The 50,852-nt window shown below is 51.1% G+C and overlaps 1 protein-coding gene across 1 annotated transcript; it reads right to left on the bottom strand.

Annotated features, from left to right (window-relative positions):
* Positions 1 to 3,186: 3,186 nt before the first annotated feature.
* LOC121586870 (zinc finger and BTB domain-containing protein 8B) lies at positions 3,187 to 50,472 on the bottom strand. Its single transcript, XM_041903885.2, has 5 exons — positions 50,391 to 50,472; positions 33,386 to 33,572; positions 32,045 to 33,062; positions 31,215 to 31,393; positions 3,187 to 3,940 (listed from the first exon to the last, which is right to left on the bottom strand). The coding sequence occupies exons 2-5, from the start codon at positions 33,557 to 33,559 to the stop codon at positions 3,566 to 3,568; spliced, it is 1,746 nt and encodes a 581-aa protein (XP_041759819.1). The 5' UTR covers positions 33,560 to 33,572; positions 50,391 to 50,472; the 3' UTR covers positions 3,187 to 3,565.
* Positions 50,473 to 50,852: the final 380 nt, after the last annotated feature.

Genomic DNA, 50,852 nt, shown 5'->3' with positions numbered 1-50,852 from the left:
TGAAGTGAAGGGACATGATGCCCTCCGAGAGGAGCTGTGTGAAGTGAAGGGACATGATGCCCTCCGAGAGGAGCTGTGTGAAGTGAAGGGACATGATGCCCTCCGAGAGGAGCTGTGTGAAGTGAAGGGACATGATGCCCTCCGAGAGGAGCTGTGTGAAGTGAAGGGACATGATGCCCTCCGAGAGGAGCTGTGTGAAGTGAAGGGACATGATGCCCTCCGAGAGGAGCTGTGTGAAGTGAAGGGACATGATGCCCTCCGAGAGGAGCTGTGTGAAGTGAAGGGACATGATGCCCTCCGTCAGCAGCTTCTGACCATGCCACCAACAGTGCAGCCCCTTCAGCCTGGTGGAAGCCCAGATACCCCTGATCCCAGTGCAGCCTTCACCCCTTCAGCCTGGTGGAAGCCCAGATACCCCTGATCCCAGTGCAGCCTTCACCCCTTCAGCCTGGTGGAAGCCCAGATACCCCTGATCCCAGTGCAGCCTTCACCCCTTCAGCCTGGTGGAAGCCCAGATACCCCTGATCCCAGTGCAGCCTTCACCCCTTCAGCCTGGTGGAAGACCAGATACCCCTGATCCCAGTGCAGCCTTCACCCCTTCAGCCTGGTGGAAGACCAGATACCCCTGATCCCAGTGCAGCCTTCACCCCTTCAGCCTGGTGGAAGACCAGATACCCCTGATCCCAGTGCAGCCTTCACCCCTTCAGCCTGGTGGAAGACCAGATACCCCTGATCCCAGTGCAGCCTTCACCCCATCAGCCTGGTGGAAGCCCAGATACCCCTGATCCCAGTGCAGCCTTCACCCCATCAGCCTGGTGGAAGCCCAGATACCCCTGATCCCAGTGCAGCCTTCACACCATCAGCCTGGTAGAAGCCCAGATACCCCTGATCCCAGTGCAGCATTCACCCCATCAGCCTGGTGGAAGCCCAGATACCCCTGATCCCAGTGCAGCCTTCACCCCATCAGCCTGGTGGAAGCCCAGATACCCCTGATCCCAGTGCAGCCTTCACCCCATCAGCCTGGTGGAAGCCCAGATACCCCTGATCCCAGTGCAGCCTTCACACCATCAGCCTGGTAGAAGCCCAGATACCCCTGAGCACAGTGCAGCCTTCACCCCATCTCACCAGTCTACACTGACCTGTCAACCTCCCAGCCTGCCACGACCTGTCAACCTCCCAGCCTGCCACAGTCTACCCTGACCTGTCAACCTCCCAGCCTGCCACAGTCTACCCTTACCTGTCAACCTCCCAGCCTGCCACAGTCTACCCTTACCTGTCAACCTCCCAGCCTGCCACAGTCTACCCTGACCTGTCAACCTCCCAGCCTGCCACAGTCTACCCTGTCTCACTAACCTTCCAGAAGTCTGACCATGTTCAGCTTAACATACATCCAGAGGACAGGGGACCGGAACCAGTTCAACCCAGGATACCCCCCAAAACTGCAGTTGTGATCAAATCAAAATGTATTTGTCACATTCGCCGAATACAACAGGTGTAGACCTTACCGTGAAATGCTTACTTACAAGCCCCTAACCAACAATGCAGTTCAAGAAATATAGTTACGAAAATATTTACTAAATAAACTATAGTAAAAAAGAAAAGAAAAAGTAACACAACATCGGCTACGGAGAGCGTGATCACACTGTTGTCCAGAACAGCTGGTGCTCTCATGCATGCTTCAGTGTTGCTTGCCTCGAAGTGAGCATTAAAGGCACATCCGACGAGCATCAGAGCCAGTGTAGTAGGATTCAGTCTTAGTCCTGTATTGACGCTTTGTCTGTTTGATGGTTCGTCTGAGGGCATAGAGGGATTTCTTAGAAATGTCCGGATTAGTGTCCCTCTCCTTGAAAACGGCAGCTCTAGCCTTTAGCTCGGTGCGGATGTTGCCTGTAATCCATGGCTTCTGGCTGCAGCTTCTCTACTCTTTTTGCGGGAGCTTCATCCGGGTGGACTGAGCTCTGCCAACACTGCTCTCTCAGTTCCCGCCCCAGCCCCTGCTTCCAGCGACTTGAGGGAGGTCTGTCAAATGCTCAGTCTACTCTGCTCTCACGTGGTTGGCCAGGGACCTTGGCAGAGTCTCAGCTCACTCAACAAATAGCTCCAGATGACCCTATGCCTGTTAGCTCTGATGGGAATGAGCTGAATACCCCCGACTTTAAATCTCATAGGGGGCTTGGGCTAATGCACCTAAATGTGCAAAGTATGATTTAAAAAATGGACACAATTGACATTTGGGTGCAGAACTCATGTTCTGACATTCTGGTTCTCTCGGAAACACGGTGAAATGGTTCTGTCTCTGATAAAGACATTGAAGTAAATTATTATAATGTATTTAGATGTGACAGATTACAGAAAGGGGGAGGAGTGGCCATATATGTCAAATTTAATTTCATGGCATCCCAATCTTTAAATATTTCTGTTCCCAAGAAATTTGAGCTCCTGGTTGTAGATGTGTCCATAAACCAGAATACACATTTATTTCCACAGCAGTTTTCATTTCAGCAATTTACTATCTGTGATGTGCTAGATGCCTTGCTTAAGATTGATGTAAAGAAAAATCCACAGGGGCTGATATGCTTGATCCATTTTTGCTGCAGCTCTCTGCCCCCGATTGCTGAATCATTAACCCTTGTTTTTAACCTGACGATTATATCTGGTACTATCCCCAAGGTTTGGAAGGCGGCCCATGTCCTCCCCCTTCACAAAAGTGGTGACCCTTGTGACCTACATAATTAATCGCCCTATTTCTAAACTTTCTTGCCTAGCTAAAACATTAGAATCCTTGATTAATTCTCAGTTAATCTTTCTCATCTTTTAAATGTATTCTAAATGTACAGTATCAGTCAAACGTTTTGGACACACCTACTCATTCAAGGGTTTTTCTTTATTTTAACATTTTCTACATTGTAGAATAATAGTTAAGACATCAAAACTATGAAATAACACATATGGAATCATATAGTAACCAAAAACATGTTAAACAAATGAAAATATTTTAGATTATTCAAAGTTAGCCACCCTTTGCCTTGATGACAGCTTTGCACACTCTTGGCATTCTCTCATGAGGAATGATTTTCCAACAGTCTTGAAGGAGTTCCCACATATGCTGAGCACTTGTTGAATGCTTTTCCTTCACTCTGCGGTCCAACTCATCCCAAACCATCTCAATTGGGTTGATGTCTGGGGATTGTAGAGGCCAGGTCATCTGATGCAGCACACCATCACTCTCCTTCTTGGTAAAATAGCCCTTACACAGCCTGTTATCCTATGGATAATGCAACGTCTTTCTCCTAGGGATAATGCAACGTCTTTCTCCTAGGGATAACACAACGTCTTTCTCCTTGGGATAACAACGTCTTTCTCCTTGGGATAACAACGTCTTTCTCCTTGGGATAACACAGTCCTCTAATGGTCATGCTAAACATAATTCACTCAAGTTCCGCACAATCTTTTGATCATACTGTAGCCATGACAGTAGCCAAGAGAACGTAAACATGGAACTCTGTCTCGGTCTTGGATTGTTCCCCTCTTAAACCACTGGGAGGAGGTAGAGGGCAAGATAGGACTAAAACTGTGTCCGAAAGTTCAATTCTTCCTTTTCTTGTCTCCTCTCCTTCATGTCCACTGTGGATGGGATCTCTGATAGTCGTCTGTGTAGTTCTGCCTTCTCCCCCAGTTCCTCTATGATCTCTCCCCCTGCCTCCATGTCATCAGCATCATCCATGAAGATGGGCCAATCATTGTCTCCGTCCCCGCGTTCCATGGCCTCTGGTTGGCCGTTGAGGTTGATGTGGGCGGGAGGTGAGTGGTCGTCGTGGCCCGTGGTATTAACACAGGTACAGTTGTCACACAGGCCAAAGCGTTTGAGTCCGTTGGACAGGGCTCCAGTGAAGCTACACCTGCACACCTTACATACCACGGGCCAACTGGAGCGGTGCACCTGGGTGTCAGAGACAGAAACACGAAGTCCATCAGTACAAACAGACTACAGTACAGAGGGGGACCAGGCTGACAGACACAGACTACAGTACAGAGGGGGACCAGGCTGACAGACACAGACTACAGTACAGAGGGGGACCAGGCTGACAGACGCATACTACAGTACAGAGGGGGGACCAGGCTGACAGACACAGACTACAGTACAGAGGGGACCAGGCTGACAGACACAGACTACAGTACAGAGGGGGACCAGGCTGACAGACACAGACTACAGTACAGAGGGGGACCAGGCTGACAGACACAGACTACAGTACAGAGGGGGACCAGGCTGACAGACACAGACTACAGTACAGAGGGGGACCAGGCTGACAGACACAGACTACAGTACAGAGGGGGACCAGGCTGACAGACTACAGTACAGAGGGGGACCAGGCTGACAGACACAGACTACAGTACAGAGGGGGACCAGGCTGACAGACACAGACTACAGTACAGAGGGGGACCAGGCTGACAGACACAGACTACAGTACAGAGGGGGACCAGGCTGACAGACACAGACTACAGTACAGAGGGGGACCAGGCTGACAGACACAGACTACAGTACAGAGGGGGACCAGGCTGACAGACACAGACTACAGTACAGAGGGGGACCAGGCTGACAGACACAGACTACAGTACAGAGGGGGACCAGGCTGACAGACTACAGTACAGAGGGGGACCAGGCTGACAGACACAGACTACAGTACAGAGGGGACCAGGCTGACAGACACAGACTACAGTACAGAGGGGGACCAGGCTGACAGACTACAGTACAGAGGGGGACCAGGCTGACAGACTACAGTACAGAGAGGGACCAGGCTGACAGACACAGACTACAGTACAGAGGGGGACCAGGCTGACAGACACAGACTACAGTACAGAGGGGGACCAGGCTGACAGACACAGACTACAGTACAGAGGGGGACCAGGCTGACAGACACAGACTACAGTACAGAGGGGGACCAGGCTGACAGACACAGACTACAGTACAGAGGGGGACCAGGCTGACAGACTACAGTACAGAGGGGGACCAGGCTGACAGACACAGACTACAGTACAGAGGGGGACCAGGCTGACAGACACAGACTACAGTACAGACAGGGACCAGGCTGACAGACACAGACTACAGTACAGAGGGGGACCAGGCTGACAGACACAGACTACAGTACAGACAGGGACCAGGCTGACAGACACAGACTACAGTACAGACAGGGACCAGGCTGACAGACACAGACTACAGTACAGACAGGGACCAGGCTGACAGACACAGACTACAGTACAGAGGGGGGACCAGGCTGACAGACACAGACTACAGTACAGAGGGGGACCAGGCTGACAGACACAGACTACAGTACAGAGGGGGACCAGGCTGACAGACACAGACTACAGTACAGAGGGGGACCAGGCTGACAGACACAGACTACAGTACAGAGGGGGACCAGGCTGACAGACTACAGTACAGAGGGGGACCAGGCTGACAGACACAGACTACAGTACAGAGGGGGACCAGGCTGACAGACACAGACTACAGTACAGAGGGGGACCAGGCTGACAGACTACAGTACAGAGGGGGACCAGGCTGACAGACTACAGTACAGAGAGGGACCAGGCTGACAGACACAGACTACAGTACAGACGGGGACCAGGCTGACAGACACAGACTACAGTACAGAGGGGGACCAGGCTGACAGACACAGACTACAGTACAGAGGGGGACCAGGCTGACAGACACAGACTACAGTACAGAGGGGGACCAGGCTGACAGACACAGACTACAGTACAGAGGGGGACCAGGCTGACAGACACAGACTACAGTACAGAGGGGGACCAGGCTGACAGACACAGACTACAGTACAGACGGGGACCAGGCTGACAGACACAGACTACAGTACAGAGGGGGACCAGGCTGACAGACACAGACTACAGTACAGAGGGGGACCAGGCTGACAGACACAGACTACAGTACAGAGGGGGACCAGGCTGACAGACACAGACTACAGTACAGAGGGGGACCAGGCTGACAGACACAGACTACAGTACAGAGGGGGACCAGGCTGACAGACACAGACTACAGTACAGAGGGGGACCAGGCTGACAGACACAGACTACAGTACAGAGGGGGACCAGGCTGACAGACTACAGTACAGAGGGGGACCAGGCTGACAGACACAGACTACAGTACAGAGGGGGACCAGGCTGACAGACACAGACTACAGTACAGAGGGGGACCAGGCTGACAGACTACAGTACAGAGGGGGACCAGGCTGACAGACTCACAGTACAGAGAGGGACCAGGCTGACAGACACAGACTACAGTACAGAGGGGGACCAGGCTGACAGACACAGACTACAGTACAGAGGGGGACCAGGCTGACAGACACAGACTACAGTACAGAGGGGGACCAGGCTGACAGACACAGACTACAGTACAGAGGGGGACCAGGCTGACAGACACAGACTACAGTACAGAGGGGGACCAGGCTGACAGACTACAGTACAGAGGGGGACCAGGCTGACAGACACAGACTACAGTACAGAGGGGGACCAGGCTGACAGACACAGACTACAGTACAGACAGGGACAAGGCTGACAGACACAGACTACAGTACAGAGGGGGACCAGGCTGACAGACACAGACTACAGTACAGACAGGGACCAGGCTGACAGACACAGACTACAGTACAGACAGGGACCAGGCTGACAGACACAGACTACAGTACAGACAGGGACCAGGCTGACAGACACAGACTACAGTACAGAGGGGGACCAGGCTGACAGACACAGACTACAGTACAGAGGGGGACCAGGCTGACAGACACAGACTACAGTACAGAGGGGGACCAGGCTGACAGACACAGACTACAGTACAGAGGGGGACCAGGCTGACAGACACAGACTACAGTACAGAGGGGGACCAGGCTGACAGACACAGACTACAGTACAGAGGGGGACCAGGCTGACAGACTACAGTACAGAGGGGGACCAGGCTGACAGACACAGACTACAGTACAGAGGGGGACCAGGCTGACAGACACAGACTACAGTACAGAGGGGGACCAGGCTGACAGACTACAGTACAGAGGGGGGACCAGGCTGACAGACTACAGTACAGAGAGGGACCAGGCTGACAGACACAGACTACAGTACAGACGGGGGACCAGGCTGACAGACACAGACTACAGTACAGAGGGGGACCAGGCTGACAGACACAGACTACAGTACAGAGGGGGACCAGGCTGACAGACTACAGTACAGAGGGGGACCAGGCTGACAGACACAGACTACAGTACAGAGGGGGGACCAGGCTGACAGACACAGACTACAGTACAGAGGGGGACCAGGCTGACAGACACAGACTACAGTACAGAGGGGGACCAGGCTGACAGACACAGACTACAGTACAGAGGGGGACCAGGCTGACAGACTACAGTACAGAGGGGGACCAGGCTGACAGACACAGACTACAGTACAGAGGGGGACCAGGCTGACAGACACAGACTACAGTACAGAGGGGGACCAGGCTGACAGACACAGACTACAGTACAGAGGGGGACCAGGCTGACAGACACAGACTACAGTACAGAGGGGGACCAGGCTGACAGACTACAGTACAGAGGGGGACCAGGCTGACAGACACAGACTACAGTACAGAGGGGGACCAGGCTGACAGACTACAGTACAGAGGGGGACCAGGCTGACAGACACAGACTACAGTACAGAGGGGGACCAGGCTGACAGACTACAGTACAGAGGGGGACCAGGCTGACAGACACAGACTACAGTACAGAGGGGGACCAGGCTGACAGACTACAGTGCAGAGGAGGGACCAGGCTGACAGACACAGACTACAGTAAAGAGGGGGACCAGGCTGACAGACACAGACTACAGTACAGAGGGGGACCAGGCTGACAGACACAGACTACAGTACAGACGGGGACCAGGCTGACAGACACAGACTACAGTACAGAGGGGGTCCAGGCTGACAGACACAGACTACAGTACAGAGGGGGACCAGGCTGACAGACACAGACTACAGTACAGAGGGGGACCAGGCTGACAGACTACAGTACAGAGGAGGACCAGGCTGACAGACACAGACTACAGTACAGAGGGGGTCCAGGCTGACAGACACAGACTACAGTACAGAGGGGGACCAGGCTGACAGACTACAGTACAGAGGGGGACCAGGCTGACAGACACAGACTACAGTACAGAGGGGGACCAGGCTGACAGACACAGACTACAGTACAGAGGGGGACCAGGCTGACAGACACAGACTACAGTACAGACGGGGACCAGGCTGACAGACACAGACTACAGTACAGAGGGGGTCCAGGCTAAAAGACTACAGTACAGAGGGGGACCAGGCTGACAGACTACAGTACAGAGGGGGACCAGGCTGACAGACACAGACTACAGTACAGAGGGGGACCAGGCTGACAGACACAGACTACAGTACAGAGGGGGGACCAGGCTGACAGACACAGACTACAGTACAGAGGGGGTCCAGGCTGACAGACACAGACTACAGTACAGAGGGGGACCAGGCTGACAGACACAGACTACAGTACAGAGGGGACCAGGCTGACAGACTACAGTACAGAGGGGGACCAGGCTGACAGACACAGACTACAGTACAGAGGGGGACCAGGCTGACAGACTACAGTACAGAGGGGGACCAGGCTGACAGACACAGACTACAGTACAGAGGGGGACCAGGCTGACAGACACAGACTACAGTACAGAGGGGGACCAGGCTGACAGACACAGACTACAGTACAGAGGGGGACCAGGCTGACAGACTACAGTACAGAGGGGGACCAGGCTGACAGACACAGACTACAGTACAGAGGGGGACCAGGCTGACAGACTACAGTACAGAGGAGGACCAGGCTGACAGACACAGACTACAGTACAGAGGGGGTCCAGGCTGACAGACACAGACTACAGTACAGAGGGGGACCAGGCTGACAGACTACAGTACAGAGGGGGACCAGGCTGACAGACACAGACTACAGTACAGAGGGGGACCAGGCTGACAGACACAGACTACAGTACAGAGGGGGACCAGGCTGACAGACTACAGTACAGAGGAGGACCAGGCTGACAGACACAGACTACAGTACAGAGGGGTCCAGGCTGACAGACACAGACTACAGTACAGAGGGGGACCAGGCTGACAGACTACAGTACAGAGGGGGACCAGGCTGACAGACACAGACTACAGTACAGAGGGGGACCAGGCTGACAGACACAGACTACAGTACAGAGGGGGACCAGGCTGACAGACACAGACTACAGTACAGAGGGGGACCAGGCTGACAGACACAGACTACAGTACAGAGGGGGACCAGGCTGACAGACACAGACTACAGTACAGAGGAGGGACCAGGCTGACAGACACAGACTACAGTACAGAGGGGGACCAGGCTGACAGACACAGACTACAGTACAGAGGGGGACCAGGCTGACAGACACAGACTACAGTACAGAGGGGGACCAGGCTGACAGACTACAGTAGAGGGGGACCAGGCTGACAGACACAGACTACAGTACAGAGGGGGACCAGGCTGACAGACTACAGTACAGAGGGGGACCAGGCTGACAGACACAGACTACAGTACAGAGGGGACCAGGCTGACAGACACAGACTACAGTACAGAGGGGGACCAGGCTGACAGACACAGACTACAGTACAGAGGGGGACCAGGCTGACAGACTACAGTACAGAGGGGGACCAGGCTGACAGACACAGACTACAGTACAGAGGGGGACCAGGCTGACAGACTACAGTACAGAGGGGGACCAGGCTGACAGACTACAGTACAGAGGGGACCAGGCTGACAGACACAGACTACAGTACAGAGGGGGACCAGGCTGACAGACACAGACTACAGTACAGACGGGGACCAGGCTGACAGACACAGACTACAGTACAGAGGGGGACCAGGCTGACAGACACAGACTACAGTACAGAGGGGGACCAGGCTGACAGACACAGACTACAGTACAGATGGGGACCAGGCTGACAGACTACAGTACAGAGGAGGGACCAGGCTGACAGACACAGACTACAGTACAGAGGGGGACCAGGCTGACAGACACAGACTACAGTACAGAGGGGGTCCAGGCTGACAGACACAGACTACAGTACAGAGGGGGACCAGGCTGACAGACTACAGTACAGAGGGGGACCAGGCTGACAGACACAGACTACAGTACAGAGGGGGACCAGGCTGACAGACACAGACTACAGTACAGAGGGGTCCAGGCTGACAGACACAGACTACAGTACAGAGGGGACCAGGCTGACAGACTACAGTACAGAGGGGGACCAGGCTGACAGACACAGACTACAGTACAGAGGAGGGACCAGGCTGACAGACTACAGTACAGAGGAGGGACCAGGCTGACAGACTACAGTACAGAGGGGGACCAGGCTGACAGACACAGACTACAGTACAGAGGGGGACCAGGCTGACAGACTACAGTACAGAGGGGGACCAGGCTGAAAGACACAGACTACAGTACAGAGGGGGACCAGGCTGACAGACACAGACTACAGTACAGACGGGGACCAGGCTGACAGACACAGACTACAGTACAGAGGGGGACCAGGCTGACAGACACAGACTACAGTACAGACGGGGACCAGGCTGACAGACTACAGTACAGAGGGGGACCAGGCTGACAGACACAGACTACAGTACAGAGGAGGGACCAGGCTGACAGACACAGACTACAGTACAGACGGGGACCAGGCTGACAGACTACAGTACAGAGGGGGACCAGGCTGACAGACACAGACTACAGTACAGAGGGGGACCAGGCTGACAGACTACAGTACAGAGGGGGACCAGGCTGACAGACACAGACTACAGTACAGAGGGGGACCAGGCTGACAGACACAGACTACAGTACAGAGGAGGGACCAGGCTGACAGACACAGACTACAGTACAGAGGGGGACCAGGCTGACAGACACAGACTACAGTACAGAGGGGGACCAGGCTGACAGACACAGACTACAGTACAGAGGGGGACCAGGCTGACAGACTACAGTACAGAGGGGGACCAGGCTGACAGACTACAGTACAGAGGGGGACCAGGCTGACAGACACAGACTACAGTACAGAGGGGGACCAGGCTGACAGACTACAGTACAGAGGGGGACCAGGCTGACAGACTACAGTACAGAGGAGGGACCAGGCTGACAGACACAGACTACAGTACAGAGGGGGACCAGGCTGACAGACACAGACTACAGTACAGACGGGGACCAGGCTGACAGACCTACAGTACAGAGGAGGGACCAGGCTGACAGACACAGACTACAGTACAGAGGGGGACCAGGCTGACAGACACAGACTACAGTACAGAGGGGGACCAGGCTGACAGACACAGACTACAGTACAGAGGGGGACCAGGCTGACAGACACAGACTACAGTACAGAGGGGGACCAGGCTGACAGACACAGACTACAGTACAGAGGGGGACCAGGCTGACAGACTACAGTACAGAGGGGGACCAGGCTGACAGACACAGACTACAGTACAGAGGAGGGACCAGGCTGACAGACTACAGACATACGGGGACCAGGCTGACAGACACAGACTACAGTACAGAGGGGGACCAGGCTGACAGACACAGACTACAGTACAGAGGGGGACCAGGCTGACAGACACAGACTACAGTACAGATGGGGACCAGGCCGACAGACACAGACTACAGTACAGAGGGGGACAAGGCTGACAGACACAGACTACAGTACAGAGGGGGACCAGGCTGACAGACACAGACTACAGTACAGACGGGGACCAGGCTGACAGACTACAGTACAGAGGGGGACCAGGCTGACAGACACAGACTACAGTACAGAGGGGGACCAGGCTGACAGACTACAGTACAGAGGAGGGACCAGGCTGACAGACACAGACTACAGTACAGAGGGGGACCAGGCTGACAGACACAGACTACAGTACAGACGGGGACCAGGCTGACAGACTACAGTACAGAGGAGGGACCAGGCTGACAGACACAGACTACAGTACAGAGGGGGACCAGGCTGACAGACACAGACTACAGTACAGACGGGGACCAGGCTGACAGACACAGACTACAGTACAGAGGGGGCCAGGCTGACAGACACAGACTACAGTACAGAGGGGGACCAGGCTGACAGACACAGACTACAGTACAGAGGGGTCCAGGCTGACAGACTACAGTACAGAGGGGGGACCAGGCTGACAGACACAGACTACAGTACAGAGGGGACCAGGCTGACAGACCTACAGTACAGAGGGGGACCAGGCTGACAGACACAGACTACAGTACAGACGGGGACCAGGCTGACAGACTACAGTACAGAGGAGGGACCAGGCTGACAGACACAGACTACAGTACAGAGGGGGACCAGGCTGACAGACACAGACTACAGTACAGAGGGGGACCAGGCTGACAGACAGAGACTACAGTACAGAGGGGGACCAGGCTGACAGACTACAGTACAGAGGGGGACCAGGCTGACAGACACAGACTACAGTACAGAGGGGGACCAGGCTGACAGACTACAGTACAGAGAGGGACCAGGCTGACAGACACAGACTACAGTACAGAGGGGGACCAGGCTGACAGACACAGACTACAGTACAGAGGGGGACCAGGCTGACAGACACAGACTACAGTACAGAGGGGGACCAGGCTGACAGACACAGACTACAGTACAGAGGGGGTCCAGGCTGACAGACTACAGTACAGAGGGGGACCAGGCTGACAGACACAGACTACAGTACAGAGGGGGACCAGGCTGACAGACTACAGTACAGAGGGGGACCAGGCTGACAGACACAGACTACAGTACAGAGGAGGGACCAGGCTGACAGACTACAGTACAGAGGAGGGACCAGGCTGACAGACTACAGTACAGAGGAGGGACCAGGCTGACAGACTACAGTACAGAGGGGGACCAGGCTGACAGACACAGACTACAGTACAGAGGGGGACCAGGCTGACAGACTACAGTACAGAGGGGGACCAGGCTGAAAGACACAGACTACAGTACAGAGGGGGACCAGGCTGACAGACACAGACTACAGTACAGAGGGGGACCAGGCTGACAGACACAGACTACAGTACAGAGGGGGACCAGGCTGACAGACACAGACTACAGTACAGAGGGGGTCCAGGCTGATAGACACAGACTACAGTACAGAGGGGGACCAGGCTGACAGACTACAGTACAGAGGGGGACCAGGCTGACAGACACAGACTACAGTACAGAGGGGGACCAGGCTGACAGACACAGACTACAGTACAGACGGGGACCAGGCTGACAGACACAGACTACAGTACAGACGGGGACCAGGCTGACAGACTACAGTACAGAGGGGGACCAGGCTGACAGACACAGACTACAGTACAGAGGAGGGACCAGGCTGACAGACACAGACTACAGTACAGACGGGGACCAGGCTGACAGACTACAGTACAGAGGGGGACCAGGCTGACAGACACAGACTACAGTACAGAGGGGGACCAGGCTGACAGACTACAGTACAGAGGGGGACCAGGCTGACAGACACAGACTACAGTACAGAGGGGGACCAGGCTGACAGACACAGACTACAGTCACAGAGGAGGGACCAGGCTGACAGACACAGACTACAGTACAGAGGAGGGACCAGGCTGACAGACACAGACTACAGTACAGAGGGGGACCAGGCTGACAGACACAGACTACAGTACAGAGGGGGACCAGGCTGACAGACACAGACTACAGTACAGAGGGGGACCAGGCTGACAGACTACAGTGCAGAGGGGGACCAGGCTGACAGACTACAGTACAGAGGGGGACCAGGCTGACAGACACAGACTACAGTACAGAGGGGGACCAGGCTGACAGACTACAGTACAGAGGAGGGACCAGGCTGACAGACACAGACTACAGTACAGAGGGGGACCAGGCTGACAGACACAGACTACAGTACAGACGGGGACCAGGCTGACAGACTACAGTACAGAGGAGGGACCAGGCTGACAGACACAGACTACAGTACAGAGGGGGTCCAGGCTGACAGACACAGACTACAGTACAGAGGGGGACCAGGCTGACAGACACAGACTACAGTACAGAGGAGGGACCAGGCTGACAGACACAGACTACAGTACAGAGGGGGACCAGGCTGACAGACACAGACTACAGTACAGAGGGGGACCAGGCTGACAGACACAGACTACAGTACAGAGGGGGACCAGGCTGACAGACTACAGTACAGAGGGGGACCAGGCTGACAGACACAGACTACAGTACAGAGGGGGACCAGGCTGACAGACTACAGTACAGAGGAGGGACCAGGCTGACAGACACAGACTACAGTACAGAGGGGGACCAGGCTGACAGACACAGACTACAGTACAGACGGGGACCAGGCTGACAGACTACAGTACAGAGGAGGGACCAGGCTGACAGACACAGACTACAGTACAGAGGGGGTCCAGGCTGACAGACACAGACTACAGTACAGAGGGGGACCAGGCTGACAGACACAGACTACAGTACAGAGGAGGGACCAGGCTGACAGACACAGACTACAGTACAGAGGGGGACCAGGCTGACAGACACAGACTACAGTACAGAGGGGGGACCAGGCTGACAGACACAGACTACAGTACAGAGGGGGACCAGGCTGACAGACTACAGTACAGAGGGGGACCAGGCTGACAGACACAGACTACAGTACAGAGGAGGGACCAGGCTGACAGACTACAGTACAGACGGGGACCAGGCTGACAGACACAGACTACAGTACAGAGGGGGACCAGGCTGACAGACACAGACTACAGTACAGAGGGGGACCAGGCTGACAGACACAGACTACAGTACAGATGGGGACCAGGCCGACAGACACAGACTACAGTACAGAGGGGGACAAGGCTGACAGACACAGACTACAGTACAGAGGGGGACCAGGCTGACAGACACAGACTACAGTACAGACGGGGACCAGGCTGACAGACTACAGTACAGAGGGGGACCAGGCTGACAGACACAGACTACAGTACAGAGGGGGACCAGGCTGACAGACTACAGTACAGAGGAGGGACCAGGCTGACAGACACAGACTACAGTACAGAGGGGGACCAGGCTGACAGACACAGACTACAGTACAGAGGGGGACCAGGCTGACAGACACAGACTACAGTACAGACGGGGACCAGGCTGACAGACTACAGTACAGAGGAGGGACCAGGCTGACAGACACAGACTACAGTACAGAGGGGGACCAGGCTGACAGACACAGACTACAGTACAGACGGGGACCAGGCTGACAGACACAGACTACAGTACAGAGGGGGTCCAGGCTGACAGACACAGACTACAGTACAGAGGGGGACCAGGCTGACAGACACAGACTACAGTACAGAGGGGGTCCAGGCTGACAGACTACAGTACAGAGGGGGACCAGGCTGACAGACACAGACTACAGTACAGAGGGGGACCAGGCTGACAGACACAGACTACAGTACAGAGGAGGGACCAGGCTGACAGACACAGACTACAGTACAGAGGGGGACCAGGCTGACAGACACAGACTACAGTACAGAGGGGGACCAGGCTGACAGACTACAGTACAGAGGGGGACCAGGCTGACAGACACAGACTACAGTACAGAGGGGGACCAGGCTGACAGACAGAGACTACAGTACAGAGGGGGACCAGGCTGACAGACTACAGTACAGAGGGGGACCAGGCTGACAGACACAGACTACAGTACAGAGGGGGACCAGGCTGACAGACTACAGTACAGAGAGGGACCAGGCTGACAGACACAGACTACAGTACAGAGGGGGACCAGGCTGACAGACACAGACTACAGTACAGAGGGGGAACCAGGCTGACAGACACAGACTACAGTACAGAGGGGGACCAGGCTGACAGACACAGACTACAGTACAGAGGGGGCCAGGCTGACAGACTACAGTACAGAGGGGGACCAGGCTGACAGACACAGACTACAGTACAGAGGGGGACCAGGCTGACAGACACAGACTACAGTACAGACGGGGACCAGGCTGACAGACACAGACTACAGTACAGAGGGGGACCAGGCTGACAGACACAGACTACAGTACAGAGGGGGACCAGGCTGACAGACTACAGTACAGACGGGGACCAGGCTGACAGACACAGACTACAGTACAGAGGGGGTCCAGGCTGACAGACACAGACTACAGTACAGAGGGGGTCCAGGCTGACAGACTACAGTACAGAGGGGGACCAGGCTGACAGACACAGACTACAGTACAGAGGGGGACCAGGCTGACAGACACAGACTACAGTACAGAGGGGGACCAGGCTGACAGACACAGACTACAGTACAGAGGGGGACCAGGCTGACAGACACAGACTACAGTACAGAGGAGGGACCAGGCTGACAGACACAGACTACAGTACAGACGGGGACCAGGCTGACCGACTACAGTACAGAGGGGGACCAGGCTGACAGACACAGACTACAGTACAGAGGGGGACCAGGCTGACAGACACAGACTACAGTACAGAGGAGGGACCAGGCTGACAGACTACAGTACAGAGGGGGACCAGGCTGACAGACTACAGTACAGAGGGGGGACCAGGCTGACAGACACAGACTACAGTACAGAGGGGGACCAGGCTGACAGACCAGACTACAGTACAGAGGAGGGACCAGGCTGACAGACACAGACTACAGTACAGAGGGGTACCAGGCTGACAGACACAGACTACAGTACAGAGGGGGACCAGGCTGACAGACACAGACTACAGTACAGAGGGGGACCAGGCTGACAGACTACAGTACAGAGGGGGGACCAGGCTGACAGACACAGACTACAGTACAGAGGGGGACCAGGCTGACAGACACGATACAGTACAGAGGGGGACCAGGCTGACAGACACAGACTACAGTACAGAGGGGGACCAGGCTGACAGACACAGACTACAGTACAGAGGGGGACCAGGCTGACAGACACAGACTACAGTACAGAGGGGGACCAGGCTGACAGACACAGACTACAGTACAGAGGGGGACCAGGCTGACAGACACAGACTACAGTACAGAGGGGACCAGGCTGACAGACACAGACTACAGTACAGAGGGGGACCAGGCTGACAGACACAGACTACAGTACAGAGGGGGACCAGGCTGACAGACACAGACTACAGTACAGAGGGGGACCAGGCTGACAGACACAGACTACAGTACAGAGGGGACCAGGCTGACAGACACAGACTACAGTACAGAGGGGGACCAGGGCTGACAGACACAGACTACAGTACAGAGGGGACCAGGCTGACAGACTACAGTACAGAGGGGGACCAGGCTGACAGACCAGTACAGTACAGAGGGGGACCAGGCTGACAGACACAGACTACAGTACAGACGGGGACCAGGCTGACAGACTACAGTACAGAGGGGGACCAGGCTGACAGACACAGACTACAGTACAGAGGGGGACCAGGCTGACAGACTACAGTACAGACGGGGACCAGGCTGACAGACTACAGTACAGAGAGGGACCAGGCTGACAGACACAGACTACAGTACAGACGGGGACCAGGCTGACAGACACAGACTACAGTACAGAGGAGGGACCAGGCTGACAGACACAGACTACAGTACAGAGGGGGACCAGGCTGACAGACTACAGTACAGACGGGGACCAGGCTGACAGACTACAGTACAGAGAGGGACCAGGCTGACAGACACAGACTACAGTACAGAGGAGGGACCAGGCTGACAGACACAGACTACAGTACAGAGGGGGACCAGGCTGACAGACTACAGTACAGAGGGGGACCAGGCTGACAGACACAGACTACAGGACAGAGAGGGACCAGGCTGACAGACACAGACTACAGGACAGAGAGGGACCAGGCTGACAGACACAGACTACAGGACAGAGGGGGACCAGGCTGACAGACTACAGTACAGACGGGGACCAGGCTGACAGACTACAGTACAGAGGGGGACCAGGCTGACAGACTACAGTACAGACGGGGACCAGGCTGACAGACACAGACTACAGTACAGAGAGGGACCAGGCTGACAGACTACAGTACAGAGGGGGACCAGGCTGACAGACTACAGGACAGACGGGGACCAGGCTGACAGACTACAGTACAGACAGGGACCAGGCTGACAGACACAGACTACAGTACAGAGAGGACCAGGCTGACAGACTACAGTACAGACAGGGACCAGGCTGACAGACACAGACTACAGTACAGACAGAGACCAGGCTGACAGACACAGACTACAGTACAGACAGGGACCAGGCTGACAGACACAGACTACAGTACAGAGGAGGGACCAGGCTGACAGACACAGACTACAGTATACAGGGGGACCAGGCTGACAGACTACAGTACAGAGGGGGACCAGGCTGACAGACACAGACTACAGTACAGAGGGGGACCAGGCTGACAGACACAGACTACAGTACAGAGGAGGGACCAGGCTGACAGACTACAGTACAGAGGGGGACCAGGCTGACAGACTAAAGTACAGAGGGGGACCAGGCTGACAGACACAGACTACAGTACAGAGGGGGACCAGGCTGACAGACTACAGTACAGAGGGGGGACCAGGCTGACAGACACAGACTACAGTACAGACGGGGACCAGGCTGACAGACACAGACTACAGTACAGAGGGGGCCAGGCTGACAGACACAGACTACAGTACAGAGGAGGGACCAGGCTGACAGACACAGACTACAGTACAGAGGGGGTCCAGGCTGACAGACACAGACTACAGTACAGAGGGGGACCAGGCTGACAGACACAGACTACAGTACAGAGGGGGACCAGGCTGACAGACTACAGTACAGAGGGGGACCAGGCTGACAGACACAGACTACAGTACAGAGGGGGACCAGGCTGACAGACACAGACTACAGTACAGAGGGGGACCAGGCTGACAGACACAGACTACAGTACAGAGGGGGACCAGGCTGACAGACACAGACTACAGTACAGAGGAGGGACCAGGCTGACAGACACAGACTACAGTACAGAGGGGGGACCAGGCTGACAGACACAGACTACAGTACAGAGAGGGACCAGGCTGACAGACTACAGTACAGAGGGGACCAGGCTGACAGACCACAGGGATACAGTACAGAGGGGGACCAGGCTGACAGACTACAGATACAGACGGGGACCAGGCTGACAGACTACAGTACAGAGAGGGACCAGGCTGACAGACACAGACTACAGTACAGAGAGGGACCAGGCTGACAGACTACAGTACAGAGGGGGACCAGGCTGACAGACTACAGTACAGAGGGGGACCAGGCTGACAGACACAGACTACAGTACAGAGGGGGACCAGGCTGACAGACTACAGTACAGACGGGGACAGGCTGACAGACTACAGTACAGAGAGGGACCAGGCTGACAGACACAGACTACAGTACAGACGGGGACCAGGCTGACAGACACAGACTACAGTACAGAGGGGGACCAGGCTGACAGACACAGACTACAGTACAGACGGGGGACCAGGCTGACAGACACAGACTACAGTACAGACGGGGACCAGGCTGACAGACACAGACTACAGTACAGATGGGGGACCAGGCTGACAGACACAGACTACAGTACAGAGGGGGACCAGGCTGACAGACACAGACTACAGTACAGAGGGGGACCAGGCTGACAGACACAGACTACAGTACAGAGGGGACCAGGCTGACAGACTACAGTACAGACGGGGACCAGGCTGACAGACACAGACTACAGTACAGAGCGGGGACCAGGCTGACAGCCAGACTACAGTACAGAGGGGGACCAGGCTGACAGACACAGACTACAGTACAGAGGGGGACCAGGCTGACAGACTACAGTACAGACGGGGACCAGGCTGACAGACTACAGTACAGAGAGGGACCAGGCTGACAGACACAGACTACAGTACAGACGGGGGACCAGGCTGACAGACACAGACTACAGTACAGAGGGGGACCAGGCTGACAGACTACAGTACAGAGGGGGACCAGGCTGACAGACACAGACTACAGTACAGAGGGGGACCAGGCTGACAGACCTACAGTACAGAGAGGGACCAGGCTGACAGACACAGACTACAGGACAGAGAGGGACCAGGCTGACAGACACAGCTACAGTACAGAGGGGACCAGGCTGACAGACCAGACTACAGTACAGAGGGGACCAGGCTGACAGACTACAGATACCACAGCCAGACGGGGACCAGGCTGACAGACACAGACTACAGTACAGAGAGGGACCAGGCTGACAGACTACAGTACAGAGGGGGACCAGGCTGACAGACTACAGGACAGACGGGGACCAGGCTGACAGACTACAGTACAGACAGGGACCAGGCTGACAGACACAGACTACAGTACAGACAGGGACCAGGCTGACAGACACAGACTACAGTACAGACAGGGACCAGGCTGACAGACACAGACTACAGTACAGACAGGGACCAGGCTGACAGACACAGACTACAGTACAGACAGGGACCAGGCTGACAGACACAGACTACAGTACACGGGACCGACAGACACAGACTACAGTACAGACAGGGACCAGGCTGACAGACACAGACTACAGTACAGACAGGGACCAGGCTGACAGACACAGACTACAGTACAGACGGGGACCAGGCTGACAGACTACAGTACAGACAGGGACCAGGCTGACAGACACAGACTACAGGACAGAGAGGGACCAGGCTGACAGACACAGACTACAGGACAGAGAGGGACCAGGCTGACAGACACAGACTACAGGACAGAGGGGGACCAGGCTGACAGACTACAGTACAGACGGGGGACCAGGCTGACAGACTACAGTACAGACGGGGACCAGGCTGACAGACACAGACTACAGTACAGAGAGGGACCAGGCTGACAGACTACAGTACAGAGGGGGACCAGGCTGACAGACCAGGAGCGGGGACCAGGCTGACAGACTACAGTACAGACAGGGACCAGGCTACGCAGACACAGACTACAGTACAGACAGGGACCAGGCTGACAGACACAGACTACAGTACAGACAGGGACCAGGCTGACAGACACAGACTACAGTACAGACAGGGACCAGGCTGACAGACACAGACTACAGTACAGACAGGGACCAGGCTGACAGACACAGACTACAGTACAGACAGGGACCAGGCTGACAGACACAGACTACAGTACAGACAGGGACCAGGCTGACAGACACAGACTACAGTACAGACAGGGACCAGGCTGACAGACACAGACTACAGTACAGACAGGGACCAGGCTGACAGACACAGACTACAGTACAGACAGGGACCAGGCTGACAGACTACAGCTACAGACAGGGACCAGGCTGACAGACACAGACTACAGTACAGACGGGGACCAGGCTGACAGACTACAGTACAGAGACGTGACAGACTACAGTACAGAGGGGGACCAGGCTGACAGACTACAGTACAGACGGGGACCAGGCTGACAGACTACAGTACAGACGGGGACCAGGCTGACAGACTACAGTACAGACGGGGACCAGGCTGACAGACTACAGTACAGAGGGGGACCAGGCTGACAGACTACAGTACAGACGGGGACCAGGCTGACAGACTACAGTACAGACGGGGACCAGGCTGACAGACTACAGTACAGACGGGGACCAGGCTGACAGACTACAGTACAGAGGGGGACCAGGCTGACAGACTACAGTACAGACGGGGACCAGGCTGACAGACTACAGTACAGACGGGGACCAGGCTGACAGACTACAGTACAGACGGGGACCAGGCTGACAGACTACAGTACAGAGGGGGACCAGGCTGACAGACTACAGTACAGACGGGGACCAGGCTGACAGACTACAGGACAGAGGGGGACCAGGCTGACAGACTACAGTACAGACGGGGACCAGGCTGACAGACTACAGTACAGAGGGGGACCAGGCTGACAGACTACAGTACAGACGGGGACCAGGCTGACAGACACAGACTACAGTACAGAGAGGGACCAGGCTGACAGACTACAGTACAGAGGGGGACCAGGCTGACAGACTACAGGACAGACGGGGACCAGGCTGACAGACTACAGTACAGACAGGGACCAGGCTGACAGACACAGACTACAGTACAGAGAGGGACCAGGCTGACAGACTACAGTACAGACAGGGACCAGGCTGACAGACACAGACTACAGTACAGACAGGGACCAGGCTGACAGACACAGACTACAGTACAGACAGGGACCAGGCTGACAGACACAGACTACAGTACAGAGGAGGGACCAGGCTGACAGACACAGACTACAGTACAGACGGGGACCAGGCTGACAGACTACAGTACAGAGGGGGACCAGGCTGACAGACACAGACTACAGTACAGAGGGGGACCAGGCTGACAGACACAGACTACAGTACAGAGGAGGGACCAGGCTGACAGACTACAGTACAGAGGGGGACCAGGCTGACAGACTACAGTACAGAGGGGGACCAGGCTGACAGACACAGACTACAGTACAGAGGGGGACCAGGCTGACAGACTACAGTACAGAGGGGGACCAGGCTGACAGACACAGACTACAGTACAGACGGGGACCAGGCTGACAGACACAGACTACAGTACAGAGGGGGTCCAGGCTGACAGACACAGACTACAGTACAGAGGAGGGACCAGGCTGACAGACACAGACTACAGTACAGAGGGGGTCCAGGCTGACAGACACAGACTACAGTACAGAGGGGGACCAGGCTGACAGACACAGACTACAGTACAGAGGGGGACCAGGCTGACAGACTACAGTACAGAGGGGGACCAGGCTGACAGACACAGACTACAGTACAGAGGGGGACCAGGCTGACAGACACAGACTACAGTACAGAGGGGGTCCAGGCTGACAGACACAGACTACAGTACAGAGGGGGACCAGGCTGACAGACACAGACTACAGTACAGAGAGGGACCAGGCTGACAGACACAGACTACAGTACAGAGGGGGACCAGGCTGACAGACACAGACTACAGTACAGAGGGGGACCAGGCTGACAGACACAGACTACAGTACAGAGGGGGACCAGGCTGACAGACACAGACTACAGTACAGAGGAGGGACCAGGCTGACAGACACAGACTACAGTACAGAGGGGGACCAGGCTGACAGACACAGACTACAGTACAGAGGGGGACCAGGCTGACAGACACAGACTACAGTACAGAGGAGGGACCAGGCTGACAGACACAGACTACAGTACAGAGGGGGACCAGGCTGACAGACACAGACTACAGTACAGAGAGGGACCAGGCTGACAGACTACAGTACAGAGGGGGACCAGGCTGACAGACTACAGTACAGAGGGGGACCAGGCTGACAGACTACAGTACAGAGGGGGACCAGGCTGACAGACTACAGTACAGACGGGGACCAGGCTGACAGACTACAGTACAGAGAGGGACCAGGCTGACAGACACAGACTACAGTACAGAGAGGGACCAGGCTGACAGACTACAGTACAGAGGGGGACCAGGCTGACAGACTACAGTACAGAGGGGGACCAGGCTGACAGACACAGACTACAGTACAGAGGGGGACCAGGCTGACAGACTACAGTACAGACGGGGACCAGGCTGACAGACTACAGTACAGAGAGGGACCAGGCTGACAGACACAGACTACAGTACAGACGGGGACCAGGCTGACAGACACAGACTACAGTACAGAGGGGGACCAGGCTGACAGACACAGACTACAGTACAGAGGGGGACCAGGCTGACAGACACAGACTACAGTACAGATGGGGACCAGGCTGACAGACACAGACTACAGTACAGATGGGGACCAGGCTGACAGACACAGACTACAGTACAGAGGGGGACCAGGCTGACAGACACAGACTACAGTACAGAGGGGGACCAGGCTGACAGACACAGACTACAGTACAGAGGGGGACCAGGCTGACAGACACAGACTACAGTACAGACGGGGACCAGGCTGACAGACTACAGTACAGAGGGGGACCAGGCTGACAGACTACAGTACAGAGGGGGACCAGGCTGACAGACACAGACTACAGTACAGACGGGGACCAGGCTGACAGACTACAGTACAGAGGGGGACCAGGCTGACAGACACAGACTACAGTACAGAGGGGGACCAGGCTGACAGACTACAGTACAGACGGGGACCAGGCTGACAGACTACAGTACAGAGAGGGACCAGGCTGACAGACACAGACTACAGTACAGAGGAGGGACCAGGCTGACAGACACAGACTACAGTACAGAGGGGGGACCAGGCTGACAGACCTACAGTACAGAGGGGGGACCAGGCTGACAGACCCACAGACTACAGGACAGAGAGGGACCAGGCTGACAGACACAGACTACAGGACAGAGAGGGACCAGGCTGACAGACACAGACTACAGGACAGAGGGGGACCAGGCTGACAGACTACAGTACAGAGGGGGACCAGGCTGACAGACTACAGTACAGACGGGGACCAGGCTGACAGACACAGACTACAGTACAGAGAGGGACCAGGCTGACAGACTACAGTACAGAGGGGGACCAGGCTGACAGACTACAGGACAGACGGGGACCAGGCTGACAGACTACAGTACAGACAGGGACCAGGCTGACAGACACAGACTACAGTACAGAGAGGGACCAGGCTGACAGACTACAGTACAGACAGGGACCAGGCTGACAGACACAGACTACAGTACAGACAGGGACCAGGCTGACAGACACAGACTACAGTACAGACAGGGACCAGGCTGACAGACACAGACTACAGTACAGACAGGGACCAGGCTGACAGACACAGACTACAGTACAGACAGGGACCAGGCTGACAGACACAGACTACAGTACAGACAGGGACCAGGCTGACAGACACAGACTACAGTACAGACAGGGACCAGGCTGACAGACACAGACTACAGTACAGACAGGGACCAGGCTGACAGACACAGACTACAGTACAGACGGGGACCAGGCTGACAGACTACAGTACAGACAGGGACCAGGCTGACAGACACAGACTACAGTACAGACGGGGACCAGGCTGACAGACTACAGTACAGACGGGGACCAGGCTGACAGACTACAGTACAGAGGGGGACCAGGCTGACAGACTACAGTACAGACGGGGACCAGGCTGACAGACTACAGTACAGACGGGGACCAGGCTGACAGACTACAGTACAGACGGGGACCAGGCTGACAGACTACAGTACAGAGGGGGACCAGGCTGACAGACTACAGTACAGACGGGGACCAGGCTGACAGACTACAGTACAGACGGGGACCAGGCTGACAGACTACAGTACAGACGGGGACCAGGCTGACAGACTACAGTACAGAGGGGGACCAGGCTGACAGACTACAGTACAGACGGGGACCAGGCTGACAGACTACAGTACAGACGGGGACCAGGCTGACAGACTACAGTACAGACGGGGACCAGGCTGACAGACTACAGTACAGAGGGGGACCAGGCTGACAGACTACAGTACAGACGGGGACCAGGCTGACAGACTACAGTACAGACGGGGACCAGGCTGACAGACTACAGTACAGACGGGGACCAGGCTGACAGACTACAGTACAGACGGGGACCAGGCTGACAGACTACAGTACAGACGGGGACCAGGCTGACAGACTACAGTACAGAGAGGGACCAGGCTGACAGACTACAGTACAGACGGGGACCAGGCTGACAGACTACAGTACAGACGGGGACCAGGCTGACAGACTACAGTACAGACGGGGACCAGGCTGACAGACTACAGTACAGACGGGGACCAGGCTGACAGACTACAGTACAGAGGGGGACCAGGCTGACAGACTACAGTACAGACGGGGGACCAGGCTGACAGACTACAGTACAGACGGGGACCAGGCTGACAGACTACAGTACAGAGAGGGACCAGGCTGACAGACTACAGTACAGACGGGGACCAGGCTGACAGACTACAGCACAGACGGGGACCAGGCTGACAGACTACAGTACAGACGGGGACCAGGCTGACAGACTACAGTACAGAGGGGGACCAGGCTGACAGACTACAGTACAGACGGGGGACCAGGCTGACAGACTACAGTACAGACGGGGACCAGGCTGACAGACTACAGTACAGAGAGGGACCAGGCTGACAGACTACAGTACAGACGGGGACCAGGCTGACAGACTACAGTACAGACGGGGACCAGGCTGACAGACTACAGTACAGACGGGGACCAGGCTGACAGACTACAGTACAGAGAGGGACCAGGCTGACAGACTACAGTACAGAGAGGGACCAGGCTGACAGACTACAGTACAGACGGGGACCAGGCTGACAGACTACAGTACAGAGGGGACCAGGCTGACAGACTACAGTACAGACGGGGACCAGGCTGACAGACTACAGTACAGACGGGGACCAGGCTGACAGACTACAGTACAGACGGGGACCAGGCTGACAGACTACAGTACAGAGAGGACCAGGCTGACAGACTACAGTACAGAGAGGGACCAGGCTGACAGACTACAGTACAGACGGGGACCAGGCTGACAGACTACAGTACAGAGAGGGACCAGGCTGACAGACTACAGTACAGAGAGGGACCAGGCTGACAGACTACAGTACAGACGGGGACCAGGCTGACAGACTACAGTACAGAGAGGGACCAGGCTGACAGACACAGACTACAGTACAGACGGGGACCAGGCTGACAGACTACAGTACAGAGAGGGACCAGGCTGACAGACTACAGTACAGAGAGGGACCAGGCTGACAGACTACAGTACAGACGGGGACCAGGCTGACAGACTACAGTACAGAGAGGGACCAGGCTGACAGACTACAGTACAGAGAGGGACCAGGCTGACAGACTACAGTACAGACGGGGACCAGGCTGACAGACTACAGTACAGACGGGGACCAGGCTGACAGACTACAGTACAGAGGGGGACCAGGCTGACAGACTACAGTACAGACGGGGACCAGGCTGACAGACTACAGTACAGACGGGGACCAGGCTGACAGACTACAGTACAGAGAGGGACCAGGCTGACAGACTACAGTACAGACGGGGACCAGGCTGACAGACTACAGTACAGACGGGGACCAGGCTGACAGACTACAGTACAGACGGGGACCAGGCTGACAGACTACAGTACAGAGAGGGACCAGGCTGACAGACTACAGTACAGACGGGGACCAGGCTGACAGACTACAGTACAGACGGGGACCAGGCTGACAGACTACAGTACAGAGGGGGACCAGGCTGACAGACTACAGTACAGACGGGGACCAGGCTGACAGACTACAGTACAGACGGGGACCAGGCTGACAGACTACAGTACAGAGAGGGACCAGGCTGACAGACTACAGTACAGACGGGGACCAGGCTGACAGACTACAGTACAGACGGGGACCAGGCTGACAGACTACAGTACAGACGGGGACCAGGCTGACAGACTACAGTACAGAGGGGGACCAGGCTGACAGACTACAGTACAGACGGGGACCAGGCTGACAGACTACAGTACAGACGGGGACCAGGCTGACAGACTACAGTACAGAGAGGGACCAGGCTGACAGACTACAGTACAGACGGGGACCAGGCTGACAGACTACAGTACAGACGGGGACCAGGCTGACAGACTACAGTACAGACGGGGACCAGGCTGACAGACTACAGTACAGAGAGGGACCAGGCTGACAGACTACAGTACAGAGAGGGACCAGGCTGACAGACTACAGTACAGACGGGGACCAGGCTGACAGACTACAGTACAGAGAGGGACCAGGCTGACAGACTACAGTACAGACGGGGACCAGGCTGACAGACTACAGTACAGACGGGGACCAGGCTGACAGACTACAGTACAGACGGGGACCAGGCTGACAGACTACAGTACAGAGAGGGACCAGGCTGACAGACTACAGTACAGAGAGGGACCAGGCTGACAGACTACAGTACAGACGGGGACCAGGCTGACAGACTACAGTACAGAGAGGGACCAGGCTGACAGACTACAGTACAGAGAGGGACCAGGCTGACAGACTACAGTACAGACGGGGACCAGGCTGACAGACTACAGTACAGAGAGGGACCAGGCTGACAGACACAGACTACAGTACAGACGGGGACCAGGCTGACAGACTACAGTACAGAGAGGGACCAGGCTGACAGACTACAGTACAGAGAGGGACCAGGCTGACAGACTACAGTACAGACGGGGACCAGGCTGACAGACTACAGTACAGAGAGGGACCAGGCTGACAGACTACAGTACAGAGAGGGACCAGGCTGACAGACTACAGTACAGACGGGGACCAGGCTGACAGACTACAGTACAGACGGGGACCAGGCTGACAGACTACAGTACAGAGGGGGGACCAGGCTGACAGACTACAGTACAGACGGGGACCAGGCTGACAGACTACAGTACAGACGGGGACCAGGCTGACAGACTACAGTACAGAGAGGGACCAGGCTGACAGACTACAGTACAGACGGGGACCAGGCTGACAGACTACAGTACAGAGAGGGACCAGGCTGACAGACACAGACTACAGTACAGACGGGGACCAGGCTGACAGACTACAGTACAGAGAGGGACCAGGCTGACAGACACAGACTACAGTACAGACGGGGACCAGGCTGACAGACTACAGTACAGAGAGGGACCAGGCTGACAGACTACAGTACAGAGAGGGACCAGGCTGACAGACTACAGTACAGACGGGGACCAGGCTGACAGACTACAGTACAGAGAGGGACCAGGCTGACAGACTACAGTACAGAGAGGGACCAGGCTGACAGACTACAGTACAGACGGGGACCAGGCTGACAGACTACAGTACAGAGAGGGACCAGGCTGACAGACTACAGTACAGAGAGGGACCAGGCTGACAGACTACAGTACAGAGAGGGACCAGGCTGACAGACTACAGTACAGACGGGGACCAGGCTGACAGACTACAGTACAGGAGGGACCAGGCTGACAGACTACAGTACAGAGAGGGACCAGGCTGACAGACTACAGTACAGAGAGAGGACCAGGCTGACAGACTACAGTACAGAGAGGGACCAGGCTGACAGACTACAGTACAGAGAGGGACCAGGCTGACAGACTACAGTACAGAGAGGGACCAGGCTGACAGACTACAGTACAGAGGGGGACCAGGCTGACAGACTACAGTACAGAGAGAGACCAGGCTGACAGACTACAGTACAGAGAGGGACCAGGCTGACAGACTACAGTACAGAGGGGGACCAGGCTGACAGACTACAGTACAGAGAGGGACCAGGCTGACAGACTACAGTACAGAGAGGGACCAGGCTGACAGACTACAGTACAGAGAGGGACCAGGCTGACAGACTACAGTACAGAGAGGGACCAGGCTGACAGACTACAGTACAGAGAGGGACCAGGCTGACAGACTACAGTACAGAGAGGGACCAGGCTGACAGACTACAGTACAGAGAGGGACCAGGCTGACAGACTACAGTACAGAGGGGGACCAGGCTGACAGACTACAGTACAGAGGGGGACCAGGCTGACAGACTACAGTACAGAGGGGACCAGGCTGACAGACTACAGTACAGAGGGGACCAGGCTGACAGACTACAGTACAGAGGGGGACCAGGCTGACAGACTACAGTACAGAGGGGACCAGGCTGACAGACTACAGTACAGAGGGGGACCAGGCTAACAGACTACAGTACAGAGGGGGACCAGGCTGACAGACTACAGTACAGAGAGGGACCAGGCTGACAGACTACAGTACAGAGGGGGACCAGGCTGACAGACTACAGTACAGAGGGGGACCAGGCTGACAGACTACAGTACAGAGGGGGACCAGGCTGACAGACTACAGTACAGAGGGGGACCAGGCTGACAGACTACAGTACAGAGGGGACCAGGCTGACAGACTACAGTACAGAGGGGGACCAGGCTGACAGACTACAGTACAGAGGGGGACCAGGCTGACAGACTACAGTACAGAGGGGGACCAGGCTGACAGACTACAGTACAGAGGGGACCAGGCTGACAGACTACAGTACAGAGGGGGACCAGGCTGACAGACTACAGTACAGAGGGGGACCAGGCTGACAGACTACAGTACAGAGGGGGACCAGGCTGACAGACACAGACTACAGTACAGAGGGGGACCAGGCTGACAGACTACAGTACAGAGGGGGACCAGGCTGACAGACTACAGTACAGAGGGGGACCATGATGATGGTGTGCTTCCTCAATATGAAGAACCCAATGGCATGCGAACAGATCAGGGTCTCTGAACAGACACCCAGTGACAAGCAGACAACAGATGGTCAGACAGAGAGATGGTGAGACCTAATCAACAGATGGTCAGACAGAGCGATGGTCAGACCTAAACAACAGATGGTCAGACAGAGCGATGGTCAGACCTAATCAACAGATGGTCAGACAGAGAGATGGTCAGACCTAATCAACAGATGGTCAGACAGAGAGATGGTCAGACCTAATCAACAGATGGTCAGACAGAGAGATGGTCAGACCTAATCAACAGATGGTCAGACAGAGAGATGGTCAGACCTAATCAACAGATGGTCAGACAGAGCGATGGTCAGACCTAATCAACAGATGGTCAGACAGAGAGATGGTCAGACCTAATCAACAGATGGTCAGACAGAGCGATGGTCAGACCTAAACAACAGATGGTCAGACAGAGAGATGGTGAGACCTAATCAACAGATGGTCAGACAGAGCGATGGTCAGACCTAAACAACAGATGGTCAGACAGAGAGATGGTCAGACCTAATCAACAGATGGTCAGACAGAGAGATGGTCAGACCTAATCAACAGATGGTCAGACAGAGAGATGGTCAGACCTAATCAACAGATGGTCAGACAGAGAGATGGTCAGACCTAAACAACAGATGGTCAGACAGAGAGATGGTCAGACCTAATCAACAGATGGTCAGACAGAGAGATGGTCAGACCTAATCAACAGATGGTCAGACAGATAGATGGTCAGACAGAGAGATGGTCAGACAGAGAGATGGTCAGATAGAGAGATGGTCAGACCTAATCAACAGATTCTAATGATTTTAGCGTAGCTACATATTTGTCTGGTTATGGCTGAAGTAAATCATTGTTTGAGACAAACTCTCTTTCACACGCACACGCACACACACACACACACACACACACACACACACGCACACGCACACGTCTCCCCCTTTCTTACGCTGAGTGAGTGGCTGCGGAGGTGTTCCTGGCGTGTGAACCTCTTGCCACATGTCTCACAGGGGAAGGGTCTCTCTCCAGTGTGACAGCGGATGTGTCTCTTCAGGATGCCTTTCTGCTTGGCAGTGTACGGGCAGAACGGACACTTATGGAGCTTCACCGGCACCACCAAGCCATCTCCTGCAGGGGAGAAAAGTCAATCAAACAATGAATCAATCAATATACAGTACAAACTGGCACCATCAAGACATCACCTGCAGGGGGCAGCATTGATCAAATATTTAGTCCTTTAGTCAATGTTTTATGGTCTTACATTTACATTTACATTTACGTCATTTAGCAGACGCTCTTATCCAGAGCGACTTACAGTTAGTGAGTGCATACATATTTGTATTTATTTTAATTTTTTCATACTGGCCCCCCGTGGGAATCGAACCCACAACCCTGGCGTTGCAAACGCCATGCTCTACCAACTGAGCTACATCCCTGCTGGCCATTCCCTCCCCTACCCTGGACGACGCTGGGCCAATTGTGCGCCGCCCCATGGGTCTCCCGGTCACGGCCAGCTACGACAGAGCCTGGATTCGAACCAGGATCTCTAGTGGCACAGCTAGCACTAGACCACTGTGCCACTCGGGAGATAAAGCAAATATACTTGTCTTCTTTAAAGCAAATATACTTGTCATGAAAGCAGAAAGAAACCCAGGCCTAAACCCCTAAAAGTCAAAGCCTGATAGTGGTAAGAAAAAACGCCATATGTAGGAAGAAACAGGAGGACACTAAAGTTTAATATAAAGCCTTATAGAGTTAAAACTAAATGAATGTAATTACCTGTGTCCTCTCCGTACCAGTCGCTCTGTATCTCCATTATGGAGGAACCACCCATCCCCAGGCCCTCATCCACCCTGCCTCCCCCACCCCAGAGGCCCATTCCCTGGGCAAACATCAGGCCCTGCTCCCCTCTGTCCCTGTGGGGGCTGGAGCCACCTCTCAACAGCACATCCATGAACTGCCTGGCGTGGCAGCCCCCAAAGCCCAGGGAGGAGCGTTCGCTGCTGGGGGAAGCGCTGGAGGACGCCAGTCTGTCATGGATGTGGTGGTCTGGGTGGTGGTGGTGGAGGGGGGGTCCCATAAACAACGGCAGGTCTTTGGTATCGGGGGACCCCTCCTCAGGCTCGTCATCGGGGTTGTACTCGATCTTGGGTTGCACCAGTTCTAAGGAGGAGAGGGGGTTCGTCAGGTGGTCCCTGTGTCCGTGGGGCGTCCGGCCCCCAATAATATGAGACGGGAACTCCCCTCTGGAGCTGCAGTCGTCGCTCTCCGAGTCCCTGCTGGGGCCGGGGGGCGTGGGGACACTGGGGAGGGCTGCTGAGGATGGGGGGTCTGTGACAGTGGATGGGGAGGGCTCTGAACTTACATTAGTAACTCCATCTCCCTCTAGTGACAACGGAGGAACAGTTACAGCTACAGAGGCACTGGAAGGAGGAGGTGGCAAGGCTGGGGTTCCACTGTCAGCCGGAACCTCTCTCTCCGTCTCTCTTTCCCGTTCCCTCCCTTTGTCTCTCTCTCTCTCTCTCTCCCTCTCTCTTTCTCGCTCTCTCTCCCTCTCCCCCTCTCTCGCTCTCTCCCCCTCATTATCCCTATTGTAGATCTCCAGAGAGGAGCGGATGTAGCCTTTGCAGAAGGAGACCACGTCAGTCATCTGGAGGTAGCTGGCCGCTGACATCACCTCGATGACGTTCTCGCTGCGCAGGTCCAGTCGGCCCGAGTACAGGAAGTCCAGGATGGAGGAGAAGGCCTCGGCCGTCACGATGTCCAGAGAGGCCGTGCTGTGGTGCTGACCGCTGTCCTGAGGAGGGTGGTGGAGAGATTCAAGGAAGTAAGGTATACTGTAAACAGGCTATAAACTAGATTAGAGCTTACCAAACTACAAGTGTCCTTTCCATTTTTTTAAAACGGGAGTGCCATTGTCAACTGTGTTACTATAGCCATTATCAATCTCCCTTTCACAATACACAGGCTCCTTAACTATGTATTTTGTATCAGTACCAGGTAAAACAATACACATGCTCCTTAACTATGTATTTTGTATCAGTACCAGGTAAAACAATACACAGGCTCCTTAACTATGTATTTTGTATCAGTACCAGGTAAACTTCATAAACGACTCACCTGTAGGTAGTGGACCAATAGGGCGCGGAAGTAACCGCTGCCGGCGAATAGAACGTTGCGATGGGCCTTGAAGACCCGCCCCTCCACGACGATACAGCAGTCACAGAAGAAGTCTCTCTTCCGCTGCTCATTGAGCTCACACAGCAGCTTGGACTGGTAGCCTGACACCTCCATCTCCACAACACCTCTTCACGGGGGGGGAGAAGAGAGATAGAGAGAGACAAACAAATGAAGAACCCCAAGCCCAGGGGATCCCAACCCCTCTGAGCCCCCCCCTGTCAGACACCCTGATAGCCCTCCTGACGACCCCCCCTCACCCACTGAGGACATACACAAGCCACAGATTGTACTCCTTATGGACTCAAACGGGAAATACATACAAGAAAATAAACTTTTTCCAAAACACACAGTGTCTAAACTCTGGTGTCCAAACACCCAGCGCGCCCTAGACCTTCTGTCTGAGGACCGACTAGGATCACCCAGCCACATAATAATACACACAGGCACAAACGACCTGAGAACACAGCAGGAAAGGGAGGCCACAGCACTCAAGGGAGTGATAGAAAAAGATTATTCTACTTTCCCCAACGCACAAGTGGTTATCTCAACCCTGTTACCACGAAAAGACTTCCACCCTGCTACCATACAGCGGGTAAACGCAAGTATTTCCCGTGACTGTGCATCAAAACCAAATGTCTACCTGGCCCATCACTCCACCCTGGACGTGAACAGCCTTTATGACCAGGTCCACCTATACAAGGCAGCAATGCCCACCTTCGCCCGGACCCTAAAGGATATCGCCCTCAACCGCAGACCCAACACCTCACACAGGAGCAACAGATCAACAGACCCCGCCCAGACCTCCGTTTTGGATAGATAACTCTTCGTGTTGTTGTTTGTTTAGTGTTTTCCAATTTTCCCAGAAGTGGTTAGAGTCTATGGATTCTTCAATTACATTGAGCTGATTTCTTACATGCTGTTCCTTCTTTTTCCGTAGTGTATTTCTGTATTGTTTTAGTGATTCACCATAGTGAAGGCGTAGGCTCAGGTTTTCTGGGTCTCTATGTTTTTGGTTGGATAGGTTTCTCAATTTCTTTCTTAGGTTTTTGCATTCTTCATCAAACCATTTGTCATTGTTGTTAATTTTCTTCGGTTTTCTGTTAGAGATTTTTTGATTTGATAGGGAAGCTGAGAAGTCAAATATACTGTTTAGGTTTTCTACTGCCAAGTTTACACCTTCACTATTACAGTGGAACGTTTTGTCCAGGAAGTTGTCTAAAAGGGATTGGATTTGTTGTTGCCTAATTGTTTTTTGGTAGGTTTCGACACTACTTTCCTTCCATCTATAGCATTTCTTAATATTATTCAGTTCCTTTGGCTTTGATTCCTCATGATTGAGTATTGCTCTGTTCAAGTAGACTGTGATTTTGCTGTGATCTGATAGGGGTGTCAGTGGGCTGACTGTGAACGCTCTGAGAGACTCTGGGTTGAGGTCAGTGATAAAGTAATCTACAGTACTACTGCCAAGAGATGAGCTATAGGTGTACCTACCATAGGAGTCCCCTCGAAGCCTACCATTGACTATGTACATACCCAGCGTGCAACAGAGCTGCAGGAGTTGTGACCCGAATATTGTCACCTCCAGGTAGGTGTTTGTCCCCCTGTGTGCTGAGGGTGTCAGGTTCTTGTCCAGTTCTGGCATTTAGGTCGCCACAGACTAGTACATGTCCCTGGGTCTGGAAATTATTGATTTCCCCCTCTAGGATGGAGAAGCTGTCTTCATTAAAGTATTGGGATTCTAGTGGGGGGATATAGGTAGCACACAGGAGGACATTTTTCTCTGTTGAGATAATTTCCTTTTGAATTTCTAGCCAAATGTAAAATGTTCCTGATTTGATTAATTTAATATAGTGTGTTAGGTTTGCTCTAAACCAAATTAGCATACCCCCTGAGTCCCTTCCCTGTTTCACACCTGGTAGTTTGGTGGATGGGACCACCAGCTCTCTGTAACCTAGAGGGCAACCAGTGGGTCCGTCTCCTCTATACCATGTTTCTTGTAGGATGACAATGTCTGTATTTCCGATTTCTTTGGTGAAGTCCAGGTTCCTGCTCTTTAGGCCAAAGGCAGATGACCCCCCCCCCCCTTTTTGGCCCTATAACAAAGAACAAACAGCAAAAAAATATACATGATCAAATGTAAATCTTAGAATCAACTATTAAAGACTACCAGAACCCACTGGATTCTCTAATTACATTGAATGAACTACAGGACAAAATACAAACCCTCCAACCCAAAAAGGCCTGTGGTGTTGATGATATCCTCAATGAAATTATAAAATATACAGACCACAAATTCCAAATGGCTATACTTAAACTCTTTAACATCATCTTTAGCTCTGGCATCTTCCCCAATATTTGGAACCAAGGACTGATCACCCCAATCCACAAAAGTGGAGACAAATTTGACCCCAATAACTACCGTGGGAAATGCGTCAACAGCAACCTTGGGAAAATCCTCTGCATTATCAATAACAGCAGACTAGTTCATTTCCTCAGTGAAAACAATGTACTGAGCAAATGTCAAATTGGCTTTTTACCAAATTACCCTACAACCGACCACGTATTCACCCTGCACACCCTAATTGACAAACAAACAAACCAAAACAAAGGCAAAGTCTTCTCATGCTTTGTTGATTTCAAAAAAGCTATTGACTCAATTTGGCATGAGGGTCTGCTATACAAATTGATGGAAAGTGGGGTTGGGGGAAAAACATACGACATTATAAAATCCATGTACACAAACAACAAGTGTGCGGTTAAAATTAGCAAAAAACACACACATTTCTTTCCACAGGGCCGTGGTTTGAGACAGGGATGCAGTTTAAGCCGCACCCTCTTCAACATATATATATATAAACGAATTGGTGAGGGCACTAGAACAGTCTGCAGCACCCGGCCTCACCCTACTAGAATCTGAAGTCAAATGTCTTCTGTTTGCTGATGATCTGGTGCTTCTGTCCCCAACCAAGGAGGGCCTACAGCAGCACCTAGATCTTCTGCACAGATTCTGTCAGACCTGGGCCCTGACAGTAAATCTTAGTAAGACAAAAATAATGGTGTTCCAAAAAAGGTCCAGTTGCCAGGACCACAAATACCATCTAGACACCGTTGCCCTAGAGCACACAAAAAACTATACATACCTCGGCCTAAACATCAGCGCCACAGGTAACTTCCACAAAGCTGTGAATGATCTGAGAGACAAGGCAAGAAGGGCCTTCTATGCCATCAAAAGGAACATAAAATTTGACATACCAATTAGGATCTGGCAAAGAATACTTGAATCAGTTATAGAACCCATTGCCCTTTATGGTTGTGAGGTCTGGGGTCCGCTCACCAACCAAGAATTCACAAAATGGGACAAACACCAAATTGAGACTCTGCATGCAGAATTCTGCAAAAATATCCTCGGTGTACAACGAAAAACACCAAATAATGCATGCAGAGCAGAATTAGGCCGATACCCGCTAATTATCAAAATCCAGAAAAGAGCTGTTAAATTCTATAACCACTTAAAAGGAAGCAATTCCCAAAACTTCCATAACAAAGCCATCACCTACAAATAGTCCCCTAAGTAAGCTGGTCCTGGGGCTCTGTTCACAAACACAAACAGACCCCACAGAGCCCCAGGACAACAACAACATTTACATTTTTGTCATTTAGCAGACGCTCTTATCCAGAGCAACTTACAGTTTTAGTGAATGCATACATTTTTTCATACTGGCCCCCCGTGGGAATCGAACCCACAACCCTGGCGTTGCAAGCGCCATGCTCTGCCAACAATTAGACCCAACCATATCATGAGAAAACAAAGAGAGAATTACTTGACACATTGGAAAGAATTAACAAAAAAACAGAGCAAACTAGAATGCTATTTGGCTCTAAACAGAGAGTACACAGTGGCAGAATGACCTGACCACTGTGACTGACCCAAACTTAAGGAAAGCTTTGACTATGTACAGACTCAGTGAGCATAGCCTTGCTATTGAGAAAGGCCGCCGTAGGCAGCCCTGGCTCTCAAGAGAAGACAGGTTATGTGCACACTGCCCACAAAATGAGGTGGAAACTGAGCTGCACTTCCTAACCTCCTGCCAAATGTTAGACCATATTAGAGACACATATTTCCCTCAGATTACAGCGATCCACAAAGAATTCGAAAACAAACCCAATTTTGATAAACTCCCTTATCTACTGGGTGAAAAACCACAGTGTGCCATCACAGCAGCAAAATGTGTGACCTGTTGCCACAAGAAAAGGGCAACCAGTGAAGAACAAACACCATTGTAAATACAACCCATATTTATATTTATTTATTTTCCCATTTGTACTTTAACTATTTGCACATCGTTACAACACTGTATATAGACATAATATGACATTTGAAATATCTTTATTCTTTTGGAACTTCTGAGTGTAATGTTTACTGTTAATATGTATTGTTTATTTCACTTTTGTTTACTATCTACTTCACTTGCATTGGCAATGTTAACATACGTTTCCCATTCTAATAAAGACCTTAAATTGAATTGAATTGAGAGAGAGGATGGGAGCCAGGGAGGAGAGAGAGAGAGGATGGGAGCCAGGGAGGAGAGTTAAAACAGCTTGGACTGGTAGCCTGACACCTCCATCTTCCCAACACTGCTGGGCACTAAAGAGAGCGGGACAGAATGAGAAGGATTGAGAGAGAGCAATGTGAGATAAGGGAAAGCGGGTAAGCAGAGAAATGTAGAAAGGATAGGGCTGCCTAGTGCCTATGAGATATGTAGAAAGGATAGGGCTGCCTATGAGATATGTAGAAAGGATAGCGCTGCCTATGAGATATGTAGAAAGGATAAGGCTGCCTACGAGATATGTAGAAAGGATAGGGCTCCCTAGTACCTATGAGATATGTAGAAAGGATAGGGCTGCCTAGTGCCTACGAGATATGTAGAAAGGATAGGGCTCCCTAGTACCTATGAGATATGTAGAAAGGATAGGGCTCCCTAGTGCCTATGAGATATGTAGAAAGGATAGGGCTGCCTAGTACCTATGAGATATGTAGAAAGGATAGGGCTCCCTAGTGCCTATGAGATATGTAGAAAGGATAGGGCTCACTAGTACCTATGAAATATGTAGAAAGGATAGGGCTGCCTATGAGATATGTAGAAATGATAGGGCTGCCTAGTACCTATGAGATATGTAGAAAGGATAGGGCTCCCTAGTGCCTATGAAATATGTAGAAAGGATAGGGCTGCCTATGAGATATGTAGAAAGGATAGGGCTCCCTAGTACCTATGAGATATGTAGAAAGGATAGAGCTGCCTACTACCTATGAGATATGTAGAAAGGATAGGGCTGCCTATGAGATATGTAGAAAGGATAGGGCTCCTTAGTGCCTATGAGATATGTAGAAAGGATAGGGCTGCCTAGTGCCTATGAGATATGTAGTAAGGATAGGGCTCCCTAGTACCTATGAGATATGTAGAAAGGATAGGGCTCCCTAGTGCCTATGAAATATGTAGAAAGGATAAGGCTGCCTATGAGATATGTAGAAAGGATAGGGCTGCCTAGTACCTATGAGATATGTAGAAAGGATAGGGCTCCCTAGTGCCTATGAAATATGTAGAAAGGATAGGGCTGCCTATGAGATATGTAGAAAGGATAGGGCTCCCTAGTACCTATGAGATATGTAGAAAGGATAGGGCTCCCTAGTACCTATGAGATATGTAGAAAGGATAGGGCTGCCTAGTACCTATGAGATATGTAGAAAGGATAGGGCTGCCTATGAGATATGTAGAAAGGATAGGGCTCCTTAGTGCCTATGAGATATGTAGAAAGGATAGGGCTGCCTATGACATATGTAGAAAGGATAGGGCTGCCAAGTACCTATGAGATATGTAGAAAGGATATGGCTCCCTAGTACCTATGAGATATGTAGAAAGGATAGGGCTGCCTAGTGCCTATGAGATATGTAGTAAGGATAGGGCTCCCTAGTACCTATGATATATGTAGAAAGGATAGGGCTCCCTAGTGCCTATGAAATATGTAGAAAGGATTGGGCTGCCTATGAGATGTGTAGAAAGGATAGGGCTGCCTAGTACCTATGAGATATGTAGAAAGGATAGGGCTCCCTAGTGCCTATGAAATATGTAGAAAGGATAGGGCTGCCTATGAGATATGTAGAAAGGATAGGGCTGCCTAGTACCATGAGATATGTAGAAAGGATAGGGCTCCCTAGTACCTATGAGATATGTAGAAAGGATAGGGCTGCCTAGTACCTATGAGATATGTAGAAAGGATAGGGCTGCCTATGAGATATGTAGAAAGGATAGGGCTCCTTAGTGCCTATGAGATATGTAGAAAGGATAGGGCTGCCTATGAGATATGTAGAAAGGATAGGGCTCCCTAGTACCTATGAGATATGTAGAAAGGATAGGGCTCCCTAGTACCTATGAGATATGTAGAAAGGATAGGGCTGCCTAGTACCTATGAGATATGTAGAAAGGATAGGGCTGCCTATGAGATATGTAGAAAGGATAGGGCTCCTTAGTGCCTATGAGATATGTAGAAAGGATAGGGCTGCCTATGACATATGTAGAAAGGATAGGGCTGCCAAGTACCTATGAGATATGTAGAAAGGATATGGCTCCCTAGTACCTATGAGATATGTAGAAAGGATAGGGCTGCCTAGTGCCTATGAGATATGTAGAAAGGATATGGCTCCCTAGTACCTATGAGATATGTAGAAAGGATAGGGCTGCCTAGTGCCTATGAGATATGTAGTAAGGATAGGGCTCCCTAGTACCTATGATATATGTAGAAAGGATAGGGCTCCCTAGTGCCTATGAAATATGTAGAAAGGATTGGGCTGCCTATGAGATGTGTAGAAAGGATAGGGCTGCCTAGTACCTATGAGATATGTAGAAAGGATAGGGCTCCCTAGTGCCTATGAAATATGTAGAAAGGATAGGGCTGCCTATGAGATATGTAGAAAGGATAGGGCTGCCTAGTACCTATGAGATATGTAGAAAGGATAGGGCTCCCTAGTACCTATGAGATATGTAGAAAGGATAGGGCTGCCTAGTACCTATGAGATATGTAGAAAGGATAGGGCTGCCTATGAGATATGTAGAAAGGATAGGGCTCCTTAGTGCCTATGAGATATGTAGAAAGGATAGGGCTGCCTATGAGATATGTAGAAAGGATAGGGCTCCCTAGTACCTATGAGATATGTAGAAAGGATAGGGCTCCCTAGTACCTATGAGATATGTAGAAAGGATAGGGCTGCCTAGTACCTATGAGATATGTAGAAAGGATAGGGCTGCCTATGAGATATGTAGAAAGGATAGGGCTCCTTAGTGCCTATGAGATATGTAGAAAGGATAGGGCTGCCTATGACATATGTAGAAAGGATAGGGCTGCCAAGTACCTATGAGATATGTAGAAAGGATATGGCTCCCTAGTACCTATGAGATATGTAGAAAGGATAGGGCTGCCTAGTGCCTATGAGATATGTAGAAAGGATATGGCTCCCTAGTACCTATGAGATATGTAGAAAGGATAGGGCTGCCTAGTGCCTATGAGATATGTAGTAAGGATAGGGCTCCCTAGTACCTATGATATATGTAGAAAGGATAGGGCTCCCTAGTGCCTATGAAATATGTAGAAAGGATTGGGCTGCCTATGAGATATGTAGAAAGGATAGGGCTGCCTAGTACCTATGAGATATGTAGAAAGGATAGGGCTCCTAGTGCCTATGAAATATGTAGAAAGGATAGGGCTGCCTATGAGATATGTAGAAAGGATAGGGCTGCCTAGTACCTATGAGATATGTAGAAAGGATAGGGCTCCCTAGTACCTAGAGATATGTAGAAAGGATAGGGCTGCCTAGTACCTATGAGATATGTAGAAAGGATAGGGCTGCCTATGAGATATGTAGAAAGGATAGGGCTCCTTAGTGCCTATGAGATATGTAGAAAGGATAGGGCTGCCTATGAGATATGTAGAAAGGATAGGGCTCCCTAGTACCTATGAGATATGTAGAAAGGATAGGGCTCCCTAGTACCTATGAGATATGTAGAAAGGATAGGGCTGCCTAGTACCTATGAGATATGTAGAAAGGATAGGGCTGCCTATGAGATATGTAGAAAGGATAGGGCTCCTTAGTGCCTATGAGATATGTAGAAAGGATAGGGCTGCCTATGACATATGTAGAAAGGATAGGGCTGCCAAGTACCTATGAGATATGTAGAAAGGATATGGCTCCCTAGTACCTATGAGATATGTAGAAAGGATAGGGCTGCCTAGTGCCTATGAGATATGTAGTAAGGATAGGGCTCCCTAGTACCTATGAGATATGTAGAAAGGATAGGGCTCCCTAGTGCCTATGAAATATGTAGAAAGGATAGGGCTGCCTATGAGATATGTAGAAAGGATAGGGCTCCTTAGTGCCTATGAGATATGTAGAAAGGATAGGGCTGCCTATGAGATACGTAGAAAGGATAGGGCTCCCTAGTACCTATGAGATATGTAGAAAGGATAGGGCTCCTAGTACCTATGAGATATGTAGAAAATAGGGCTGCCTAGTACCTATGAGATATGTAGAAAGGATAGGGCTGCCTATGAGATATGTAGAAAGGATAGGGCTCCTTAGTGCCTATGAGATATGTAGAAAGGATAGGGCTGCCTATGACATATGTAGAAAGGATAGGGCTGCCAAGTACCTATGAGATATGTAGAAAGGATATGGCTCCCTAGTACCTATGAGATATGTAGAAAGGATAGGGCTGCCTAGTGCCTATGAGATATGTAGAAAGGATATGGCTCCCTAGTACCTAGAGATATGTAGAAAGGATAGGGCTGCCTAGTGCCTATGAGATATGTAGTAAGGATAGGGCTCCCTGGTACCTATGATATATGTAGAAAGGATAGGGCTCCCTAGTGCCTATGAAATATGTAGAAAGGATTGGGCTGCCTATGAGATATGTAGAAAGGATAGGGCTGCCTAGTACCTATGAGATATGTAGAAAGGATAGGGCTCCTAGTGCCTATGAAATATGTAGAAAGGATAGGGCTGCCTATGAGATATGTAGAAAGGATAGGGCTGCCTAGTACCTAGAGATATGTAGAAAGGATAGGGCTCCCTAGTACCTGAGATATGTAGAAAGGATAGGGCTGCCTAGTACCCATGAGATATGTAGAAAGGATAGGGCTGCCAATGAGATATGTAGAAAGGATAGGGCTCCCTAGTACCTATGAGATATGTAGAAAGGATAGGGCTCCCTAGTACCTATGAGATATGTAGAAAGGATAGGGCTGCCTAGTACCTATGAGATATGTAGAAAGGATAGGGCTGCCTATGAGATATGTAGAAAGGATAGGGCTCCTTAGTGCCTATGAGATATGTAGAAAGGATAGGGCTGCCTATGACATATGTAGAAAGGATAGGGCTGCCAAGTACCTATGAGATATGTAGAAAGGATATGGCTCCCTAGTACCTATGAGATATGTAGAAAGGATAGGGCTGCCTAGTGCCTATGAGATATGTAGTAAGGATAGGGCTCCCTAGTACCTATGAGATATGTAGAAAGGATAGGGCTCCCTAGTGCCTATGAAATATGTAGAAAGGATAGGGCTGCCTATGAGATATGTAGAAAGGATAGGGCTGCCTAGTACCTATGAGATATGTAGAAAGGATAGGGCTCCCTAGTGCCTATGAAATATGTAGAAAGGATAGGGCTGCCTATGAGATATGTAGAAAGGATAGGGCTCCTTAGTGCCTATGAGATATGTAGAAAGGATAGGGCTGCCTATGAGATATGTAGAAAGGATAGGGCTCCCTAGTACCTATGAGATATGTAGAAAGGATAGGGCTCCCTAGTACCTATGAGATATGTAGAAAATAGGGCTGCCTAGTACCTATGAGATATGTAGAAAGGATAGGGCTGCCTATGAGATATGTAGAAAGGATAGGGCTCCTTAGTGCCTATGAGATATGTAGAAAGGATAGGGCTGCCTATGACATATGTAGAAAGGATAGGGCTGCCAAGTACCTATGAGATATGTAGAAAGGATATGGCTCCCTAGTACCTATGAGATATGTAGAAAGGATAGGGCTGCCTAGTGCCTATGAGATATGTAGAAAGGATATGGCTCCCTAGTACCTATGAGATATGTAGAAAGGATAGGGCTGCCTAGTGCCTATGAGATATGTAGTAAGGATAGGGCTCCCTAGTACCTATGATATATGTAGAAAGGATAGGGCTCCCTAGTGCCTATGAAATATGTAGAAAGGATTGGGCTGCCTATGAGATATGTAGAAAGGATAGGGCTGCCTAGTACCTATGAGATATGTAGAAAGGATAGGGCTCCCTAGTGCCTATGAAATATGTAGAAAGGATAGGGCTGCCTATGAGATATGTAGAAAGGATAGGGCTGCCTAGTACCTATGAGATATGTAGAAAGGATAGGGCTCCCTAGTACCTATGAGATATGTAGAAAGGATAGGGCTGCCTAGTACCTATGAGATATGTAGAAAGGATAGGGCTGCCTATGAGATATGTAGAAAGGATAGGGCTCCTTAGTGCCTATGAGATATGTAGAAAGGATAGGGCTGCCTATGAGATATGTAGAAAGGATAGGGCCCCTAGTACCTATGAGATATGTAGAAAGGATAGGGCTCCCTAGTACCTATGAGATATGTAGAAAGGATAGGGCTGCCTAGTACCTATGAGATATGTAGAAAGGATAGGGCTGCCTATGAGATATGTAGAAAGGATAGGGCTCCTTAGTGCCTATGAGATATGTAGAAAGGATAGGGCTGCCTATGAGATATGTAGAAAGGATAGGGCTCCCTAGTACCTATGAGATATGTAGAAAGGATAGGGCTCCCTAGTACCTATGAGATATGTAGAAAGGATAGGGCTGCCTAGTACCTATGAGATATGTAGAAAGGATAGGGCTGCCTATGAGATATGTAGAAAGGATAGGGCTCCTTAGTGCCTATGAGATATGTAGAAAGGATAGGGCTGCCTATGACATATGTAGAAAGGATAGGGCTGCCAAGTACCTATGAGATATGTAGAAAGGATATGGCTCCCTAGTACCTATGAGATATGTAGAAAGGATAGGGCTGCCTAGTGCCTATGAGATATGTAGTAAGGATAGGGCTCCTAGTACCTATGAGATATGTAGAAAGGATAGGGCTCCCTAGTGCCTATGAAATATGTAGAAAGGATAGGGCTGCCTATGAGATATGTAGAAAGGATAGGGCTGCCTAGTACCTATGAGATATGTAGAAAGGATAGGGCTCCCTAGTGCCTATGAAATATGTAGAAAGGATAGGGCTGCCTATGAGATATGTAGAAAGGATAGGGCTCCTTAGTGCCTATGAGATATGTAGAAAGGATAGGGCTGCCTATGAGATACGTAGAAAGGATAGGGCTCCCTAGTACCTATGAGATATGTAGAAAGGATAGGGCTCCCTAGTACCTATGAGATATGTAGAAAATAGGGCTGCCTAGTACCTATGAGATATGTAGAAAGGATAGGGCTGCCTATGAGATATGTAGAAAGGATAGGGCTCCTTAGTGCCTATGAGATATGTAGAAAGGATAGGGCTGCCTATGACATATGTAGAAAGGATAGGGCTGCCAAGTACCTATGAGATATGTAGAAAGGATATGGCTCCCTAGTACCTATGAGATATGTAGAAAGGATAGGGCTGCCTAGTGCCTATGAGATATGTAGAAAGGATATGGCTCCCTAGTACCTATGAGATATGTAGAAAGGATAGGGCTGCCTAGTGCCTATGAGATATGTAGTAAGGATAGGGCTCCCTAGTACCTATGATATATGTAGAAAGGATAGGGCTCCCTAGTGCCTATGAAATATGTAGAAAGGATTGGGCTGCCTATGAGATATGTAGAAAGGATAGGGCTGCCTAGTACCTATGAGATATGTAGAAAGGATAGGGCTCCCTAGTGCCTATGAAATATGTAGAAAGGATAGGGCTGCCTATGAGATATGTAGAAAGGATAGGGCTGCCTAGTACCTATGAGATATGTAGAAAGGATAGGGCTCCCTAGTACCTATGAGATATGTAGAAAGGATAGGGCTGCCTAGTACCTATGAGATATGTAGAAAGGATAGGGCTGCCAATGAGATATGTAGAAAGGATAGGGCTCCCTAGTACCTATGAGATATGTAGAAAGGATAGGGCTCCCTAGTACCTATGAGATATGTAGAAAGGATAGGGCTGCCTAGTACCTATGAGATATGTAGAAAGGATAGGGCTGCCTATGAGATATGTAGAAAGGATAGGGCTCCTTAGTGCCTATGAGATATGTAGAAAGGATAGGGCTGCCTATGACATATGTAGAAAGGATAGGGCTGCCAAGTACCTATGAGATATGTAGAAAGGATATGGCTCCCTAGTACCTATGAGATATGTAGAAAGGATAGGGCTGCCTAGTGCCTATGAGATATGTAGTAAGGATAGGGCTCCCTAGTACCTATGAGATATGTAGAAAGGATAGGGCTCCCTAGTGCCTATGAAATATGTAGAAAGGATAGGGCTGCCTATGAGATATGTAGAAAGGATAGGGCTGCCTAGTACCTATGAGATATGTAGAAAGGATAGGGCTCCCTAGTGCCTATGAAATATGTAGAAAGGATAGGGCTGCCTATGAGATATGTAGAAAGGATAGGGCTCCTTAGTGCCTATGAGATATGTAGAAAGGATAGGGCTGCCTATGAGATATGTAGAAAGGATAGGGCTCCCTAGTACCTATGAGATATGTAGAAAGGATAGGGCTCCCTAGTACCTATGAGATATGTAGAAAATAGGGCTGCCTAGTACCTATGAGATATGTAGAAAGGATAGGGCTGCCTATGAGATATGTAGAAAGGATAGGGCTCCTTAGTGCCTATGAGATATGTAGAAAGGATAGGGCTGCCTATGACATATGTAGAAAGGATAGGGCTGCCAAGTACCTATGAGATATGTAGAAAGGATATGGCTCCCTAGTACCTATGAGATATGTAGAAAGGATAGGGCTGCCTAGTGCCTATGAGATATGTAGAAAGGATATGGCTCCCTAGTACCTATGAGATATATAGAAAGGATAGGGCTGCCTAGTGCCTATGAGATATGTAGTAAGGATAGGGCTCCTAGTACCTATGATATATGTAGAAAGGATAGGGCTCCCTAGTGCCTATGAAATATGTAGAAAGGATTGGGCTGCCTATGAGATATGTAGAAAGGATAGGGCTGCCTAGTACCTATGAGATATGTAGAAAGGATAGGGCTCCCTAGTGCCTATGAAATATGTAGAAAGGATAGGGCTGCCTATGAGATATGTAGAAAGGATAGGGCTGCCTAGTACCTATGAGATATGTAGAAAGGATAGGGCTCCCTAGTACCTATGAGATATGTAGAAAGGATAGGGCTGCCTAGTACCTATGAGATATGTAGAAAGGATAGGGCTGCCTATGAGATATGTAGAAAGGATAGGGCTCCTTAGTGCCTATGAGATATGTAGAAAGGATAGGGCTGCCTATGAGATATGTAGAAAGGATAGGGCTCCCTAGTACCTATGAGATATGTAGAAAGGATAGGGCTCCCTAGTACCTATGAGATATGTAGAAAGGATAGGGCTGCCTAGTACCTATGAGATATGTAGAAAGGATAGGGCTGCCTATGAGATATGTAGAAAGGATAGGGCTCCCTTAGTGCCTATGAGATATGTAGAAAGGATAGGGCTGCCTATGACATATGTAGAAAGGATAGGGCTGCCAAGTACCTATGAGATATGTAGAAAGGATATGGCTCCCTATTACCTATGAGATATGTAGAAAGGATAGGGCTGCCTAGTGCCTATGAGATATGTAGTAAGGATAGGGCTCCCTAGTACCTATGAGATATGTAGAAAGGATAGGGCTCCCTAGTGCCTATGAAATATGTAGAAAGGATAGGGCTGCCTATGAGATATGTAGAAAGGATAGGGCTGCCTAGTACCTATGAGATATGTAGAAAGGATAGGGCTCCCTAGTGCCTATGAAATATGTAGAAAGGATAGGGCTGCCTATGAGATATGTAGAAAGGATAGGGCTCCTTAGTGCCTATGAGATATGTAGAAAGGATAGGGCTCCTTAGTGCCTATGAGATATGTAGAAAGGATAGTGCTGCCTAGTACCTATGTTACATGTAGAAAGGATAGGGCTGCCTAGTACCTATGAGATATGTAGAAAGGATAGGGCTGCCTAGTACCTATGAGATATGTAGAAAGGATAGGGCTCCCTAGTACCTATGAGATATGTAGAAAGGATAGGGCTCCCTAGTACCTATGAGATATGTAGAAAGGATAGGGCTGCCTGTGAGATATGTAGAAACGATAGGGCTGCCTAGTGCCTATGAGATATGTAGAAAGAATAGGGCTGCCTATGAGATATGTAGAAAGGATAGGGCTGCCTATGAGATATGTAGAAAGGATAGGGCTGCCTAGTGCCTATGAGATATGTAGAAAGGATAGGGCTGCCTATGACATATGTAGAAAGGATAGGGCTGCCAAGTACCTATGAGATATGTAGAAAGGATATGGCTCCCTAGTACCTATGAGATATGTAGAAAATAGGGCTGCCTAGTACCTATGAGATATGTAGAAAGGATAGGGCTGCCTATGAGATATGTAGAAAGGATAGGGCTCCTTAGTGCCTATGAGATATGTAGAAAGGATAGGGCTGCCTATGACATATGTAGAAAGGATAGGGCTGCCAAGTACCTATGAGATATGTAGAAAGGATATGGCTCCCTAGTACCTATGAGATATGTAGAAAGGATAGGGCTGCCTAGTGCCTATGAGATATGTAGAAAGGATAGGGCTCCCTAGTACCTATGAGATATGTAGAAAGGATAGGGCTGCCTAGTGCCTATGAGATATGTAGTAAGGATAGGGCTCCCTAGTACCTATGATATATGTAGAAAGGATAGGGCTCCCTAGTGCCTATGAAATATGTAGAAAGGATTGGGCTGCCTATGAGATATGTAGAAAGGATAGGGCTGCCTAGTACCTATGAGATATGTAGAAAGGATAGGGCTCCCTAGTGCCTATGAAATATGTAGAAAGGATAGGGCTGCCTATGAGATATGTAGAAAGGATAGGGCTGCCTAGTACCTATGAGATATGTAGAAAGGATAGGGCTCCCTAGTACCTATGAGATATGTAGAAAGGATAGGGCTGCCTAGTACCTATGAGATATGTAGAAAGGATAGGGCTGCCTATGAGATATGTAGAAAGGATAGGGCTCCTTAGTGCCTATGAGATATGTAGAAAGGATAGGGCTGCCTATGAGATATGTAGAAAGGATAGGGCTCCCTAGTACCTATGAGATATGTAGAAAGGATAGGGCTCCCTAGTACCTATGAGATATGTAGAAAGGATAGGGCTGCCTAGTACCTATGAGATATGTAGAAAGGATAGGGCTGCCTATGAGATATGTAGAAAGGATAGGGCTCCTTAGTGCCTATGAGATATGTAGAAAGGATAGGGCTGCCTATGACATATGTAGAAAGGATAGGGCTGCCAAGTACCTATGAGATATGTAGAAAGGATATGGCTCCCTAGTACCTATGAGATATGTAGAAAGGATAGGGCTGCCTAGTGCCTATGAGATATGTAGTAAGGATAGGGCTCCCTAGTACCTATGAGATATGTAGAAAGGATAGGGCTCCCTAGTGCCTATGAAATATGTAGAAAGGATAGGGCTGCCTATGAGATATGTAGAAAGGATAGGGCTGCCTAGTACCTATGAGATATGTAGAAAGGATAGGGCTCCCTAGTGCCTATGAAATATGTAGAAAGGATAGGGCTGCCTATGAGATATGTAGAAAGGATAGGGCTCCTTAGTGCCTATGAGATATGTAGAAAGGATAGGGCTCCTTAGTGCCTATGAGATATGTAGAAAGGATAGTGCTGCCTAGTACCTATGTTACATGTAGAAAGGATAGGGCTGCCTAGTACCTATGAGATATGTAGAAAGGATAGGGCTGCCTAGTACCTATGAGATATGTAGAAAGGATAGGGCTCCCTAGTACCTATGAGATATGTAGAAAGGATAGGGCTCCCTAGTACCTATGAGATATGTAGAAAGGATAGGGCTGCCTGTGAGATATGTAGAAACGATAGGGCTGCCTAGTGCCTATGAGATATGTAGAAAGAATAGGGCTGCCTATGAGATATGTAGAAAGGATAGGGCTGCCTATGAGATATGTAGAAAGGATAGGGCTGCCTAGTGCCTATGAGATATGTAGAAAGGATAGGGCTGCCTATGAGATATGTAGAAAGGATAGGGCTCCCTAGTACCTATGAGATATGTAGAAAGGATAGGGCTCCCTAGTGCCTATGAGATATGTAGAAAGGATAGCGCTGCCTAGTACCTATGAGATATGTAGAAAGGATAGGGCTGCCTAGTGCCTATGAGATATGTAGAAAGGATAGGGCTCCCTAATACCCATGAGATATGTAGAAAGGATAGGGCTGCCTCTGTACTAGTAAACAAACCCCTCTGCCAGTTCACTCTCCTCTCCTCTCCCTACCACAACGTTCCACCTCAGTCCCCGGATCTCCTGGCGCAGTTACCTTCATGTGAACCTGTCTACATCAACTACCCCCACCCTGCCTAGAAGAGAAGATTCACAACTGATAACCATAGGAAGGCTCTGAGGGAAAGCTCTAAACTAAAGACATAGTAGCTAGCTATGAGAAAAGTTTTTCTCCACTCCTGTCCCTTTAGTAGAATCACTGATGAAGAAGTAGCTATATTTTTGTAGTTTGCGAGAATGCTGTCAGCTAGCTAGCATGCTAAGCAGAACCTCGGTATTGATAGCTAGCTAACTAGCATTACATGTATCAAACATGCCGTACAAATGAACATATAAGACAAACATTTAAACTCGTATAAAAAACGTTACCTGACTAAACGTTGAAAGCTGTCGTAAGTAAACACATAGCTAGCTAGGTTGATATGCTGTTGTAGCCTTAGCAGCTAGTTAGCTAACCACAACAACCAGCTTTTCACTAGTTACCACAGCCACAAAGTCAAAATTGCCTATATCGTAAAAATTCATAAAAACTAAAATGAGCTTTTTGGTCTTAATTTAAGGTTAGGGATTGTCATAAGGTCAGCAATGTGTTTAAGATTGGGGTTAGGTTTAAAATCACATTTTAAGAAGATAAATTGTAGGAATAGGCGGGGTGTATGACTTTGTGGCCGTGGTAACTAGTGACAACCCAACAACCACTGCTCATTTCCCCATTCTGTGTGACAGTCAGAAGATTCGGCCAATGAGAGACGACATAAATATTAGGGCGCGGCTAAGAGGCGCTGAGCCAATCTCATCATGTAAAACTAGACTAGGTTTCTTTATCATCAC

The sequence above is a fragment of the Coregonus clupeaformis genome, chromosome 17 (genome assembly GCF_020615455.1).
Source record: "Coregonus clupeaformis isolate EN_2021a chromosome 17, ASM2061545v1, whole genome shotgun sequence".
In the NCBI taxonomy this organism is placed as follows: domain Eukaryota; kingdom Metazoa; phylum Chordata; class Actinopteri; order Salmoniformes; family Salmonidae; genus Coregonus; species Coregonus clupeaformis.
This window is presented reverse-complemented; position numbering and strand designations above follow the sequence as displayed.

Excerpts from the sequence above, each read along its gene's own strand:
- LOC121586870 (XM_041903885.2), bottom strand. The coding sequence starts at position 33,559 with ATGGAGGTGTCAGGCTACCAGTCCAAGCTGCTGTGTGAGCTCAATGAG. Across the intron at positions 33,063-33,385 it reads TATTGGTCCACTACCTACAG|GACAGCGGTCAGCACCACAG; the intron begins GTGAGTCGTTTA and ends CACCCTCCTCAG. Across the intron at positions 3,941-31,214 it reads TCCGCAGCCACTCACTCAGC|GTGCACCGCTCCAGTTGGCC; the intron begins GTAAGAAAGGGG and ends TCTGACACCCAG.